This window comes from Diplotaxodon limnothrissa, linkage group LG20 (assembly GCF_057381915.1).
Source record: "Diplotaxodon limnothrissa isolate DT_005_m linkage group LG20, D_limnothrissa_male_GT1.1, whole genome shotgun sequence".
Taxonomy (NCBI): domain Eukaryota; kingdom Metazoa; phylum Chordata; class Actinopteri; order Cichliformes; family Cichlidae; genus Diplotaxodon; species Diplotaxodon limnothrissa.
This window is the reverse complement of record NC_140615.1, coordinates 13,901,833-13,973,921: the sequence shown is the minus strand read 5'-3', so window position 1 is coordinate 13,973,921 and position 72,089 is coordinate 13,901,833. Positions and strand designations below refer to the sequence as shown.

Here is a 72,089-nt window from a genome sequence, read left to right as displayed (position 1 = left end):
AGTAAGCGTTAACATTCTAACCTCTCACCATGCAGGGCTCTTCAGTCAGAGTCTGTGCTTTTACTCTTTCTACTTTTAAATGAGCTGCAATTAAAAGGTGAGAAAAGTCATTAAGTAAACCGGCAGAGAGGCCATCTGTACCCGTCTGCAGTAACAGTGAAAGTGCACTGTTTGATCAGCGGACGTCAGAGCACTTAGCATGTCACTGGTATATTATTTTAGCAACTTAAAAGACGTTAAAACATTGTTCTAATTCTATATTGAGAACTTGTAACTTAGCAACATGATCTACAGATATTTTCTCAGATTGTCTTTAAAATACCACACGTGAAGCTGTTAAAGCCACAGCGAGTGATCCTCGGTTAATATTAAAAACTGATCATGTGGAATATTTGATAAGAACGGGGTCTTTCTTGTGACACACAACCTCACAGAGAATTGCAATTAAACTGTGCAGTTCAGCAGCTGAAGCGCTGCACATAGTCAGGCCCATAAATATTTCTTACAAAGCCTCCCTACAGGCTCCAAACTGTACAAGATAAAATAATTTTAAACCTTGTAAGATTATTTTTAATACTTTTAATGCTTTTTAATCAGTGGTTACCTGAAGCTTGTAGCCATCAAGGATCACCAAACTTCGGTTCCTCACTATAGATGCTCTGACATCATTTACTGCTGCTCGCTGTGGATACTTAGCCTTCAGTCTTGTCTTCATAGGGTGACAAACCTGCTTAGCTGGGTTTAGTTTGGGTGACTGAGTCAGCCATCTGTACTTCACAGTACAGAGGGAAAACAATTCGGCTGTCACATCAATATGTCTATCCCCTCTAGTGACTTCTTGACTTGTACGTTTTTTGTAAGGTTTTTCTTCACCAAGAAAAGATTTCTGTGAGTATCCACTTTAGTCACCCTCCAGGATTTCCCAGTCCTTTTAGTGTTGCTCATCTTGTCACTGTGTTTTACATAAGTGTACAGTATTTAAAGGATGCATTAAATTGTTAATTTGTTAAGTCCATAAACACTCTGCTATCTCTCTCTCTCACTTAGATCATTAACTCTTCGGACTGCATTTTGAGTATTCTCTGAAATGGAAGTTCAACTCTTATAAATTGTCATGAAATAATGAAAAACTCCAGATCATTTATCTGCTTATTTTGTCGTGGAATAACAAGGGAGCGGGTATCAGGAGAAAAAAAATCTGATTGCTAATTTCTTAATAAATAAAATCCATACAAATAGAGTTTTACAACCACAGTTACACCACTATCACTGGAATCATATAGCTGACAGTTTGGTTTAAAATGCCTCACTGGCCTCTTGGTTTGACATTAACTCTGTATTTCAAACAAAATCAGAGTACAGACTGTACTGACTGCAAATCTAAACTGTTTCTCTGAGAGGAAAAAGAATAACTGCAAGTTTCTGTAGGTTTAATGGTTTTGGTGTACACACCTGTAAAGTGAATAATTTCACAGATTAAAAATGTCATTAAAGTATACATACCTGAACTCAAATACAGTGTGATGAGGATTTGTTAGCTTTACCTGAAAGGCGGGGGTTTCTTACACTGACTTGCAGAGAATAAACTATATTGGTCTCTCAGTTAGAAGGCAAAGCTCCGTTACTGTGATTACCTCCTGCTGTCTCTTTCTGCCCTGGCAGAGCTGCCAAATGTATATAACAGCAGACCGTAATTTGAAAAAAAGGTCCAATTTTGGCAGCATTCACTTTATCCTCTGTCACAAAGGTAATTTGCGTCTCATGAACTAACTTGCTTAGAAGTCAGTATATGTACTTTTATGTTCTGGGCCCTATGGGTAATTCCTTCTTTTTGGTCTTTATTATATCGTCGTCATCAGATCTTATATGCGGTACTATGCAAAATTCTGCTATTAGCCAAAAATTTGGCACAGGTTGGAATGTAGTGTAGTGATGGCTGTGAGGGTCTAAAGCTGTCTGTAAAACACGGTGGAGGCTCTGTCATGGCTTGGTGCTCTGTTTCAGCATTGGAGATCTTGTCAAAACTGATGGAATTATTAACCCATAAAAGTGCAGGCATACTTAATCACTGTTCCTGTGCTTGATAGTGGAAACTGTTACGATGAAATGATAACTACTGCTCACAGTTGTCTGATGGTTTTAGTGTAAAAACTGTGAGCAGTGTTTGCATATACTGGCTCTGATGCTTCTGTATTTAAACACAGTAAGACTACACCTAACAAAGGAGCCAAAATGCATTTGGGCAACAGTCAAGATAGTGTAAGTTTTGGTTAGACATGTTAGACTGTTTGTTCAACACTAAATAAAATAATTTCTTTATGCACGTGTGGCATTTTAATTAATCCAATTGATGTAAATTCATAATGTTTATTTTTCTTAAAGTTGGAAGAGTGCACACAATTTTGAAAGACACTGCAGGACATCATTCATGTTGTCATTTGTACTGGACAGTATTATTAGCTGAAATTATTCCAAGTGTGAGATGGAAACAAAATGAGCCTGATTGGATTTTAGCCATGCTAGCTGCAGGGCTCGTCAGTGCCTCCAAAACAGCTTTTACATATCAGGACATGGGACTTCTTGGGGTGTTCTGTGGTAAAAAAATAAATAAATAAAAAATACCTTGAACTACTTTAAGATATGCAAGCTGAAGCTTTTGGATTAGCTCTTATAGTCTCTTGACCTGATAATTGAAAATCTCTGGTGAGATCTTAAGCATGCTGTGTGTGCAAGACGGTCCGAAAATGTCTCACAGCCTGAGATCTGAGGGTAATTGTGTCCCAGTTACTCCTAGGAGCAAGTTTAAGAAGGTGCTGGTCTGTGTTGGCATCACGCTAAAGCTGCAGATTGTCAGATGACCGTTCATGTTATTAATCTACAGGCTTGACATCTGATAAGTGTTAAGGCTGCTCGAGTACAGTGAATGGTCATTAACATGTTTTTAGTGGAACCAGCTCGAGAAGACTTGGAGATTATTTCAAATATGTTTTTGTTCAAAGGAACATCATAAAGAATCATAAAGAAGATGTGTTGGTTGTGCTGTTAAGTGAATGATCATGGCCAGCAATAGATTTTAAAGAATGGTGAATTAGTTTTAAGGGACATAAAGTCATGGAAAATATCCCCCACCATCACAGCAACACTGCTAGCCTCTTAGATGGCACAACTAATCCATGGATTCACTGTTTTCCTCACCCTACCTTCTGTATATTGCAGAAGGAGGAATGGAGATCTGTTAGGCTAGCTGGAATAGTTTTCCCACAATTTTCAATTTAATATTTGGAGTTTGCTACTGTGTCCTGGTTTTTCTGTTGACAGTTTCTAGCTGCGTTGCGAATGTTGCTGTCACATGATTGGTTGAGCAGATATTTGCACTAATGAGCAGTTGCGGCGTTATCTAATAAATTGGGCGGTGAGCATTTCAGCTCATTTGGTTGCCAAAGCAAGGCTCTGTCTGCTGTGAAGAAGCATGACGCCGGGCTCAGCTCTCACATGTCATAGCTGAAGTCAGGCTCTTTTTCTTGACTCTCAGCCACGGGCAGACTTCTAGCCTCGGTTAGATTCAAGGTCTTTAGTTCTAGAGTTTCTACACACAACCACTAACAGAACACTGGGCACAAGCTGTTCTAGATTGTTTAAAAATTCCCAGTGGGATTAATAAATACAATCTCTATCTATATTTACATGCTTCCTGTCTGTGTCAATACATTGTATGGCCTTAAAAAAACAATAGCTTTAAAGGTCACTGAAGGATTTTCTGCTTATCTTGTACTCCATTGCTGGTTAGTACTATCTCAGGCAACCTCTCAGAGGGGTAAAGCAGTGGAAGCGTAACTTCTCCTGTCTTTTTAAACCTTGTTTTTTATGAGGAAATTAATCTCTTGAGATTTAGAAATTTGAGTTTTCCTTTTGAATTTTTGCCAAAATGGACAACATTAGCCTAGCACACTATTTGATGGCTGGACAAACCAGAACTCCTGGACACACAGAATCACACGGAGAGCACATAAACACCACAAAATCAGGACCTGTTCTTGTTTTATACCCAGGGCATCTTGCTGCGAGGCAACAGTGCTGACCGCTAAGCCATGATGCCCATGTTGCTTTATTATTAAGATGTACCCATGCTAAAAAGCAAAGGTCTTATTTTTCCCATCAAAGAAGGAGACAATTTTTTTCCTTTATCAATCCTGTGCTTGATTTTCGTTGCTGGCACTTGACGCTGTCCTCCTTTCTATCTGACAGGGGAGAGATTTGGTGTTGGGAGATGGAAGGAATATGAAGGAGCAACAGAGAAACAGTCAGCGGCTGCAGCCTCACTCATGTGAATACCGATTTGGCTACAGCTTACCTCTGGGACGCCTGCAGCAAGCCAATTACCAAGCCTTAGTCACAGAGAGAGAAAGACAGAAACACACATTGACTGAAACAAATAATATGTTTCAGCTCCAGCTTCAGCTCCAATTCCACCCTGTTACTCATTTACTGCAAAATTTACCAGCACCAGGCCCTTTCCTCTTTAGTATTTGTCATTCCTCTCCTTCTATCCGAACACCTTGATTCCACAAAAGACTACAGGCCAAGAGTGTAGCCCCAGAAAGGGAGGAAGAAAGGGGATAAAAGCAGCTGCTAAATAATCCCATTTAACTCTGAAATGTGCACTGCTGCTTTTATTCTTGACACACAGCGAGCAGGCCTGGTTGAAGCCGAGTGTGGGTTGAATTGGCAAATAGAGTAAGCAGAGAGGGAGAGAGACATGTTTTGAAATGAGGCTTGAAAGGCAGCCCAGTTTGCAGCTCAGGGAGTTGCTAAATGTCTGCTGGGAAGGATGGTGAAAGAGAGAGATACAGAGTGTGAGTGAGATAGGAGGAGGAAGATGAAAGAGTGGATGGAGGGAGCAGGAGCTGGCAAGGTTACGAAAGGCGCACCAGGTGAATGGGAGGAAAGGAGAACACAGGGAGCTGGGCCACCAATAGACTCAAGACATAAAGGTGGAGGGAAGTGTAGAGGAAAAAGAGGCGCCCCCTTTTCCCACATACATCCACTCCTTAATGCGAGGAAGAGTGGATCTCCTGGAAATCCAGGGATGTGCAAACAGCCTGCTGTGAAATTCTCCACCTGAACCACCTCAGCACTTTTACTGAGCTCATTAGGAGTTAGCAGAGGTAAAGTCCAGGCTTGGTCTACTTTTTATACTCTTTCATCTTTTTCCTAGTTCCTCTTCTTTCCCTCCTCCTTATCTTTACCCCATATTTTTGGAACCAGTATCATATCTTCAAAGGTGATAGTATGTAATGTGCCCCACTTTCCTCACAACCTACTGCACCACTGCGTGCTGTTTCAGCCCATCCACCACCCCAGCATCCACCTGTGTGCTCCTGGAGTTTTATGAGTAACATATTTACAGGGAGTGATCCACCCGAAGACCAGGCACCGAGCTCAAACTGTATTCTGCTGCTGTGATTAATCCGTGAAATTAACTTGGCTTTGTTGAATTTTATTCTTTTTTATTTCCTTTTACAAGTCGATTTCTGTTGTAATTTCTGGATAAAAGTAAAAAAAAATCAGATTTTTATATGAATAAAATATAGTAAAAATGTCCTGTGTTTGGTTTTCTCAGCTGAAGCAGACCTCGATGTTTGTGAAGCCTGAATTTGTACTATGTGCAAGGCGGTACTTTTCTTTGGGTATTGAAATTCTAGCATGTCCTGCCTGATAATAATTTAGTATGGTCTGATATTTTTATAAAAGACAAGTTGTTGTTTTTTTTCTTGTTTTGTTTTTTTCAAATCTGCGCTCACATGGCCCTGCAAATGAATCTTCAGTCTGTTTCTAATCAAACCACAACACACAGCTCTGATGAAGCACATTTGGAGTGTTTAACTATTAATCAGTAATAACTAATAGTGTTTTGTTCCTGATACTTTGAATGCTAGTTAATCCTATGAATAGTTAAAGTGCAGATCTCAGAGTTTTCAGTCTTAGTTGATTTGACAACAACTGTATTACTGCTAATAGCAAATGTTTAATATAAAGGCCATACATTGTAGGGCCAGCAAATCAAACTATTGTTGTTTTTTTTAGGAAGGCAATAAGTTAACGCCATCTGACTTTATATTGCAGCGGTACATCAAACTTAGGTACTTTGATGTTGTAAATTTATGTTGCATGTAGCACCTTGGTCCTGGAGGAACGTTGTTTCGCTTCACTGTGTACTAACTGTATATGGTTGAAGTGACAATAAAGCCAACTTGACTTGACCAGTACACATTGAATTCCAAATTCTGGCTGTAATATTCAAATATCTCAGCAGAATTCAGGAGTTCCAATCACTTCAATGGCCACAGGCTTATAAAATCAAGAATTAAACATGCAGACAACAGCATCTCAGCCACGAAGTGGTAAGCCATGTAAAATCACAGCGTGGGGTGAATGGATGCTGGGCACATAGTGTGCAGGTTGCCAACTTTCTGCAGAATCAGTCACTATACAGTGGAGAAGGTCCGTAAAGACGTCTAACTTCTGGCATCAGCAAGACATTTGCATCAAGAGAACTGCAGCACACAGGGTATTTTCTCTTTATTAGACCATCTATATAAACCTTAAGGATGGTTCTGTTGGAAGAATCCCTGTAGATCAGCATTTTATGAAATACAATCATACGACATTCAAGTCACTAAAACCACATTTCTTCCCCATTCTGATGCTTAGTTTGAACATACATACTGAAATACTAATTGGATGATTAGATAATTGTATTTAATGTCGAACCAAGTGGCTGCCGAGTTTATAAATATTGCAGACACCAGTATTCATGACTTTAAAGTATATTACCTGTAATATAAGACTTTTAACCCTTTGCTGCAATCTTTAGTAAATCAGTTTTTGGGCTTTATTTAAATATCACCCTCACTAATTTTGTCCCTTGAGAAGGTAACTCCCAGAAATATGCAGATGTAGTTCAGCGGTGGTGGCTAAAACCAACAGGAGCAGTTAAGGTAACGTCAGGTTGGCACACAACAGAGCTAACTAGCAATAGCTAGCAAACTTGGCAAAAGTCTTCCTAGCCAGGTAAAGAGCATAAACAGTGAGGAATGACTGTGATGACAAGTTTATATGTGGCATATCATCACAGGTCAGTTGCCTTACAGGTGTGAATAGAAGTGTCTTCAGGACATGTAGGGCCGTGATCTCCCAATACTGTGTGTACGAATCTGAAAGGGAACTCGTTTCACCATCACACTGGCAAAAATGCAGTATGCAAGCAACCTTTAATAACTCACATCATTCTGAATTATTGATCTAAGTGTTTGGGTAGCAACATAGCAGCCACAAGTAAAAACACACGCTTTAATATACTTAAGTGTTTTCCTGCTTGGAGGTGATTTAAAAAACAAACCTGAAGAGAAAGGCAGTGTTGAGTTAATGAGCTTATAGTTAAACTGTTGGTTTGCATGTTAAAGTCAGCAAAACTCGTTCAGTCTGTCACTTTGGATTATAGGAAGGTGTTTTCCATACAATAGATATTACGTACAAAGCAAAACACAGCTCAGAGCTAATCCTGTTCCCATGTTTTTTCCCTTTCCTGCACAGTGTGTTCCGACACTTAATCCAGGTGGATCCGGACACCTTCTGGTTTACTCTAAATGAGCTGCACTGCCCGTCCTCTTACATCCCACACCACCCCGACCTCCTGCCGGTGCAGCTGAACGGCACGGGCAGGCCGAGAGACGAGTTCTCGGACAACGTGTTCAAACTGCTCAAGGAGGAGTTTGGCTCCATTACTGAGACAGTTAACCAGCCAGTCAGCTAATGAGCTGCTGCTTGATGAAATTGACTCTTCTCACAAACAGACGACTTATTGAACCACGACTCCAACAGGTCATTTAGCTGAAAGAAAGTCTATCAGCTGTGCCAAAAAAAGCAGCCGTCAGATATGTTTGTGATAAACTTCATGGTGTGCACAGCTCTGATAAACAGCAAGGTATTAAAGAAACCAGGACCACACCTGACACGTCTTCTACATTAGGAAAAGAGCTGCTGATTCTGTTTGATCAGTTTTTGTGTTTCACAGGCATGTTAAGGAAATACAAATGTTAGAATTTCTATTTCTTTTCACTCGACAAGTTTGAGCATTTTGAAGCAATTTTGCTTTTGCCGACCCTAATTTAAAAAATTTTTTTTCCGTGAACTTCAAAGGTAATCACCAAAGATCACCCAACTCAAAAAGATTTCATTCTGCTGATGTGAAAGCTGCACTTGAGAAGAGGGATTGTGAATGTCCCTCATAGTGCTGTGTGCACCTATTAAAATGTGTCTGTAGCTCAGAGGGTTGAAAGGCTGGCTTCAAGTGTTTGTCCAGATAGGAAACAGTATCCTTGATGATATATTTTACCCCCACCCCAAAAAAAGTGTATGCAGATGAAAAAGTGAAGTCTCTTTTTAACCAAATTACCTGCTAAAAATAATAATTTAAATTCTACAGCTTATATCTTCTATTAAATGTTAGTCTATAATATTTAAATTGGCCGCATTTTTTTAAAGGTTTCTACCCAAAAAGCTTCAAATAAATCACGAGTGCAGGTGAGCGCATCATCTTCATAAATATTCTTTTTTCAACCAAAACCTAAAAGCTTTAAAGTCCAGCTCATCAGTGAGACACACTCACAGTGCTGGATGTATCTGTGATGTCAGGCACTGGGTCAGTGTGGCTACTTCACTGATATATTCATGACAGTGAAGTACTTTATTTATCATCAGTCTTACACATGCTGAATATCACAATACATACCTAGCAGCACATCTAAAATACTGCCCATCAGGTAAACTATTCATTACTATGCACGTCACAGGAAACACATCGTATAGTATGTTACAAATATAATTTTAACATTGACCTTAAAAAAGTCCTGATATGACAGCAGCTATGTCATAAAACTTTCTGTTTTTAAAGCAAAGAAAATATTTAAATATTTGTCAGCCAATTTCATTATGATAGCAGTTTTATTTCCCAGATTCTCTTCTTTCTAATCACCCAGCTCTGTGTAATTAAGAGCTACTCTGTCATTTAGAAAATGTCCCTTAGTCATTACCTTGATTATCTAACCTCCTGGCTTCTGCTAGTCCACAATTAGTACTTACTGTACATTAACATTAGGTGAAAATGAGTTATGTTTGATCAAAAAGAGAAAAAAAAAACTACAGTATTGGACAGTTTTTGGCTCTTCCCTTACAGTGGGACAAAAAAGTATTTAGAAAATCTGTGGCGGGAGTTGAAAGTCCGTGTTGCTCGGCGACAGCCCCAAAACATCACTGCTCTCGAGAAGATCTGCATGGAGGAATGGGCCAAAATACCAGCTACTGTGTGTGCAAACCTGGTAAAGACCTATAGTAAACGTTTGACCTCTGTTATTGCCAACAAAGGTTATGTTACAAAGTATTGAGTTGTATTTTTGTTATTGACCAAATACTTATTTTCCACCCTGATTTACGAATAAATTCTTTACAAATCCTACCATGTGGATTCATGGATTTGTTTTTCACATTCTGTCTCTCACAGTTGAAGTGTACCTCTGGTGCAAATTACTGACCTCTGTCATCATTTTAGGTGGGGGAACTTGCACAATCGGTGGCTGACTAAATACTTTTTTGCCCCACTGTATTTTCCCGAGGAGGGAGTCTCAGCAGATGGATCCAAACACATTTTTTACACCATATGACCTTCTTGATGTAATCGTCTCATTTATCCAGGCTTGGGACCAGCAGTACGAGTGTACTAGCTTTGGAAGCCCTGAGGGTGGGTGTCTCCTCCACCAAGGAGCCACTAAAAAAATACAAAACATTAAAATATATATATGAATACGGTTACAGCTGTTTGATTGATTTTTCTTTTCTTTTTAAGCTCTACATTTGTGTCCTACTTTTTGATGGTTGTAGTAAGACAACACGGACAGAGTTTTAATTTTATTTTTTGTTTTTTTTAAATGAGATTTTCAGCAATTAGTAAAGGAAGTGCTTCAAGATCCTTTGGAAACTCTATGGCAAATCTAGCTCTGGTTAGAACAGACTGTGTCCTATTAAGGCAGAGGTTGCTTGACATAGTGGCCGATCTATCATTGTTATCAGTCAGAGCCCTGCAGGGTTCAAGAGATGTGTAAATGAAGGAAGCAGAATGTCTCTTCCATTATCTCCTCACTGATGGGAGAGCCCGGGACCTCCCCACCTCACCGCTCCATAATGGATGTATGACGCGTTTAGTGTGGGGAAACAAGATCACCACGTTTTGTATTTAGCTGGCCTGGCTTAATGTTAGCGAGCACGGCACAGCGCCTCTTTATCTCATCCGGTGCTGTTGCTATTTATCCTGCTGCCAGTACTGACAATAGCACCATTAGTCATCAGCAGCAATAGGATGAGGGGAATCTGGCAGCACCTATTACACGCAGGCAACTGCCGAACATCGCTGCTCCTTGATGCACATGGACAGGCACACACAGAGCAAGGGGCCGTAAAGGTAAACTGCAACTGGCGAAGAACAGCAAAAAACACCCACTTAGGTAGAAATGTGTAGTGAGTACTCAAACTCCATTGTTTCATATACAATTTATTTCATTTGATAAAGGCATACACTTAGTGAGAGACCAAACATTCTAGAAGAAATGTACATTTCCCTCTTTTTTTCCCACCCCAACAGTAATCTCTTCTTTACAAAACATCAAATCAAATTACTAGTTGAAAAATAATTCTGCTGATCACCGCTTTAAACCATTAAACAAGCCTCCTGAAGGCTGCTCATAGTAACAGCAGCACTGTTGTCCCTCTGGAGAGTAATACACCAAAGACGTGGAACCATTCATGGCCTTTGAAACCCAAGAATATATTTTGAGGCAGAGGATTTCAGTGTTTCACTAACATTTCCTCTTACTTTACCCCCTCACCGCTGAAGGCTTTATCCAAAGTGTTACCCATGTCCACATTGTCCCAATTGATCCCTTCAGAGTAACCTACAGCCCAGAAAGCCTCCCCTTCACCTTTACAGATGAGGTTTCATACAAGCATCTAAGCAAAGAGATTATTCTTGAAAATGGCAGAAGTAAAACGGCCCCTCAGACGTTTTCAGACACACATGTTCAGGCTCATTATTATGTGATTACACTCATGTTTGCTGCCCTGCAAATACAGTAGTTTAAGAAACACTGCTGAAGTACTAAGATACATTAGGGGAGCCCCCCTTTCTGAGCAGCTATGGAGAGAATGTGTCATTCATCTGTCTGTACAGCACTTTTGGAAAGCAGGAAAGCAACAGAAAACTGCTTAAAAACTAAACGATCTAATTGAAAGGACTTTAAAAGTAAAATATGGATTTGGAACAGAATGATGTTTTTTTTTTTTTACAATATAAGTAAACTCAGGTAACACTGTTTTTATTGGTTTGCTGCAAAAGTCTTTTTTTTTTTTAAGAAAATCACTAAACATGCACTAGCTTTAATTCATATTTTACAGTCATGTACACAGGGTGGGTTTAGAGGCTTGTAGTGGAGAGGATTGAGGCTTTTTTCTTTTAAAATGACTGATAAGAACTGGGCCAGAGCACTGGAATAAAAGAACTAAGCTGGGAGAGGAATACAGTCCAGCTCCTCCATAAACGGGGGAAGTTTGTTTCACGAAGATCACGATCTGTTCCTTCTATGTATTTATAGTCAGGATTCAGAGGCACACCAAATCTGTTTAATTTAGAGGCATTGGGATTTGACCGTTTCATGGCTTTCCAATAGGATGGGGTCCGCATGGAGCGATTTGATTGATTGATTTCTCTCAGCGTGAACAGCCACGAGTGGATCAAACCTGCAGCACGAGCGAGGGAAGGCAAATTTTCAGAGAGGCGTCATAAACTCAAAAGAGCTCTGCGGGGAGGATGGAGCCCGTGTTGTTGTTGGTTTGATTTAAAATCTCTCCCTTTTCAAACTATCGATGTATCTGTGATTTAAGACTTGTGTCTGTGCTGGATAAGCACTGCTGCTCTGGGAACACAGGGAGAACACTTGTCGATGTGTGGCTGTATACTTATTGAATGCACACAGAAGAGAGAAAAAAAGATGTAATGAAGCTGAAAAAGATTTTCAGGGAAAGAAGTAGGCTGAGTTTCATTCAGAATACTCTCAGAATAAAAGGGAGGATTTTTTTCTACTGGGGACAGACCCAGTTATAAAATGTACAATATCAGCCTTTCTTTTCTGAGGGTGTATCAAATGACAGAGTAAGGCAGTGGAAGAAGTATGAGCATGAAAGCAGAGTGTGTCTTTTACAGTATGTAAAGTACAAGAGTGGAACAGAGCACGGGTTAATAGTAAGACAGAGGTCTCTTTTTTCTTTTCTTTTTTTATAATTGGTGCTGAGACCAGAACCTGTGGAGCTGCCTAGATCTACACATCAGCACCCCCCTCCCCCTTCCCACCCTTTTGCTGAATGCTGTGAAGCCAGGCTTTACAGACAGGTGAGCAGTCCAACCCAGACCCATGCACAGCGAGAAAAAGCTACATTCCCTGCACAGTTTGCAGCCCTGTGCTTAGAATAAGCCATACTGGACATTTTCTAGAGATTCTGGATTTGTGCACAGGCCTGCACTGTGTGGGAAGAATAGCTTTTTTATGCTGTGACACACATCATATTATGCAATCCTTGTGTAATGCCATCTACAGCGCACAGCTCGGTTCGTTGGTGCAGTCATTGTGGCTACTGTGGTTACTGTCCACGTCCCTCTTCCTCAGCTCTCTGCCCGCCTTGTGTTGCTGACTGCTGCTGCTGCTGCCGTGGCTGTGGTGGGCAGGTGAAGAAGAACGCTTGCCGTGCTCCTGGTGGTGCCCGTGATTCTGGTGATGGCTGTGAGCGTGCTCTTTGGTGCCACCGAGAGACTCCCCGTCGTCCCCGTCAGAGAATCCCACTCCTCTCTTGGTGTCGTCCATGGCCTCAAAGTTGTTGCTGGGGTTACGGCTGATTACGTCGCTCTCCAGCACCACCTGCAGGTAGGCTCTGACGCGGTGGTGACGCGCGCCCTCGATGTCGCTGAAGTCAATGACTCGGCACTCGTACGTGCCCTCGTCAGACGGCTTGACTCGGGAGAGGCGGAGTTTGTGGGAGATGTTGCTTCCTACAACCTTCACAACCTGATGAAGGTAGACGGACAAAAAAACAAACAAACAAATAAAAAAACATATATAATGTGGTTGGACTGTAACAAATATATCCAATATAACTTCCAATCAGAAGAGAGTTTACCAATGAGTGGCCATTTCAAGATAATGGCAACCCAACAATAAATGTAGTAAAGTAAAAGCTATTAGTTTAATGAATGAATGAACTTACAGTCACTATAGCTCCTGTTCATATCAGACCAAGAAAAACCTGCCATCTATTGAGAGTACTGAATTAATTAATGTTGCAATTTTTACGAGTCCCTTTAACTGGAATAGAAGGAAAATGTCATTTACTCTTTCAAAAAATGAAAAAGAGCAATTTGAAAACCCTAAAAATGATTCAACTAATATTTCAGCAAAAAGCAGCTCCAATACTGTAGCTATCTGTGCTGTCAGATCAGCTTTGTTTGGCTTTGTTCTTGTTCTCTATATATAGCTGAAGATGAGCCTTCAAAATAAAATAAAATTAAAAAAAAAACACAGGAAAAGTGCACAAAACCCCCCAAAAAGGACTTTTGCTATCTCACAGACCCCGAGATGAGTGAGTGCACATCTTACAAAATGTGCACTCACCTTCTCACTTCAACTAAGTATGGTGTGCTGTTTCTTGGCTTCAGCTATGAAGTTTTACTATTCACACGGGGCAGCTACAGCAGCGTATTAATGCCATTGTAGGTAAAATAGAAGTTTGAGCTGGGTCAACATATACAGAGCTGTGCAAAAGTCCTTCATTTTTATACATTTACCTCCAAAGTAGTCAAACTTGTTGTCATATTTAAGATAGTTTTGAGTTCACAGGCTTTCTGCAGGTCTTTTAGAGTTTCTCTTTAGCTGTTCTTTTTAGTTATTTCCAGTCCTTGTAGCTGACCCTGTTCAAAGAGTTTTTTGTGTTTTTTTGCCAGGCAACTTAATTTCTGAATATGTTTGCACATTTCAATAAATCGCTGCACCTATTTCTCGTTGTCTTTGTAGCAGCATACAAAGAAATGAGTGAAGAAATAAGAGGCAGCTCAAGACTTGCAGAGTACTGCATGGTCTGTGAGATTAAAGTCATCATTTTTAATGAACCTCATGGCTACCCTTTGTAAAGTGGGAACAACCTCATTACATCACACATGTGGCCCACTTGCCATTTTTATGCCTGGCCACGCAAATTACACTTCAAAATCTGACTCGGCAGTAAGGATAAACTCAGTATTTTAGTGAATCATCATATTATCATAAGCATCTGGACATGACCCTGAATTCTGCCTGTTTAGAAGAAAATAACACACTGGTCTGAATGAAATTGGCAGTGCTCCTTGTTTACTCGTAGCCTCTGTCGCGTGATGGTGATCCCACTTGCAAAATGAAGTGTTGCGGCTCATTTTACAAAAAGACAGTTTCTGCAACATTTCTCATAAATTTGTAACTTTAATCTCATTTGTTCACTGCAAACTTTCAAAATGTTATGAAATTCATCATTTTCTTGTAAACCTGTGCAATTTCCGGAAACACCCGTAATCTTTTCTTTTTTCTCTCTGAATCGGTGAAGTGGTTAAGATGATGATAGATGGATGGCTCATCCAAATGTATCAGATTTCACAAAAAGTTTTTTTTTCCCTTTGCAGTCCTGAGCCGGTTTTCCTCAGAAGAAGAACACAACACATAGAAAATCAAGACAAAACAACATCACAGACGTGGCATTTATCTTCTCATCTAACAATCAGCGAGAATGCAAATCAGTGGATCGTTTCAAAATGCCAAATTATTACTTTGATTGTATAAGCATCCTTCTTGCATGCAAATTCAGTCAAGCCACTTAAGGCTTGCGGCTGCCTATCATACACTCGTCTGTGTTGAGAAAATGAGCTGAGTGTATTTTGAAGATAGTTAAGATGCGTGAAGTACTGGAGGTACAAAAGAAAGATCATGAGAAGAATAGAATAAATGTGTGGTGTGGCCTGGATGCACTCTAAGGCCACGTCTCCTCCAAGCCAATCACTCAGACAAACAATAAAATCTGTGAAAGTACGAAGAGAAGACGTCAAATGCTTTGCAAGTTTGCAGAGCAGGAGTTAAGACGATGAGAGTCTGGGGACATCTTGAGATGTGACGCACCAAGATATAAATACAACTTCATTTATCACCCACCTTCCTCCTCGTGACGCCAGTAGGTGTTGGGATGTGTGCGTCGTGTGTGGCAGTGACATTTGCGCGTTTGGCTGTAAGCGTGAGCTTAATGCGTGCCGTTTGCGAGTTTGCGTCTGCATATGTGAGCATCTCATGGTGTTTTTGGTTTGACTGTATGGATGTGAGCCAGGATCCATTATATAGAGAGAGCTCATAATGATTTTGCAGCTGTGTAGCCTGCAGTGTTTTGCTCCACCCACACAAACATGCACACAGACACACAAAAGCACACAGACACACACACAGTCACAAAAACACAGCATCAGTGATTCAGCAGCAGCTAGCCTTTTGGGAGAAAGCCGAAAGGTTTTTGTGTGTACATGTTTCTGCATGTTTAATGCAGCTTTATGCATCTTCAACTTCTGCACACACACACACACACACACACACACACACACACACACACACACACACACACACACACACACACACACACACACACACACAGCTTTAAAACCCCAGAAAGTAGAACATTTTTTGGTTCATTTTTGTAATTATAAAGTCAGTGGAAAGAGATAAGGCTAGGGGAATAAGTTTATGTAGAGATAACATGCAGTCGGTCCTGCAGTCTGCTCACTTCTGCAGGTAATTAGAAAAAAGTCAAAATGTTGAGTTACTCTATACTGTCCTGCTTCTTTCAATAAAAGGCTCACCTATTTTTCCATTTGCCAGGGGGAATACCAGAGGAGATATAAAAAGATCTGCTGACTTCCCACCCTTCCTTTTCTACTCTGTTTTACTGAGATCTGGTGCTGCAGCCACAAAGTTTCAGTAGTGTTTATTAAAATTTGCAGATGATGCCCTCAGGGGCCACTCCCCCATGGGGAGGACACTTAACCACCCACGAGCAGCAGCGCTGCCTGCTCTTTGCCTGACGCTGTGCTTCTGCAGAGCCATCGAGGTTTTTCGTGAACGTGTTAATGCACCGTCTGGAGCGTTCACCCACCATGCGAGCTGCAACGACTGAAAATCACATCGCTGTGTGCAATACAGCATAAGCACAACCTCTGTGGATCATGCAGAACAAGAAATTTAAATGTAATCATAAGCATTTTGAGTCTTCTAACACCAAGGCAAACATAACGGCTTTCTGGTGAAAATAACTGCAGATATTGTTCGCAACTCACACTTATCTTTGTAGCATCCTTTGCCATCTCCTCCTCAGGAGCCACCTAGGAAAAGTGACAAACATTAGCAGAAGGATCTCAGTTTGATTGGCTTTCTAAAACTAAAAGTGAAACACATGTACCAGAATACAGAACTGATTATGTTTCTTGTTGTTCTTAGTGTGCCAGTTAGATACTGAAGCCCACATACAGTACTACAGTCAATATTTCACAAACACACAAATCAACATGAAATTAGCGAAGGTTTTTTCAAGTTTTTTTGGAGGAAATCTTCAGCTGTCGTGGGATAAATACCATCATAATATGCAGTTTTGTGCAGATTTTTGGCTCCTTCTTGGTCTGTTTTATACACAGTTACTGTATTTAGCTCAGTCTGACTCTGTCTTATCAATTCCTACATGCATCAAGAAAAACAAACCAACTGCTTAACATAGTCAGACATCTAAAAAACAAAACATATTTAATATTGAATATAAATGTGATATGGAATCTGAGTCTAAATGAGCGCTAATGTTACTCGAAGTCTAGTAGATGTGAGAACAGCTGGTTAACACCTAATTATGTTATTGTATTGGCGTCATGTTCTTCTGCATCGTTTTATTAATTTTCGCCCCCATGTGGCTAATAGAATAATTAAAGTTGTTTTAAAGACTTTAATACGAGCTAATGTGAAATCATAAGGGATATACACGTGTTGTGGGAGGAGGAGCTGGTTAAGATGAGAAAGTGTGTAAGTTAATACATCGCCTGAATATGAGCAACCATACCACATGCAAGTCATTTTACTCTCATTTAAAATAGAAAGTAACTTTTTCAGCTCGCTGTAAATGAAGAATCTTATGGATGACGTAAACAACAGATTTTTTTTTTTTTAAAAACAGCTTTTGACATAACAGGTATCATCGATTTCAGGTCAAAAGCTATAATAATACTTAGATCGCATATTGATGAAATGGTAATGAATACATCAAAACAAATGATAAAAATAAAACATGCAAAAGTGACTGTGGGGCAAAATGGGACCAAAGCTTACAGTCTGCATGTGGCAAGCTGATCCATAACGCCACTTTCTTTGGACTTGAGGTTGTAATTCTCTAACTATAGTTCAAGTCAAGTTAAAAAAGAAAAAGGGCTCATATTACCTTACTCTCCCATATACTCAAAAGACAATTTCTGAAGACAACTCAGAGACAGAGAGCGTAAATACTTATTTCACCTTATGAGTCCGTGGGCTTAAAATCACCTGCTGTGGCAACTGCCATAAAGGTTGTTTTGAGCACTTTGGCAGGTGTTGAAATGTGTCTCTGTGGGCATATTTCAGCAATGTGAAACACAGACGTGAAACCTGACAAGTGTGTAGCTGAGGTCAAAATGAAGGCTGAGTTCCAAGATCAGTACTGGGTAAAGGACACTGGAAGAAATCGCGGCAAGGGGCTCAAAACCTGTTCGCACCTTACAAACCTGCACCCACATTAGTCTGTTTTCCTTTGCATACTTATAGCCCCTTCTTTGATTTCTAATCTGTTCATTTACAAGTTACAAACACATTTACTACAGTGCCAACTCTAGTGTGTGCATCAGCATCACTGGGCTGGTGGGATCCCATTGCAAGATCATCTAGAATTCATCTGGAGTTGATCTTTTATTTTAATTTTTCATCTTTTCGATCATTTTGGTAACATTGTAGAAACAAGCAGTCAGGCACTAGTGATTCAACTGAGCATTTAGATTTTCCAGGTGGCTGTGTTAACTATCCCAGGAAGGATGACCACCTGTAAACAAGATCACTAAGGGTGAACATATCCTTTAAATAAAACCAAAAAAAGGAGCCAGAATTTCTGTTGTGAACTTACTTCATTAGTTGTCCAGGGCTGCCTGTGGGTCCAGTCAAGATGGTTCCTGATGTACCACCACTGGATTTCCAGTGCATAGGAAGGGGTTCCCGCTCCTCTGAATGAGCAGGCCATCTCCACATCCTGACCTCTTTGGGCAGTCATATCGTGAGGCACCTCTGTGAACATGGCTGGACAGACACAGACACGGTTAACAAATGGTTCTAGTAGCAAGCTTTCAGTTCAGACAGACCAGCAAGCCTGAAGTGGATGCCCTTTGGAGCTTGCACCAAAACCGTAATGAGCTTTTTACAAGTGGATGACAATTTTCTTGACTTGAGCCTGGTAAAAGGGCACTTAGTCACTATCTACTCATTTTTTTCTGCCCGGTTTTACTCTTGTAAGGGTAGAAAATGTTCTGATCCAACATTCAGACACAGAGTGAGGTTTGATTTATACATCACAAATCCAACAATCTTTCAGAGAAGAGAGAAAGTTAGAGCTTGAGACCCTTTTCTGTCAAATTAAAATTGAGGTAGAGTGAAATTGAAGGAGGAAGTTGTTAGTGATAAGTACTCAGAAATATATTCTGAAACGCTTAAATCAATTTTCAGGAAAACCCTTAAATTGCTTCAGCAAAACAGTTGATAAATCTGAGACTGGGATGAGTGTAATGAGTCTGCATATTAACTGAACCAATAATATAGCAGTCCTAGCATAAATCATGGCGGAAACGAGGTGAGTGCTTTCTTTGTTCCATTTTCAAGCTGCTACAGCTAAATGATAAGTGTGTGTGTGAAGGTGAGACTGATGAACGCGAACAGGCAGAATGAGTGGGTGTGTACTGAAGAAAGACCCCAAGGGTGAGAAGGAAGTGTAAGTTATATTTGAAAACTACACATAAAAAATGTTCAATGTTTTGGCGTTTATGAAACCTATTAAGAAAAAAAGGCTTTTTTAAAACTTAAAACAGTGTAGCTGTGATTGCTTAAACCTTTAAAATCACAACAGTATATGAAGCAGTCATGAAACTTTATAGCTTTGTAGCTGAGATTACATGAAAGGGTGAGTCTGACGATGGCTGTGGTCCAACCCGTAATAGTGATCCAGTGGGCCACTTTACAGCAGTATCATCATATGATCAAATATGGTGTTTAACTGGAAGAAAGTATCGTGGTACATGTGAAGGATGAGGTAGGTTTAGAGCCAAGTCAGAAATAGATGTTGTTCTTGAAAATTTAAGGTCAAAGACTTGTTTTGCAAGCTGATTTTAAGAAGAATTTGTTTATTTTTTAGGAATTCCCAAGCCAGTGAGAGGAATATCTCAGTAAAGACTGAAGACAGTGTGGTTCCTAAAATTTCGAAAAAATCATCCTCGATAACTTTAGGATTAGGCTTCAAACATCTCGTTAGGGTCCCAGAATCTCCTGCAGAACCAGGCTCAGGGAGAGGCTCAGGACCCCCAACCGGTTACAGCAAATGGCTACGCCTCACTGAACCGAAGGTTTCTTCCTGTTAAAACTGAGTTTTTACTTCCCACCATCGCCAAGCTCATAATCTTATTATTGGGGTTTTCAATCCAACAATAAAGGGTGCAAATAAAACACAAATGACCTGAACTGAATATGTAAGGGTTTCCAACACATTATAAGAATAAACAGGAGAAAATGTATGCCCACCCATCCATTTCCCTACACAGCAAATTCAAAAGTGTTAAATGTTTTGGTGTTAGTAGTCTTCTTGCAAAAGTAGAGTTAATTTTACTCTAAGTAGAGTCACATTCTTTTAATGTAACTCTGAGGTGTAAAATGATAGTAGTTAAAATCGAGTGTTAAAAACGAGTGTTTCTATGTCAAATCTGGAGGTGTTACAATGGAAACTTTAACTCTTGACCTCTTAACTCCGAACTCCTAGAGGGCCTATGACACCAATAGAGTAAATTCACAGACTCCGCCCCCAGCACCATATAGGCTCCAATCTCCAGGAGTTATTAAACTAGGCTAGCATGATCCACAGATGGATGACTGAATATAAAAGATTAATTCACAGTTAAACTTCCTTAGACTGATGAAAAAGTGCGTTTCTTTGGTATAAAAATCAAAGTGTGTTGTATGTGTATGCCTGTCAGTCTGTCAACAGATTTTAATCTTTGAATTATTTAAGAAAGGTAATTTAGAAATAACAAAAGTCACTACTGCTAGTTTTCCCATGAATGGGAAAACCGCCAAATGCAAGAGAATTTTCTCCAAAAATAAATTTTCAATAGCCACCCAAATTCACCTTCTGCAGGTGTTAAAGTGCATGTATCTACAATCACGCCATGGCCCTAATTTTAAATGTGCAAGAGCTGTGCCAGGAAAAAGTCTTTGCTATCCAAGAGTAACCATAGAGAAAAAATTCATTCTGCCAATAAACAGAAGCAAAGACAGCCCATTGTTTTAATTAATGTGCCATGCATCATATGAAAGAGTCGTTGAAGACAATATGAGGCCGTCTGTCCAAAAGTTCAAGCTAAACTGGAATTGAATTGATCACCATGAAAATGATACTAAGCATAGTAAATTTGCCAAGGAATGGCTCAAAAAAAGAGGGTTATGGAAATGGCCAATTCAAAGCCCGGCTGAAAGCTCGGGAGTCATTAAAAATATATTTCACAGCGTTTAAACATTAAAACAAGGGAAAACATTCACACATGAACACAAGAAAACAAGAATCTTACATCATTTTTATTCTTCATCCCTTTCCTTTCACATACACCCACCAAAAAAATCAAGACAAAACTCAACAGGCAGCGATCAATCACACCAGAGATGTCTACTACTATGAAAGAAACGCAACACTGAATTCGCTGCTTGCGTCTACATCACTGCCGTATTTTCAGCATTGTCTACAAAACTTTTCATTTATCATGCAGGAATTAGGAGTTTTCCTTCAAACTGTAAACTTGAATAAACTTTAAAAAATCTCCACCTTTGAAATTGCCCCTACCAAGATTTGTCCAGCTTATTCACTCAATAAGACCGAGTGAAATCAGTGCCAACTAAGTGCCGATTTTCATCTCGGTTCATAGATTAATCTCGCCCGTTCAACCAGTGAGGCTGCGCTATGGATCCGTCTTGTATTACGAGAGCGGTACAAGCCTCGAGTCATATATCCCTCTTGTACATTGATCAAATCTGCTTGTATTTTTCATTTGTGAAACCCGAAACACACCAGGTATCGATTTGACATTACACAGCCGGAGTCAGCAACAATGCCCGTGGCCCTTCTCTTGTAGATAATATTCAAAGCTGGGACATAAAGAACGGTGGAAGATAGAGCCTTTGAATTTGCTTTTAGCAATGATCATCTATCTTTTCCCACTTAGCTGTGAAGCCCACAATGCAAAATCCTTGGGCATTTTTTGGGGGAGGGGGCTTTAATGCTTCCCAAATTATAAAACCACATGAAAATGTGATAGTCATCAGCAGTTTATTATAATGTAAGAGAGATAATTCTCACCCAATTTACAAAACCCACACAGCAGATGCTAATTTGATAGCACAATGTGCTGTTTCTCAGTCTGCCTCATCCAGTAAAATGTCTCTTTTCTTAATTGCAATATTTCCTGCACCTGTTTAAGACTTTAAAAGCAGCTTTTAAAATGTAACAAATCTGAGGAAAATCTCACATATTGTCGCGCAGAATTAAATTATCTTCTGCTACTCTGCAAATCTGAACAATTCTCCTGTAATGATGATTCAAACTTGTGGCTCTCTAATGCTGTATCTCTTATTAATAGCCATTTATAATCACTGCATTGTTGAAGCCATAAAAGGCAGTGATGAGTTAGGTCTGCTCACCCCTAAGCATTATTATTATCCGCGAGATAAACGACGGAAGGCTCTCGGGCGACTGCTGCAAGTCGGTGCTTAAAAGCTACAGTACGGCTGCCAAGTCACACTCCGTGTCAGCCCTGTTACCACAGGAGGACGGAGAGATGGACAGACAAATTAACGGGGGCTGAGAAGAAAAGGCTGCGTGTGTTTGCGCAGTCATCGAGAAAATAAATCATCAGCAGAGATCAAATTAACGACTGATGTTTGTGAGAGTGTGGCTCTGTGTGTTTGTATATGGGAAGAATTAATATGAGATGCGCTGTGTGTGAGACAGAGGGAGAGGGACAGGAGAGGAGGAGGAGGAAGGTGGAGGACAGCGTGTGAGGCAGCAGATAGCTTGGAGTGGAGAAAGCTGCAGAGGCGCCTGCTATTGTTTATTTCTTTGAGAAGTGGAATGTGGTAATTACAGTGGTGATAAGAGGGGAACAGGAAATGTTCCTTTGTAGCGTACTTACTCCGGCCAACCTAACGTCTATCTTACACTCCTTATAAGCTTGTTTACACGGATGAGATCCGCCTAGGTGACACTTTTCAGAATAGCGAAATTTTCGAGAGAAAGGAAGGAAATTGTTTTCTGTTTTGTTGAAAGAACCATAAATATAAAATTTCTTAAGTCAAAAAACTACCTTTCACACTTGCTGCTACCCTTCTGTTATAGATCACACTCATCTCCACCCTGCCTGCACATACTTCTTCACCTCTCTTGTGCTCTGTTGCTTTCCACAAGAAGGATGTAAATTCAAGGAGAAGAGATACAGCAGGTTCTAAGATGAGTTATTGCAAAACAAATTCCATTTTCTGATTATTTACTTCCTCTCTGGACAGAATTCTTTTAGTAAATTTGGTTTATGGCTTGTCTTATGTATAGCATTCAGAAGAGATATAATCATACCAATGATACCAATGCGCAATGTCAATAAAGTCATTATAAGAGTTCACAGTATCTTCTTATGTTTTTAATGTGGAAATGAAGAAGGAAGAAAATCAGTCAAGAGCAAAGACACTGGGACTGCGTTGGAAGATGATGGTTTTTGCTTTGGAAATGCTGATTTTCTCAGTGATTGGTGCCAGCTAGCTGTTTTCAGCTCCAATATGTTCACCAATACTACCTGCCCAGCACCAAACAGGAGGCAGATAATGTTAGATAAAATGTCCAATGTGGCAGTTCTCTGGAAGAAAATGGCCTTGTTGGTGCCAGATGTCACGGGAGAATGGCCAGACTGCTCAGAACGCACAGCACGTTGGAGCAGATGGGCTACAGCAGCAAAGACCAAACCAAGTGCCACTCCTGTCAGCTAAGAACAGAAAACTAAGACTACCATTCCCACCAGTTCACCAAAACGAATCAACAAAAGTCTGAAAGAATGTTGGAGGGCCCGATTAGTCTTGATTTCTGCTGCGACATTGACACGTTAGGGTCTAACATGATCTTGACGTAACCAACAACATGGATCTATTATGCCTTTGCATCAGTGGTGCAATGGCGTGGAAGATACTTTCTTGGCATACTTTGGGTCTCTCAGTACCAACTGATGCCTCCATCAGAATAATGTGCCCTATGTCACACAACTCAAGTCATCCTCAAAATTTTTTGAAGATGACAATGAGTTTAATGTACACATTTTTCAATCCAGCAGAGCACCTTTGGGATGATTTGCTTCATAGATGTACAGCTGACAAATTTGCAGCAGCTGTATCAATATGGATTAAAATCTCTAAGGAATGTTAAATTTATGCCATGAAGAATTAAGGAACTTTTGTGGGCAAAAAAGTCAGATCCAGTCAGTTGTATAATTTGCTACTTGACTTTTGATACTAAGTTTAGCTCTGTTACTGGTACTCTACAAAACTCATTAATGCATTCACATCTTTTCTAGTAAACCTACAGAAATAGAAAACGAGATAAGCCGACAGCGCATAAATTTGGGAGGCTTTAACAACCAACCAGCAGCAGGTATAGGCTCCACAACTGCACAGACTCAGATCCTGACCTACAGTGCACAGTTTAAAAAGTGACTCCTGAATCTAGCAGTGGATATTAGCTCTAGAAAATGGTTATTTTTTATCATTTGTTACTGTTTGTATACATAAATTCCTAACCTTTTTAAAAGCTCTGTGTCTAAGGCTTGCGAATGGGGAACCGTGTAGCTGCACATATTCTTTGCTCCAATTATCGTCGGAGATTTGGAGGGTAAACATACCACAGCAGGCATAAATCTAATAACCACAGCAAAGAAATTCACAATTTACAGCACAGTAACGCACTTTAAAGAGATACAAGTGAAGTGAAGACCTAAATTTTAATCATTCTTAAATTTATTTATTCATGATCTTTGTCTCAAAACAGAGACCAAACCACAACTCTGACAAGCTCTAAGGACTACACCTGGAGTGACTGTGAATTCAAGAGCAGTCATATTTAAATCCAAGCAGAGTACACGGGTAAAACTTTTTGCTGTTCACTTCTCCTCTTCTCCACGCCTCAAAAAGAAAAAAGAAAAAAAAATCACTTTCCAAGGGCTCATATGTTATTTCACAGCTGCCTAACAAGGATATTGAGAGACCCGTCATGCATTTGCTTCTGTGCATTTCGCCCGCAGCCTTGTGTAACCCTCTCTCACTCCTCATAGCTTCCACAACGCATTGGTGCAACAGTCGAGTTTTTTTTTAATACATAAGGGCTTTGGCAACACTGAGCCTCTCTGTGCCTTTTCTGCTCACGATCTGAATCCATCATGATCGGGCAGCTGGCAGCATCAGCCTCTGAATGTCAATGCTGCTCAGTGTGCGAGATGGCTGGTGGTGCATCGTGCCGCGTACAGTGCTCTCAAGAGCTTTTCAGCATCTTGAAATGGCTTCATAACAGTTAAGCAAGTGGTTACAATGTAATGTGGCTCACAGCCTATTAAAATGGTAATTAAACTGATGTATGTGCATCTTCCGTTACACACAGAAAAAGAAGGGTTACATTGCTGTGTTGCCCAGCTACATTTCTGCAAATATAGAATTACATTTTCATTACAACAGTAACTTAGTTAATAATCCCCAATGGATGCATACACATCCAAATGTGAATCTATTTGTAGTTGCTAGTTTTAGTGGTGCTTTAATCTGCTGGTTAAATGGATGAAATTAAACATCACAGTGCTATTCATTTTTGCGCAGTGGATGCTTTATGCTTAGCTGTAGACTGAAAGATACTTTAGCAAATAGTACAGTAAAACAGGCTTCATATTTTGCATATGTTTTTCTTTTGATGTGAAGGATAAGGTTGTAATACCTGTTACAAGGTGCCTCCAGTAAGTCAAAATTTCCATTAAACAAAAATGATTAAAAATGATTAAATCGCTGTTCTATGGGTTCCAATCTATGTGTTTCCTTTTTGTTTGGAAGTTTACCCTTTACCTGTACACACCTTACACATTACTGTAGCAAGGTAAAAAATTAAATGACCAGAGGCTAGACAAGGTGGAAGAACTGATAAATATACAGTTATATACATTCTGCTTTTGGCTCTAGCTTGGTTTCCAACAGCCCATATTAGCAGAAAGTATTTGACTTTCTTGTTGATGTTGTCTTTCTGTCATTTGTTTACACTGAGAACTGTGTCAACATAAACCAAAACAATGAGGTAAAAGAGGTGAAAATGAAACGATCTGTAATACACACCAGTCCTGGGATGTGCGTGCATATGGAATTTTGTGTTGCATGCTCTTATGTCCAAAATCTATTGTGTCTGTATTCTATGTACAGCAACACTGCACAACCGCAGTGGCACACAATGCACACATGTGTATTGTCTCTGTGTGTGTGGACCTTCACCACCCTTGGCTTTGCCAGCTCCTCCATTTGAGATCAGTTTCCTGCTGTTTTGGCCTAAATCCCAGCTGCCGGCCTGCCTCCCCACAGCGCAGGTCAAACACTGTTTTCCCTCTTAATCAAATGAAAAAGGTTAAAAGGAGAACATGGCTTCCTGAGCCAGAGGGTTCAGCCAGAACACCAAGGACAAGTCATCTTTTTCCTGTAATTCAACACAACAAAAGGTGGCACGTCGGCACAAGAAATTATTACCACATCATCACTGAGCGATTATTTCTTCACAAAAACACAATGAGAGCAGAGAGTTCAGAATAACAACTAAGCCCTTGTATTACAAAGCAGTGTGAGACGAATGCGCTTAAAGCATCTCTTGTTTCACCGCATGTCTGAGAGCAACAGCAGGCGAGTGAAGAGGCTCACGTCGATGTAGTACGAGAAACATGAATAACAATATACTGAAATGCCCTGTATTGTCATTGGTAACGGGATCAGCTAGCTGTGGCATTTACTATCTAGAACGGTTTGATTTAATCCAGTCATTCGGATATCACCTCAATCTTCTTTTCACATAACATGTACCAGATACACCAGATTTAGAAGCAACCTTTCTTTCTGCAGAATTTATAGAAAAATCAACTCTCCAGCTTCCTTGTTTTATCTCCATTAATAATAACGACAATAAAACAGCCACAGGAATCAGGTTCCTCATCCCGAAGATGGCTTATTTTGCTCTGGACTGCATCGCTTGTCTTGCTCAGCGCCTCCGTTTGGAACAATGAGAAATTCAGGACTTGAGCTGGAGCTATTTCTGTCTTCTCTGCTATCCATAAAAACATGCAGCCTGTAAGGTGCTGTATGATTTCTCTTCTCTTCATTGGGAACCCTGAGAGGCACAACCAGCTTCAAGTCAGTTATAAATGATTGTCTCATGGACTCAGTGAAGATGGAGACTAATGAGGTAAAAATACACATCCCATAAAGATAAAGTTGGCCTATTTACCTCTTTATCTGTATCTTTATCTGTATGTCTATTTGTTGTATTTTTTATCTGCACTATATTTTCTGCCGCTGTGACAACTTAAATCCCCACTGGGTTTATTTATATCCATTCTTGAAAAACAATCTATCCACTGCTTGCACTGTAAGCAGAGTATTTTCCAGCATGAAACTGTTATTTTACCAACTGTAATCTACAGGAAAATCCTACAAACAACAATTTGTGGGACGTCATCTAATACAGCGGTCCCCAACCTTTTTTGCGCCACGGACCGGTTTATGCCCGACAATATTTTCACGGACTGGCCTTTAAGGTGTCGCGGATAAATACAACAAAATAAAACTAGTACCGGTACCGAAAAACAAGAAAATTTATTCATAACCAGTGTTGGGACTAACGCGTTATTAAGTAACGCGTTACAGTAACTACGTTATTATTGTGGTAACGAGCACGGTAACTAGTTATTATGCCAAAATCAGGAACGCGTTACTCGTTACTGGGATTTAGATAGGGTCGTTACTCGTTACTTCGTGTGGTGGCTATCGCGGAGCTTCCAAAGATTCAGTAACATTAGCAAGTGGTGGAGGCAGCAGGTGGATGAAGGAAAAGGGAGGCAGAAGGAAAAGAGACCCGAGGCGGCCGCCGGTCCAAGTGTGAACTGAACTTCAGGTAAGAAGTTATGACCTGCAGTCTCTCTGGGTCAGATATGAACCAAGTTTAGGTGGAGTTTATTTTCGTTATTCTGACTTTTTCCGTACTGCGTGCTAGCTAGCATGACGGAGTTTCTATGCAGCTGGGTGGGTGCTATGAAGTTAATGATGTTGAACTTTATTTTGTTCATAAGTTATTAGAGTTGCCAACCGTCCCGCCTGGTATTCAGAGAAAATATTACGCGTTTCTTATTATTGAGGTGAAAAGGAACAGTTTGTCCCGTAATTCAGCTACAATGAAAAAGGCACAAAGCTGGAGTTATTCTGTCTTTGCTGCACAGCTGCCTCTTCTCCTCTCATTCTCCCACCTCCCTCTCCTGTTTCTACTTCAATCATGAAAACTGATCAATGATCAGCTGATCGGCTCTCTTGTTTGTTTATCGCTCACTTTGCACCGAAAGAGGAAACCAGCAGATGTCGCGCTAAACAACAGCAGCACGTTTAAGCTTGATCAGCTGTTGTTAGAATTTATTTAATATTAATTTCTAGTATCAGCTGATGTTTGCTGGAGCCACAGTTCAAAAAAGCTGCTGGTCATGATGTCGGTTTGGTTATCTGGTGAGAGGGAAACATGAAGATGAAACCAGGAGATGTCCTTACTGGATCATCAGAGCTGTGATGGAGAAACAGGTTTACCTTTTAGGTGACATGAATGAGTTGAACGGAAGTTATGAACTGTTTCTGAGAGACAAATAACCCCAGGATCCTTTTTTAGGTAGCTGACAGCTGGTAACTGTGCAGGTGCGGATCTAGCAAAGTGTTGCCAGGGGCCCAGATAGCAAGGAGACATTGAACAGATGTTGATTTTCCATCTGAACCATCAGAATCGTCAGGATTGAAATGTCAACACAAAACCAATGTTGAAACAACATTGAAATACTGATGAAACCTGACACTGACATTGAAATAACATTGATTCACTGTTGTTCTGTCATCGTTGATTGTTGATCTATTTATAGTTGACAAGGTGACAACAATCACGTTGAAAAACCATCGATTTATGGTTGAGCGGGAAATTAAAGCTGCAACCACTTGGACTATTCCGCAGCACCCCTATCACATTGGTACATCCCTCCAGGTAACCATTGTCTTGTACAGTAGAGCGGGACATTAGATTTACTCTCAGCGGAATTGACCGGAGAAGGTATCAGTTCATGCACTGCACTGGCCTGCACCACGATTAGTATAAGGTAAGAATGAATGACTTTTGTTCTATTCGTTATTTCCACGGTTGCATTTGAATAACAGTAAAAAAAACAAAACAAACTTGTTAATGTAAAGTTTCGGATAAAATGTGGGAGCCCGAAATTGTGTCTACTTTCATCTTACAATCCGGCAACAAATAAATTGCACTGCGAACAAAGTCTATCAACAAAGAAAACATTTTCGTTTCATACTTTTCCGTTATATTCCCTTACAAAACTAGCTTTAACGCTTCGAGGGTTCCTTTGTTCTTGCCGTCGCCTCGGCGCTTGACCCAGACTTTCACTCTGTAGTTGCTTTTTAGCATAGTACTACAAAAAAATTGTAAATCTGTGATAAACGTAAAGGTACTGTATAAATGTGTTCAATGACTTTGTTACTTTTAATGATTGGTGAGCACCCGCTTCGATTCGCACTCAATTCAGACTTTACGTTCCACGCTGAAAACTTTTTGAAAACTGAGATTTTCCGTTTTCGTTTTAAAAAATAATCCCGTCCACACGTAAAGGCAGAAATGAAGGCAAACGCTGCTAGGAACATGCCAAAGCAACAGGTGGCGCTATATTCCTAACCGTGTAGAAATGTTGGCCAATCAGAAGTCTAGAGGCCTCGGTGGGAAATGGTAAACAAAGATGGGGCATAGAAGCAGAACCGAGTTGTGTGTGTGTATATGTAAGCATGTAAACACTGCAGAGAGAACAATTAACAGTAACAGTATTGTAGAAATTCATTTCACCGAAACAATAACGTGGCGCACAGTGTGACATCAAAAAAGGCGCACACCTTTGACGCTGCGTTTTTTCTGTTTTTCTCGTCCACACGTAAATGCAAAAAACGGAGTTTTAGAAAATAGCTTCTCTGAGCCGTCTTTGTATCTAGTTTTCCCTCTTTATTGACATTGTTCCCTTTTCCCCTCTTTTTTACAGATCTGATTTGGTAACTACCATCCACCCATCGATAAGTAAGCTCACGTCCTCAAATTCCTAGTGTTAAACAATTTGCTTATTTTGGCTATTTCCAAATATAGCACTATTTGTTTAATCTGATATACACTGACAATGACATCACGCTGGTCAAGGAGGCGCAAATTACGGAAAATGGTTGAGGCAGCAGAGTCCGATATACTCAGGCACTTTAAAGAGATGGTTGCTGAAAAACACAAACAAAACAGCAATGCACAAGTCGAAGTTAAGCGACCGCAGGTTGCAGAAGAGTCTGGTGTGTCCCACTGTTGTCACCCAGGTATAGATAGTCAAGTATTTACCAGTCACTATGAGCAGATTTCAGAAGTATGTGAGACCTATGTATCACCCGACAAGGATAATGACTGTGACTTTAGTTTTGACAGCTTTGGTTGCCATGCTCCACCGTTTGATTCTGATAATAGTGATGCTGAAGCTGATGACAAAGCGCCAAATACTGAATTCTTAATAACAAGTTTAAGATACTGGGCTTCTACATTTTCAGTCTCGTTGGTGGCAGTAACAGCACTCTTGGGAATTTTGCGTGTATCTCACCCAGACCTACCAAAAGATGCCAGGACAGTTCTCAGAACGCAAGGTCAAATAAACACAATAAAAATGGATGGTGGGGAATACCATCATTTTGGTTTGGCTAAAGGGTTGGTCTCTCGACTCAAATGCTTGATCTTGCCTGCCAAGTTGAACGACTTAAAATTGCAGTTTAATATAGATGGTTTACCCCTTTTCAAAAGCAGTAAACTTCAGTTCTGGCCAATTCTTGCAATTGCAAATGTTGACTACACAAAATCACCATTCCTTGTTGGTCTCTACTGTGGTCTGGGTAAGCCAAAAAGTGTAGTTCAGTTCTTGGACCCATTTGTGAAGGACCTCATGCACATTTTGAAGTATGGCATTATCTACAATAGCTGCCAGATAACAGTTAAAGTATGTTCATTTGTGTGTGATGCACCTGCAAGAGCTTTCATTAAAAACATAAAGGCTCATAATGGTTATTCTGGTTGTGATAAATGTGTTCAAGCAGGTGAATGGAAGAACAAAATGACGTACCCAGAAGTTAATGCAAAGCTTAGAACGGATGCAGATTTTCAGTTGATGATTGATGAAGACCACCACTTGAATCAAACATTGTCTCCTTTAGCTGGTATGGTTAAGATGATAACAATGTTTCCCTTGGATTATATGCATCTATGTTGTCTTGGAGTCACAAGAAAACTTATATACTTGTGGATAAAGGGCAAAGTACTTGCAACAAGGCTGTCCAGTCGAACAGTAGGTGAAATTTCAGAAAAGTTGAAAGCTCTGCGACCTTATACACCAAATGAGTTTAACCGCAAGCCAAGGGAATTGTCTGAAATTGATAGATGGAAAGCAACAGAGTTGCGAAATTTTATGTTGTACACAGGGCCCGTAGTGCTTAGGAATAGCATTCCAGTTGAGTTCTATGATAACTTTATGTTGTTTTCTGTAGCAATGCATCTGCTGTTATCCCCCTCTATGTCTAATGAAATGGTCGATTGTGCCAAAGAATTCCTGGTGTCATTTGTTTCTCACTTCGGCGAATTGTATGGTAGGGATGAAATCACATACAACGTACACCAGCTGACACACCTGTCAGAAGAATATCGACTCTTTGGCCCGTTAGATAACATTGCTGCTTTCCCCTATGAAAATTACTTAGGCCAGATTAAACATCTCTTGCGAAAGCCTCACTTGCCTTTACAACAAATTGTAAAAAGACTTTCTGAAAAACCGGATGTGAAGCCAGCACCACAAAGAAAAGCACAAAAGTTAATGCATCAGCATTATGATGGTCCACTTGTGGCTCCGATACACCATTCAGAGCAGTACAAGAAAGTAGTGACAGAAAAGTACATCTTGTCTGTTGGGGATGGGGACAACTGTGTGCAGGTAGTCGATGACATTGCTTTAATCCGCAACATTGTGAAAGTAGATGGTGACACATTTGTTATTTTCCAAAAGTTTTGTCACAAAGAGTCTTACTTTCAGTACCCCTTACCGTCATCCAGAATTGGATGCTACAGAGTGTCGCAGCTGAACAGCAGACCTGGCATTACAAAGCTCAATAATATTACTGCCAAATATTTTCTTTGTCCAGACAACACAGCTTTCATTGCATTGCCAATCATGCATAGTCAATAAAAAAAAAAGTTTGTTTTATCGTGTGTGCTTGTAATAGTTGCCTATATACATTTTAAGCTATTATTTATTATTTAGTTCAGTCAATAGATCAAGTTTTGTAGTGACTATGAAAAATATATTATAATTATCTGTTTCCTGTTTATACTAGACAGGGCAAAAAGGACTCCAAAAAAAAAAGATAAAAATGAAAGACTGGTGCATTGTGCAGTTCAGCACTGGTGGTACAGAAATAGTCCCTAGTACATGGATAAATGGGGAGAAATTGTCATGGCCTCCATATCCTCCGAGAGACACATTCAGGATCCATGCCGCAGTAAAGAGGAGAGTTCATCCTGGTGCAACATGGCTCACCTATGCACCAGTCCGACTTCTAATAAGCCATGGTGGGTATCAACTGGATTGGTGTTGTATAACTGCAACAATAACAAGTTTTTCGTGTCCTAATTTATGTCTGCCCATACATTGTGTTTTGTACTTCCAGACACATTTCACGAAGCAGAACGCAGTCTTCAGAAATATCTAGGTGAACACTGTGATACGTCTGACCTTCAGTCCGAAGCTGAAACTCCGACCAGTCATAAAAGAAAGCACAAGTAAAAAAATTTTTATTTCACAAACATATCTGTGATTGCTAAGAATTTATGATCTTGTCTTTTATACTTATCTGTGGTGCTTGCATACTGCAATATCACCACATAATATAGTCCAAAAAAGTGGAAGCTTGTAAACTTTTTAAAAACGCGAAGCCGTGTACACTTGTGCACTTCAAAAATTCCTTGTATACTGTACTTTCTTGCACATCTCCGTTTCATGTGTGTGTTGTTAGAAATCAAACTGTAACTTTAGGAAAAAATATTCCAAACGCACATTTATAATTACCTATGACCGTTTTCAACTTTTTTTCTTTAGACCAAATCCCGTGTACACATATAGTGACTCAGAGGATGAGCAGCCCACAAAAAAACGGTTTCCCCAGGCCCCTCGAGTGAAAATACCAGGTAATAAAATACTGTCTAGTGTCTTTGTACATATCTGTGTGTGACACAAGGAAACTTTTTTGACAAGTTGTCTGTATTCTTAAATAATTAAAAAAAATTATCTTTTTCTAAACAGCCCTCACCACTCCGCAGTCTTCCCCCCAGCCCACTGACAGCAGGCATCATAATTCCCCACCCAGCTTCCGGCACCTTTCGCCACCACGGCACAACACGCAAACCGACACAGCTTTGCGATCTCCCCAGCATGCAGAGTCTGATGTCGAGGACTTCCCTGTAGACAGTATGCTTTTAAAATACTTTTAAAGCTGAATCACAATGTCATTGTACTCTTATCTTCAAAACACCAGTTTATACTCCTGAATGTCATCTTGTTGTGATTTGTTTATCTGTAGATTCCAGAGACTCTGTGAGGCCACTATTACAAGGCAAGTTCGAAAATCTTGGAATTTCACATTTTACATGGTATAAATGGTAAATGGCCTATATTTGTACAGCGCTTTAACTAGTCCCTAAGGACCCCAAAGCGCTTTACACATTCACTCATCCATCCATTCACACATAATTCACGCACTGGTGATGGCAAGCTACATACCGTATACAAATATCAAATATATGTGAGTTAGAACAACTTATACTTGAATGCAGAATGTTACACCGTCACTTATGGATATATTAATTTTTTGCCTCTCACTGCTTAAGCCATTAATCTTTCTAGAATTGTTTTTTGTTTTTTTGTTTTTTTTAAACAGATGCGACCTCACAAAAGATATTAACTATGCTGTCAGACCTGACGAGAGCTGTGAACGAACTGCGTGATGAGGTCAGAGCCATCCGCAATACCGGCTGCAATGATTCGGTAGATGCTGGGGTACTGTCTCTGGATTTGCCCTTGCACAACATGGAGGAGCTAAACAATGCAGAGGCAGCTCTTCAATCAATAGAGGCAAATAAGGCAATGGTAAGTATATAAAGTTTATGTACACTTTGTAACTATAAAGTGTAATAGCTGTGATTTAAATACATAACAACGGCCTGTTGATTAAACACACAAGCACTTGCATACACATTTAAGACATGAGACACGCTAATTCCATCTATTGAAATGTGTCTATAGGTGAGACGCCTTGCCTTGATTGGAGGGACCACACTGGAGGTGCGAGTCCGCCGTGTAATGGCTTATGCCATTACAAACGAGCTGGCCTCGTTACTAAACTGGGCAGGGAAAAAAACCAAGGACCAGACAAAGCAAAAAAGGGCATTTAAAGATACAGCGCTCTGCAAATGCATATTTGGTAAGTTTTACCGTTTTTTTGCTATATTACTTTGTCTTTCTTAATAACAAGACTTTCATGTCCGGTTAATCTGGAGATGGAGTCTTTGGTCTTTGGCTTGTTTAGTCCTCGGGTTGTAGTTTGTACAGCCCAAGGACCCCATGTTTATTTTGTTTTAAAGGATACACGGCACACCATGCTAAGACTTATCACTTTTTCCGCTCATAGCTCTTTGGGAATCAAATGCGGCAGTTTGCAGATTTACGCCTGGTGACTTTCATGTTTATCAGCCTAGGAGTTTACATACTTTCTCCCCGCTGAAGACAGTTACAGTGGGGCAAAAAAGTATTTATCATGTGCTATAACATGAGCTTATTCATGTGCTCTAATTCACTTTTTTTGTGTGTGTGTGTATTTTTGTCCTAGATTGCCTGACGCAGCAGTTAGGGGCAAACTCTATGTCCGAGTTTGTCTTTGCACAAGCAGTGCAGAAATGGCTCCGGTACGCCCCAGATCGTTTGGGTGGTGCAGGACGCACATCATGCATCCCCATCCCGGAGTAAAAAATTACAAATTTATGTTAAACATAAATGTAAATAGAAAACTGTGTTTTAATAAAGTATTTAGCAAACGAAACATGCCTATTGACCTTTTTTGTTTATTTTTTTTCTCTGTTACATCACATGCAATGCTTTCTTATTTTAGGATAATAATATTGACATGATACATCGTGAGACATTTGTTTTTGTTTTTTATAAAGGGTGTCCAATTTGAGGAATAAGTACAATTATGTGTTTAGGTGGTTTAAGTATTGATGGAAACATGCAGTAGTTTAGTATTGGTTAAAATACCTATAAAGAGAGGTAGATTTCCAGTCATGATTTAACTGTTGTTTTAATAAAAAGCCACTGTGCGACAGAGGTGGAAAATCAACACCATAGCTCAACAGTGTTTCAATATCAGAATCTGACATTGTTTCAATGTCAACAGTATTAGAAAATACAACGTTGAATCAATGTCAGGTTTCAACATTGATTCAACATCAAAACCTGACGTTGTTTCAACATTAAAACCGGGTGCAAGAGTGACGTTAGGTCAACGTCACACTTCAACGTTGATTCAATGACACAGCCTGATATTGACTCAACAGTGTTTCAATGTTTCCTTGCTATCTGGGGGGGCATGTAGGGCATTAACAGGGAGAGGTGGGCACAAGGAAATACTTTTCTTTCTTATTATCATTTAAAATGTCTAGCTTTTAAAAAATAATTATCTGAATCTTACAACAAACGATTGATAGATTGATGCATATATACCATCAAAACTGTGTACATCACTGTCACAACAGTGTTTTCATTCAAAGGCTTTAAGATTTTTCCTATAATGGTGGGCCAGTCTCTAGTCAAAATACCCGGGCCAATTTTCTGTCCCAGTCCAGCCCTGTATGCAGCTCATCTGCAGTCTGGTGTTGCCTACATCTTCCTATTCAGAAGGCAGAATTTCAGAGTTCTGAGTACAATCGAAAGCACCACGACTGCAGTTTTTGTGTTGGATGTAAAAGGCGCACATGACTCTGTGACGTAGGCTAGAATCATGGCAACAGTCAACGACGGTCCAGGTGTGGGATTTCTCTCGTGGAAATATGCACATTATCTTTTCCTTTCTATTGGTAGGTGGCACAGTGCACTGTGGCAAGTAAGCAAGCTAGAAGACTGGCAACGTTATGGAAGAAACACATTAACAAGAGAATTCTGAGTAAAACCAAAGTTACTTTCCCTAGTAACTAGTTACTTTGAAAGTAATGAGTAACTTGAAGTAACTGAGTTACTTTTGAGAGAAGTAACTAGTAATGTAACTAAGTTACTATTTTAAAGTAACTTACCCAACACTGTTCATAACACACGTGAAAAGACCAAGGAAAACCGAGTAAACGATAAAAACGATAACAAAATAACGCTGAAAACCGATAAAAACCCTGAAAACCATACATTTCACACCTGAGCCTCAACTCTCGCGGCCCGGTACCAAACGACTCACGGACCGGTAGCGGTCTGAGGCCCGGGGTTGGGGATCGCTGATCTAATACATTTCTTACAGTATTCCAGTAAAGTGTATAATAGAGAAGTGTTACTTAACAGTTAGGTCCCTAAGTACTTAAGCACAATTTTCGCAATTCTGCTTGCATATACCATCACAGTGGATTTGACATGAATCAATATGTGTTTGAATGGCAGACTTTCAGCTTTAATTTAAATCATGAACTTATTAAGTATTACAATCATTTTATTCATGAAGCTTTATGGGCAGGTGAGGCCTGTTCCCTTGTTATTCCATAACAAATTAAGCACATTTAAGAAATAGAAAATACTTCAAATGCACATTTTGACTGCAAATGAAAGAGGCCAGCAGCAATAGGTTGAAAAGTTAAACCAATCAGAGAAACAACAAACATTTTTAGGAGTGGTCAGTTCAGCAGTTCTGCCAGTGGAATCAGATCACTTGTGTTTATTGATAATGTGCTCATAGAAGTAGCAGGATGAATTCTGCAGGTCTATACTCTGATTCAACCACCCCTGCAAAACTGGGATTCACAGAACAATGCAAAAATGGCGTTAATCTGTTTTAATCCCAGGTAATGCAACACTTCAGTCACATCTTTATTTGTTTGTTATTTTAAAAAAAAAATACAAAAATCATTAAGACTTTTTTAAGTAATGAGTAATGTAAGGGATTACTATTGCAGAAAAGATTACTGTTACTAACCACGCTGTGTTACTGCGTTACTAAACCGCGATTGTCTTTGTGAGAGCGTCTCATGACAATGACGTAGGCGCGAGCGACGTTCGTGGTAACAAACGTGTGCAGATCAACAATGGATAATATATAGAGTGTGGGAAAGAGTACTACCATGCAGCGTTTAAAACGTGGAAGTACTGACCTTACTTTGAGTTTGATTCCGTAAAAAATGACAAAAACATTAGAGTCCGCTGTACACTGAGTGGGAAGAAAATGTATTTTTACAGCAAAAAAACAATCTAAACTTCTGAGCAAGTACCTATAGCACACTGCCACGGGAATGTGAAATTCACAGAGAAACTCCCGTATCCCCCCACTGACATGACCGCTGCAGCACCGGGCAAACCACCGACTGCTCCGCTTCTGCTAAACAGGTAAAAATAGATTTAAGAGCGACAGGACTCAGTGCTGCTGAGTCTTTGATTTCATTTATTTTCTGCCGTGTTTTACTTGCATCTATTTGAAAGAGGGAGTGTCCAAAGAAAAAAAATACTTTATTTTATATGCTGGAATATGCAGAAAATAGCTTTAAACGCTAAACAAATTTCTTCAAATCAAAGACTGTTGCATATAATTTAATATTTGCTTAATGCGATGTGCATGAAGTTAAAACATTAAAACTAATAAAACAAGTTTTAAAAAGGGACTTTTTTTTTCATTTGATTACATTTTATATGAAAAAGTAGAACTGGGCTGAAAGGTCTACTGCTTTATTACCTATTTAGGTTGTGTATCATGTTTTTAAAAAGTAACTAAGTAACTAATTATTTTTGAAAATAAGTAATCAGCAAAGTAATGGGATTACGTTTTGGGAAAAAGTAATCAGTAATTAGTTACTAATTACTTTTTACAAGTAACTTGACCAACACTGGTGTGTATACAGTAGGAATATGCACAAATGAATGTGAGGTTGACAACAGGGATGTAGATAGATAGTCTGAGAGAAGGGGACATGCAAGAAAAAAAACTTCTAAAACCCTTTAAAATGCACAAAGGAGGAGGGAAACATTTGTTTTGATGGGCCAGATGATGCCCAAAATTGCACATGTAACTTTAAAACTTTGTCTACGGGAATATCATCATCACATTACTATAAATCAGGGGTAGGGAACTCCAGGCCTCAAGAGCCGGTGTTCTGCAGGTTTTAGAACTAATCAAATGATTAGTTCATTACCAGGCCTCTGGAGAACTTCAAGACATGTTGAAAAGGTCATTTAGTCATTTGAATCAGCTGTGTTGGATCAAGGACACATCTAAAACCTGTAGGACACCGGTTCTCAAGGCCTGGAGTTGGACACCCCTGCTATAAATGGTTCAATCAAGAGTATGTTAGACTGACTCACCCCAACTTACATGGATGATCTGATATCGTCGTGTTGGTGTTGATCCTGGAACAACATTTACTATGTTGTTCCTGGAACAACATAGTAAATGTTGTTCCAGGATCAACATTGCAAGTGACCAATCACATTGTTGTGACGTTATTCTTTGGCGCACCAAGCCATTCGTGCATTTATGAAATTCCAATGTTGCAAGGACAATATCAATTCTGCTTAGCGTTTATTAAAGGGTTAGGGTTAGGGTCCGTTGATCGGCGGACAGAGGCGGTTTCTCGCAGCTTAAGTACAGTTTTTTGTTTTATGGCGGTTTTTCCCGAAGTCGCAAAAGTATGACGTCACAACATTCTGATTGGTCACTTCCAATGTTGATCCTGGAACAACATTTACTATGCTGATCTGGGAACAACACCAACACGACGATATCAGATCGTGCAACTTACACAAGGGTACTGCAAAGTCAGAAGTGTTGAAAATTTGACGAAAAGTGAAATTCTGAGAAGCTAAAAATGAAAAGAGCCCAAATTATCTTTGTTTTTTATTCCTTTCTACATCTTTTGACCCCTCAAAATGATCCCATTCACCCTTTTAAAATTAAATCTACCACGTAAAACAAGCACATGGCAAACATACAAATTAAGCTTAAATTCATGTACACTCTAGTGAACTGAAATTCCCAGTGGATTAAAACAAACAGTAAGAAAGCCTCACTCATTTGACCCCTCTGCAACACTATGTCTCTCTGCTTCTCTCTCTTTTTACTTCCATCACAGCTTGCCAGGCAGCTCCTCAGAAATAATTAGCGAGTAACGAGTCTCTCACATGGCCTCATAACAAGCTTCACGCTCTAATAATGAGCTTCTAAACAGTTCGGTGGTAAACAGCTGCCATCAGTTACACAGAGAACCTGCCGGAAGCTTTAAGCCTGAGCATAGCCGAAGACAAATCAGCCAGCCTGAGCAAGCAGAATCCACGAGATTGTTTTGTCTCCTTGGAAGATGTTAGAGTTTTTTTCCCCCCTCTCTCTGTGTCTCTTTTTTTTGAAGATTCACTAATGAGAAACCACAAATGAATTCACTGCAGAAAGGCACATTTTAAATTTGCTGTGCCTATTGCCTATTCATAAGTCTACAATGCTTCACAACTTTCATCAGCAGTCCAAACAAGAGAATGAAATAAAGTGTTTCCTCAGCATAATGAATGTGGAATAGTTTGGGGCTAGGGGAATTGAGAGGTGAAGTTTTATTAAAAACAGACTATTTTTGAAAAGAAGCAAACTTTTCCAGCGTTTTGAATACTCATGGAAAGGCACTCAGTCCTACCCATCGTGCTATTTGTCAAGTCTGCAACCTGCAATACTAATCAGCTATCATCAATTAGCACATATCACTTCCTGTTCACACTGAAAAAAAAAGAGAATACAGCTGTAAAAACATAAAACGTAAGTGTTCACACCAAGTAGCATCACTATTTCGGCTTATGTGAGTTATTTCAAAGGACACATCACAGTCAGGTGTGTAATGATTTTTACAAGCCTCGATGAAAATGCCTCGTGGCTTGTGTGTGGTCAGTTGCAGCAGGAGCTGAGCTAACTAGCCATAAAACAGTGATGGATGATAAGAAGGTTTAAGCAGCGATGAGTAAATGCCACTGTGTTTATGAGCCGTCGCTTGGTGTTTACAACGGGCTCCATACAGAGTCTAATGCTACAGAAACTTGAGGTATAGAAATGTATATGTATGTTTTGGGTATACTGGGGTATGTGCATACTTTATATCTATACATGTTGCAAGCTTTTGCTTTGTTATAGTGTGATCTGCAATCATTTAGAACAATGACGTTTAAAATGCAGTTTGAATAAAGTATAATTCCGAACAGCTTCTCGTGGTGTTAAACCTATTTCTAACGGGATGGATTTGGCATCCCAGTCTTGAATTTCACACCAGTCATCTCGCAACAAGTGCAGGATGTCATCTAAGATTCAACTTTAAATAATTCATTTGATAATAAATTACCATAGATTACCATGTTAAACATTAAAAGCTGTGTGTGCAACACAAGTGTTTAACGTATCTTGTTTGCATTAGAGATCCCCCCCAAAAAATATTTTAAAAATACACATTTTCAAGCTACAACACTATCCAGCCATTCACTGCACAGCTTTATTTATTCACCAAACACAACAGATGGACGCGCAAGATTAGCTACAACACAGGAACCACCACTGGGTCAGATGCACCCTGATATGATTCATGCTGTACCGGGAATATTTGCACCAGATTTCATAGCATTCATGAAAATCCACAAAGATATCACCGACATGAAAACAATGCAATTTATGCCCTGGGGGGCGTGAATGACTCTACACTATTCATACGATGCTATTCTGCAGCTGCACTGAAATATTTGGATCAACAAATCAAAAATCAATACAAATAAACTCAAGCGAGCAGTATGGCGTGGTGATTAGCACTGTTGCCTCACAGGAAGAAGGACTTGGGTTCAAATCAAAGACTTTTTGTTGTGGAGTTTACATGTTCTCTCTGTGTTCGAGTGGGTACCGTTTCCCCGCCCAGTCCAAAAGCATGCATGCTTTTGCTGAAAGCCTCAGTCCCCCTGTTTCCATTACAGTGTATAAAAACACAGCAATTAAAAGTGCCTCCCCAATCAATCAGTCATTGAATCTGATGTATGTGTTTCTCAGCCTGAAAGACAGAACAATAAATAAAGTCATCTCCAAGGTGAATCTATAACAGTTCCCAATAGAAAACTGTGTGCACGAGGTGTGAAGATAAAGCCACGATTTCAACAATCCAACAAAACACTCAGTGCTCAGACTAACAAGCAGCCAAGAAACACCCTTTTTTTCTCTCCCATAACGTAAAGGATAGCTGTGTCTTTTATTTTGTTATGCATAGTGCTTTCTGCAGCATTGCAGGTATGGAAAGACTAAGTTTCAAAGAAGAAGGCAGAAAAACAACTGATGAAGTCAGAGGGAGGAGAAAAGGCGAAATGAAAGAAACAGGCCTGCAGAAATCACAACAGGGCGCATCCTTCTTTCTCTGCTTCTACAAAAGCTGCTTCTACCAGTCTATTCTCCTGGGCCAGGCAGTGGCAGCGAAGAGGAGACATAGCGGGAGAGAAACAGGAGAGATATCAGCACTCTATATCTAATCTCCCTACCCTCTCTAATGCACCCTCGAGTATCCTCTCCAGCACCAATATGGGCAAAAAGATAGAAGTCGACAGCTGCACGAGCTAAAATGCGGCACCCAAGGTTTACAGCAAAACGTACGCTATCCGTGTTGGGCCTGACTCGGAGAGATATGGGGGGGGGGGGGGGCGTGTGTGGAGGAAGGATTCTCGAAAAGACCCCAAAAAGGCTTATCAATCATTTCAATCCTAAGGGCTTCTATTTCTGTAACAAAAATAGTCCACATCAACAAGACATTTACACAAATAAACACTTCATACTGTTTTTCTTCAAAACGACAGCAGGATTCTGCCAGCAGGATGAAATTAAGACATTTTTGCTTACAGTTTAGTTTGCAAATCTTTCAGAAATCTCTGAAGGAACGTGTCACTAGTAAACACATAATGCTTGTTTTTGCTTGCAGCAGTGGTTTTTTTAAAACCATGTCGATTTGCATTGCAAGTCCCACTGAAGAATTATTTCCCAAAGCTAAAAGTGAGATTTTGCCCATCTCCCACAGGTTGATTCCTACATTTGAAAATAAATGCGTTTTGAAAAAATCATTTTGAAAACCACAATTACAGCAGTACCAACAGTGCACAGTGGTATCAGCCTTTATTGGCCTCTACTGCCTCTGTGAAAACAAGCAAACACCTACAGTGACAAGTGTGTAGGAGGGACAGTGGCAGATGAGACATTTTCTAAATTATAGCATGCAACCAAACCTGGAAGAAATGCAGAACTGCTACTACATTTAGCTCTCTGTCACTTGATGAAATATTCGATTGATATGATTGGACTCATTTCTCCAAAAGTTAAGCCAATGATGATAATAAAACTTAATATTCCAACAAAAAAACAAAGTTAATAGGAAGAAGAGCTATGAAAGAAGCATTGCAAATGCATTTTCTTGGCATTTAGAGCAAATAAGTGTTTCATTAGCCATGGTAGTGGCTCTGTGAGGATGTACATCTACACAGAATATCAATAAAAATCAGGAAAAAAAAACATTTTACATAAATTTTATGCACTGATTTGGACTTCATTGACTGCAATACATATTTGATCCAAAAGCAAAATATGACTTACTACTTCCTGGAGACACTCTTGTTAGCAAGCACAGCAGTAAGACACCAGGTTTGGTCACATCTCACAGCTCGCATTTTGGCCCACTCATTTTTATAGAAACCCTCCTAATTGTTTAGGTTTCTTGGCTAGAGCTTTACAGCCCGAAGCTTCAGCTTTCTTCACAGATTTTCTATAGGACTGAAGTCTGGAGACTGACTCGGCCACTTCATGACCTTTAGCCACTTCTTTATTGCTCTGCAGTATGTTCTGGGCCACTGTCAAGCTGTAAAACCCATCCCATGGTGCTGTGAATTAGCAGAAAATGGCCCCAAACCATAACACTTCCACCTCCATGCTTGACTGTGGGGATGGTACACTTGCAGTTGGTGGGTCGAGTTGATGCCAAAAGAGCCAGATTTTGGCTTTATTTGACCATAGCACCCAAGTCTTCCCATTTAGTTTCTTGGAGATGAGTGCAACATGTTCCCTGACAAACTTAAGATGGGCCTGTACATGTGCCTTATTGAGCAGAGGAACTTCGTGGGTGCTGCAAGATTTTAACCCAATACGGTGTAGTGCGCCACTAATGGTGTTCTTGGTGACCATGGCCCTAAATGCCTTCAGATCTTTAACAAACTTGCATGGAGCTCCAGACTGTGGGCAATTGATGGTTCTTTAATATTTCTTCAGTTTCCAAATAAGCCATCACCTTTTTACCAAGCATCTTGCTGACTGTCTTATACCCTATTCTAGCCTTAAGCATGTCTACAGTCTTGTTGCAGTTGTCCTTTGACAGCTCTTTGGTGTTACCTACGGTGAAATGGACGAAAATGATTCAGTAATTGATTGACTAATTGTAATCTGTGTGTTACTTGGACACCTGATGGACATCATTAGTTGCCAAAATTCTGGCTGGGTCTAGGAGATCAAATATGTACTTCACTCAATTACATGTAAATCAATATATAACTTTTATGTAATGTGTTTTTCTAGATTTTTTGTTGATATTCTGTTAATTAAAATTAAACCACCAGTGTTCATTTCTTTGTAAGTTAGCAAATGTATAAATTTAGCAAATAATTATTTCCCCACTGTATATTAAAAGGATCCCAAGGACAATATGTACATTATTAGCTGCTACTTTTATCATGTTTACCATTTGAAATTAGCAATGTAGCACAGCAACATTTGTTCACTGGACACAAAATACGACAGAGGCTTAATGGCATTACTGAACAGTTCTGTAATGTGTTGTAGCTGCTGGAAAGCCAATATGCAGTGGCAATAAAACCAGTGTACACCAGAATAACTTCCTTCCACGTGTCATCGAAGTCAACTTTACTTCACTGGGAGACCAATTTAGTCATAGTAGGACTCTCCTTCACATATAAGCAAAGCCTAAGGCAAGGAGAGCATTTCAGCATAATGTAACATAAAGAAGTCCCTGTGATAATATCTCTATAATACCTTTGTGTTTTGCCACAGGTGGAACTGTATGAAATGTTTAGCTGCAGTTAAAATAGCATTTCATAAATAGACTTACAGTTTGAATCTATATTCAGTAAACTGCATTTGTTGAGTATGAAGTGGATGGTGTGTCACAGATGGACCTCTATGTCTTCCTCACACACGAAGAAGCTTTCTTTAATTGGACTGAAAGCGCACTATTGGTTATATGGAGCTGCTGCAAAGAGCCAAAAGTGCCTCCCATTATCTCCACTCTGCTAAAAGCCAGAGCTGAGAAAGCCTTTGAGTCCACTGCTCGAAGCATACAGGCACCAACAGGGAGAAGGGGGGAGGTTGGAGGTGGGGTGTTGGTAGACAGGACAGCTGGAACTGAGCCTCAGTGTCTGGCAGGGAGTGGTGAAATTCCCTTCCACTCAATTCACACCTCCTTCTTCCCCTCCTTCCCTGCTTCCTTGTGCTTTTCCTCCTCACTCACCCTCTCCTCTCTGCAGGTTACTGTTGTGCGAGTAAGGCTCTCATGGGGCAAGCTGACAGCACGGATAAATAAGTGAACAGGCTTATTGGATGTGCACACACACACACCTTTCCAAACTGAGAGGTACACTCTTACACTAGCTTTCCAACACTCATTAAGTGAAAGCAGATAATCCTGCGGACATATAACATAAAATGAGCTTTGTGAAAGGACGCAAATAGTCAAAGGAGGTTCGATTTAACAAACACACACAGTTTCTCTCTCTCTCTCTCAGACACACACAAACACACATCAGCAGATGTATAGCCAGTCACAGGAGGTTTACCAACAGCCAGGGCTCCCTTCCTTTTCCTCTTTGCCTCTATTAAGGCTGACATTGATGAATGACAGAGATTACAGGACAGACTGCAGCGTAGCTTCATCAGAGAATGAATGTAATCAAACACAGAGAGTATCGGGGGAACTTTACACCCTGCAAGATGGAGGTGGGAGAGGTAACAAAACAGACAATTGTGAATGTGCTCGAGGAAGAAGGGGTTTACTTTGTTATATTTTTAAAAAACAACGTTCATTCAAAGATGCATGTTCATCACCTAACTGGACTGGAAGTTTAAAGAGTGGCACAAAGTTGTTCCAGATTTTACGTGTTTTATTACATCAGGGCAACGTGATTTTGGAATTCACAACTAAAATAAGGTAAAGTCTATCCCGAAATGAGAAACTGAAGCTTTCATGAGTCTGCGCTGCTTGACAACTGCTTCTCTTCAACAGAGTTTTCTGTCACAACCAGCAGTTTTGATAACAATTAATCAAATGTGATTGCTCTTACACTGCCTTGAATAATGTGCTGATTAGCTACTCCCACACTCAGTGTGAAGTCGATGAAAATCAAGCGACCGAAGGACAGACAGACGGATAGATAGACAGATAGATGCTGTTTTGGTTCAGGGTGCCTCTCACGCTCTACAAGTCACCGACCCTGGATCCAGTAAAAACAGCCCCAGATCATCACACTTGCTCCTCCATGTTTGACAGTTAATGCCACACACTGTGGAACCATCCTTCTGCTTACACGACGACTTACAAGGATCATGCGTGATGAAGGAAAGATTTCAAATTTTGATTCATCAGTCAGTAATAACTTCTTCCAATTTTCAGTATTCCAATGGCGGTGTTTCATGGCCCAGGCAAGACTCTTTGTCTTATTCTGATGTCTGCAGCTCGAAGTCTTCTCTTCACAGTTCAAACTGAGACTTGCTTACTACGACCACTATTAAGCTGTGCTTGAAGCTGTTGTCCTGTGAGCTGCCTATCACGCAAGCTGTTTACTCTCAGAAACCTGTCCTCTGATTCAGTTGTGGCTTTGAGAGACCTCTTCCCTTGCCTGAGTGAATTTTGATGGTGAAGGAAACTGTACTCACTGACACCTTGACTTTCTTTGCAATTTCTCTGTAGGAAAGACCTACATTTTTAATTGTTATGATGGTCTGTCACTCTTCCATTGTAATTGCCTTTTTCTTGCCATTTCTGTAGCAACACACTACTTCCTGCAGTACAATACTGTTCAACTGATGCTTTTGAGGGTATGCTTTTATGCAGACAGAGGGGATTGCAAGTAATCCTGGAAAGTTGGAACACCTGTAGGAATTAGTAGCACCGGCTTTACAGGCTAAATTGTTAACCCATTTTGTGTTCCCTCAAAAAGGCCTTTTTATATAATTCTGAAATATACATATACATACATATTCTTTTTAACCTCTGGCAGTTCACCATATACCTTTGTACCATTTCAAGCTATTCATTCATTGGACTCGAGCGACCTGAATTTAAATAAATAACTGGAAATTGGGGCATTCTAAAGCTTTTGACCAGTAGTGTGTGTGTGTGTGTGTGTGTGTGTGTAAAAATCATATATATATATATATATATATATATATATATATATTAGGGGTGCAACGATACACAAAATTCACGGTTCGGTTCGATACTTTGGTGTCACGGTTCGATATTTTTTCGATACAAAAAAAATGTTCATGCCTTTTTAATTTGTCATTTATTAAAATTATAAATATATATTTTAACACAAAAGTACAGTTTTTAAACTTAACCCTAACCCTTGTGCGTGTTTTTTATTTTGACAGCGAATACGCACCTGTGGACCACTTATGTGCAGCCCTGGTTATTTAGCTCGTCATATTGCAGCCACAGAAATTCTTTTGTCCATGAAACCATAAAGCTGCACTTTCTTTTTGCCTTATAGTCTGATTTGTCATAACTTCTCCGTTTTGTGGTAAGCTTTTCTTTGGCTGTCACTTCTTCACCCTGACCTGTCTTATTTGGCTCAGCAGAACTAAAATATATATCTGTCTGTGAAGGTTCTCAGTCATCCAGGTCATCGTAGTGAAATATATATCCTGCCGCACTCACATAAGCTCAGCGATTCTCTGCGCGATCAACCTCTCACATGTTTAAGCTGCGGGAGATTTCACTTGTCATGTTTGCATAGTAAGCTAACAATTAATAAGACGATGTCAGAGGAATTGGTGCGCAAATTATCATCACTCACAGATCAGTGCTGTTGCTCTCTATACACAGTTCGCGCGATTGCAAAGTGAAAGCAAAAAAACAAGCGCAAATTCAAACACGATTTCAATATGTCACATATTGACAGTGGCTCACCCAATGACATAATTACCCAGCTACATTTCTGAAAGAATGCAAAAGCATTGACATATATTTTTCCTTCCTACAATAGCCCGACAGGCAGGGCAGAGATAGCCCCGGGACGTCGGGCTAGCGATATTGCGAGCCCTGTATCTGATTGAGGAATCACTCATCTTTGGAAAAGAGAGTTTATTACAGAGAAATGTCTCTTTCCAAAATAAAAGCTATACTATCCGCTTCTTCTGGGCTCTATTCTCAGCAGCATATTAAACATATCAGGTCTCCATAAGGAGAATCCTGTGCTAACAGCTGTCTAAATGACTCGGCTAAAGTTTGTAGCATGCATGCTTGTTGTTTTTGTCTTTGCACTAGGATGATGTCGGCGTAAATGTGCAGTCATATTCGTTGTGTTCCCACTAGTGCTTTCAGGTTAATCTCGTTGAAATGACCTTAACGCCACAACACGGCAAATCTCCGTTAACGAGCTACCGCCAATCGCCCCGTGCATGGGGCTAGACGGCCAACACGTTAACGAGCTAACTGCGCTAACACACTAGCTCCCACCCATGTAATTGAGCATTGCATGGCACATCCAACATACTGTTTTACTTTAGTCCATGACTCGCTTACCTTCAGGGTCATACGTCACATGAAAACCAAAATAATTCCAAACGCCAGATCTGAATGAGGGTGGGGAGGTCCACTTCTGTCTCGCTAGCTTGCCCTGCGCTCTTCCTTCTGACCATGCTGTCTGTGTTGAGTGCTCAGTGAATCTGCGTTCGACTACTCCGCCTAGGCTGCACTCTCGAGCCTAGGCGGAGTAGTCAAATGCAGATTCACTGAGCGCTCAACACAGACAGCATCGTCAGAAGGAAAGTTGATAAAATAAATTACAAATTTTGTATTGTTCTTTTTTTTTCTCCCCTTTGGTTTTCTTTCTTTCTCTCCCCATCTTTCTTTCATTCTTTCCCCCTGTCCTATCCCACAGTCATGTCTGTCCCGTTTGCAACTGAAAATAAAATAAATTCATAATTATAATAAAGGTCAATCAAATGGACCAATATGATGATCCACTTGGTAAAATAAATCCTTTTGGCATCTTTCTTGGCCTCAAGACAACAATTCTGATGGCTATAGATCCAAACGGGACACACAAAAAAAAAAAAAAAAAATTGAAAAAAAAAATTTGAAAAAAAAAAAATTGAAAAAAATTGTATTGTTCGATACATATGCGTACCGAACCGAAAGCACTGTATCGAACGGTTCAATATCGATACGAATATCGTTGCACCCCTAATATATATATATATATATATATATATATATATATATATATATATATATATATATGATATATATATGATATCATTTTTTTATATATATATGATTTTTTTCCACCCCTCATGGTGTCAAACTGCATTATTAAGAATATTCAATGCTCATAATTACAACATCACTTCTGTCTCTCCACACCGCTATCCAACGATAGCAGAGGAACCACGCAGTGATACTTTTGTTTGTCTATAAACAAAAGAGGCTTTAACAACTGAGGTAAAACATAATGCGCGGATTAGCATGTTGACTATTCCAATAAACAGAGATTAGAATGAATGATTTCCAAACAACTCCGAAATGACATCAAGGGAAGACAACAAATGGGGTGGGATTTGTCTGGATCAACACAATGACATGAAACTGCTGTTTTCGGACTTCATTTAAATGGATGTCTCAGCTAAAAAAAAAAATCTGCAATGTCAGAAAGTTCACTAAGATTACTGACCTACGCTGTGTAAAAATACTTCATGCATTGTTGAATCTGACAAAAGAAACTACAGCAGTGGATAAGGTTTTATTGTTTCGATAGAATGGAACAATATAAAAAAAAGGCTGCAGTCTGAAGCTGTCAACTTTAAGATAAAAGGCTGGAGGGAGATACTGCATTTCAGACTTATCTTGCTCAAACAAATTCTGATAGTGCTGAGATTAATTTACTTGCACTGCAGCTTTTACCCTTTTTTGGTATTTTAATGTCATAGGAACTTATTTTTCACTTAAAATAAAACCTCCCAACAATCTTATGTACACATAAAACTGAATCATCCCTCTAACAGATTTTTCTTTTCCTCTGTATCGCCACTAAGCTATATTTAGACCCTCTTGAATGTAGCGATAACACTGACCATTTTTGTTCTGTGGAAGAAACACCATAGACATAATGAGACCACAAGTCTGCAAAGAGTCTGTGGTTCTTTAACTTAAGCTCATTATGGTTGTCCAAACAGAAGCTAAGACTAATTTGGACTCATACTGAGTTATACAGTCCTGCATCATGTGCTCATTATACGCTGGCTGCAAATCAGCATTTTGCTAAATGCCATCCTCATCCTTCTGTCCCGTCTTTGCTCTCTTTCTCCACACTATAGCATCCAGTAAACAAGAAACAAGAAATGCCATATGTGTTCTAAAGAGATGCAGAAGAAAAAAAAAAATTTTTTTATTTGAAGAAAATGTTTTATATGGGTTTTTTTCCCATGTGAGTTTGGTTATTAATATGTTAAAAACCCAATATCAGCCAGTTAAGATGTTTAAATCAAATGTGTTTAACAAAAGTATTGCATTAACTGCTTGGGAATTACACCCATTTTTATATAGACATTTTCAGAGGCTCAAAAGTTAACACTCAGTTGATTAACAAGTAGTTTCATGTGTTTTGCACCTGTACAGTTCATGGATCCAGTCTCACAAGCATGAGATGATAATTTACCGCCCCACAGTCTCATCTAAATATGGTTATTTTTGTATCCAAAAACACCCCCCAAAACAAAAAAAACAAACAAATAAATAAATTCTATGGGATAAATTCAACAACATTCAAAAATGTGGACGCCTGAAACCAGCGGCTGACATCACGGTGACTATGCTCATATTTTATAAAGAGCCCAGGCTAAAACCTAACAGCGAGTGACATGACATCAACACTGTTGTTTCTCAGTGTTTTCTGGTGACCCTCAAAACCATTTCACACCACTTCCATAATGTGATGTCTATCATTCAGTCATAGATTTCTAAGTTTATGGGCTTATTGAATGCCCAAACATTTCACATTGTAAAAACTTAAAAGGAAACGTTGTGAGGCACTTTACAAATCTAGAAAAATGGCACTGCAACAATTATTTGACTGCTACCAAAACTGCCAGGTAAACAGGAGAAAACCCTATTTACTGTTCTACTTTGCAGAAAAATTGTGAGCTTATTCAAATGGATGGATCAGCTGCAGTTTTATTTACCATAGTGCTTTTGCTTGTCTGTACTCTGGTTTATTACACTTGGAAAATATCATATTTACACATCATTTGGGATTACGCTGTATGTGTATTTGTTCTTCAGCAAGACATTTTAGCAAAAGCTAAGGAAGCTGCTAGCTCCCAATGTTAGGCAGTCTCACAAAAAAATCAAGGTGATATACTGAAGAGGTTGGACAGAGGACAGACAGCGGCTGTGTGAATGCAATATGAGGATTGTTAGAGCCTGGCAGGCCTTCAATTTATTGCAGTGTCCTGATAGCAAAGCTGAACATAAATAATACTCCACTTCACTCCTATGTGAAACAGCTGAACTGTTGGGTCTCTGATTAACTATAAATACCAAGCAATACAGTTTGTTTAACAATCTTTTGTTAAAACCACATTTTTGAGACAAACAAGTTGCACGAACCACAAATTTTCTAATAACTTTGCAGTCTCTCTGGTGGTAAAAGACCCTGAGGGCAAGAAGAAATGGCTAGATATAGCTGGGGTTGCCTCAAGACACAGCTTGGGCTCTGGAACCAATGTGAAGTTGCCCCTAGTGAGAGAAAACGGACAGGGGTGGGTATACTTGTGCCCATGGGGGTGTCTGTATGATGGGGTTTTCCCTGTGGATGAGAGGTTTGCTTTCCTGCAGCTTTACGTCAGGGAATGTGTCCTGACTGTTCTTATGTGCAAAACGACAGGTCAGTGTACCCAAGAGTTCCTTGGTGCTTGAGGGTGGCCCTGTTAGGGACCACATTGTCCTGCTCGGGAACATCTATACACATGCTGGCAATGACAGTGTGACCTGGCGGGGTGTGACTGGGAGGAATTCGCTGCCTGATCTGAACCTGTGCAGTATTTTGTTGCTCCTGGCTTCGGGAAGACCCAGGACATGAAGAGATCTTGTCTGTCAGATGACTTGGGGAATACATTGCTGTCCCCCTGGATGAGCTGGAGGAGGTGACTGTGGAGAAGGAGGTCTGAGCATATGGACGGAAGGATGTGCAGTCTCACTTCAATGTTGCTCATTACATTAAAAAAAAACATAAAAGAGTGCCTCAGGATTCAAGACAGCAGCTCAAGAAGCTGAGGGTAGGAAATAGGTACTTGGCCTACTTTTTGAAAGTTCCCTAGAATTTTAAAGAAAATCACATTTGATTAATCAGAGGTGAAAAAACACACCGCCTGTGATAGGCGAGTGCCTGCCCTGCCTGCATCAGGACCGGATCTTTTCATCTTCTCTGCAGCTGCCACATCAGTGACACCTCCGCCACATTAACGTGCAGAAAGGGAGAAAAGGAAGAGAGAAAAAGTGGGGGTGAGACGAGTGTGAGACACAGCCAAAAAAGATTGAAAGAAAGACAAAAAAAAAACCAAAAGAGAGAGCATGACTTTGACACAGCAGATTAAAAAAGAATAACAGGCGTGAAAAGTGTCACATCTAATAGGGACACGACACATCAGGCCTCCTCCGAGACGCCGAGCTGTCACACAGGAACAACTCTCTCTAAAAACAGAACGAGCGGCGGCGTTGCGGTGCTAATCAGAGGCGACGTTGGGAATACAACTCCTCAGTTGTAATCTATTTGCAGCAGCGACACTGAGCTTCATTTGGAGCAGATTTCATTTGCAGTGTTTGTCTTCCTGAAACTACAATTTGGTTGAGCTAATGAGTTTGATGTATCGCACATCTCAGGACAAAAGCAAGACATCACAGCTTATCAGGGGCTCACTGTTACAGGCACAATAACGTTTAATCCAAAAAGTTGTGAATTAGTTATTTGATCAGCTCTTTATCCATGTTTGAAATACGGGAAGACGTTATAGTAATTTGATATGGGTAATATAGACCTCATCTGCATTTGGCCGTAGAACTTCCAATAAAAAATATGTTTCCGTTCTGTCCATTTAGGATCTTTGGAACTCAAGAATTAGTCATAATAGGCAGAAATGATATCTCCGCTGACTGTTAATTCTCTTATTAATATCATATCACATCTTTCATAATGAACAAAAGCTATTCTCACATACACTTCCTGGTTCAGTCTTTCTCTTCATTCTACATCAGCAAATTGATTTATACTAGGAAGCAGTTTCACTCTAACTTATAAAAGCAATGGATCCAGTTTCAACTTGAACAAAAGACTCAACTCAGTGTCCACTTTAGTCACTTGTTTTGATTCTTTGAGTTCTATTTCCCCATCCTCATAAGAAAACTGCTAACTATTCAATATTTGTGAACAAGATGTTCTAGATGCACATGTCTTTTTAAGGCAACATGGCAGAAAGACTGAAAGTGGACTTGAAACTGACAATGATAACAGAAGTCGCTGCTTGCATGCAAAAGACCCCCAGTTTGAGACTGGAAGGGGACGAATCCAGTCTCAGGTGATCACAGGCTACTGTATTCCTTGTGCCACTTGAAGCCTGAATGAATGGGAGGGTTATGTCAGAAAGGGTATATGGTGTAAAATGAAATCAAATATGTAGGTCCAAATGCATGGCAACTCCTTGGAAATATGGGAGAGGCGGAGAGTACAATTTAGAATAAGTTGCTTTTTCTTTAATTTTATTTCTTCACAGGTTTTCTCAATTTACTACAGGAGCATTTCTATATAATAAAGGTTCAGTTTCCCCATGATATCTCAGAGTGTTTAATATCAGATAATAGATACATTAACAGGTCATTAGGCAGTAGTTTTATTGGTACAGTCCTCTTAACAGCCAGTGGGATGTATGTGGCCTACAAGGTATGAAATGATTACAGTGCATTTCTTTATTACCAATTACAAAACCGCTAAAACATGCTATGCTAAAGCTATTTTAACACATGGCTAAACTGGGTTTTTTTTCTACTTTTATATGAAGGCAAAACATTAGTCTACGTAGGCAATAACACTGAATAGACACGTCCCTGAAAATGCCAAATAAATCATCAATAAAAACGACAACAATTACAACTGATAACAGCACAGCATCTCTGCCACTGTAGAGGCTGTGATAATGGTCAAAAGTATGAAGACCCACATTATAAAATACAAAAACTATTGTTTACACCTCAAAGTTGAATTTTCACAAAGCGCAAAATACAAGAATTGGGTACATTGTAACTTCCGTTGTAATTTTGTACACTCTGCGTGGTCTCCCCTCTCATATTTAAAGAACAACCCTGTTTCTGAGTGTTTAGTTTGTGGGTCAAAAGTCTAAACGATCCAACAATCCAAACGATTGCCACAAACGGAGAAATCAGCGTTTAGCACGTTCACACCTTCTTGAACACATTTAGGCTATTTTATGAGTCACATAAGCTGAACTATCAGTGCAACACAGAAAAAAGGTCCATTGTTTATAGAAACTGTGCTAATTAAAGCTTGTTAAATCAATTATATATTACACATTGCACTTGTGATTTACTAAATGTTCTGGCACAAACAGATTGTCTACACATTGGGAAATAAAGGATACATTTATATAATATAAATTAATTTATATATTATTGCATTTATTTTATATTATAAACTTTGATATTACATTTAGATATTATAAACCAAAGCGTTGTAAAATAATATACGACATTTCTGTCTGCTAGAGGCCAAATCAGGTTTTCTGGCCACTGTGATGTTGGTGCCATTTACTTTAAAGCATGCACACCCACACCATTTTTAAATCCTGAAGACATTTACCCAGAAATGTACTGGAACAAAGAATAAAATGGCCACAGAACTGCACTGAAAGAATTCTAACAGAGGAAACAGGGACATTTCCAAATGTACTGCTAAGAACCATCATCTCTAGCCAAAGCATCCCTCCAGTCAAAAGGTGATCTGATATGCAACATATTCTCATCACTAATCCCTTGTCTGCAGTTTGAGCTTCAGCAGCGAGCAGTTTCATGCCTAAAGCATCCCTCTAGTAGCAATTCAGCTGGATATGCAGCATGCTCTCATCATGCTAGCGTGTCATGTTTAGGGCAATGTAGCTCCAGTATTGAGCAGCATCCTCTCTAGCCAAACTGTTCATTTCTAAGCTGCACAGCCAGATGCTGACAGAAATCCACCCAGGGGACAGTTAAGCACAGCTCTGAGTGGCCTCATCCACAGCCTTTGTGTTGTGGCAGAATATTCTCAGCATGTCTCGGCTGGAAAACACTCAAAATTCTTTCACTGTTGAGGTGCTTTGCCCCTCGTTCTAGTAGATGCCTGTTGACTTTATTTTCATATAGTGCTGGCTTTCTTGCTGAGACTCTTAGGAGAATAGGAGTTTGCTTAATTTAGCAAAAACATTAGGAGCAGGAGAAAACAGCTTGGCTATTAAATAAACAAACAAAGGTTTAACCAAGCTCCTCATAAGCTAATAATTTTTTTTTCTTGATTTTTGCTAGTTGGAGAGAGCCCATTTCTCTTGTTAGGTGACCTGGACTAACCATAATCTGCTTCCACTAATTATAGTTCTGTTCATCTTACTCTCATCAAGAAGGCTGAATCGTTCTATACAGAGTTTCAATACATAAAGTGCTTTGGTATATACACATATATTAAAGATAAAAACACGAACATGCATTAGAGTTTGCCAGGAAAGTTAACAATTCACACTTCAGTGACCAAATAACAACTTCTCCTTTATTCTTCTTAGCAAAGGCTAGTGATGCTTAATGCTGAAATAATTAGCAGTTCAACTCAGTTCAGCTAATTTCTTTACAAAGCACTAACGTTCAATGACAAATACTAAATTTATTGCATTACTCTTTCATATCACTTAAAATCATAAATTAAATTCATTTGGATTTGGAGAAACGGTCAGACAAAAGACTTAATTTAAGGCTAGGATAATAGGTATTATATTAAATAGTATGAACTGATTACTTGTTAATTAATTAAACAGAAACATTTTAACTGTAACTCTAACAGGCTGGTCCAGAGCTGTTATTTGCCATGCAACCAGCCATTACAAACCACACTGAGAAAATACATTTTCTCTTATGCACTTCTTCCACACCAAGCTGAGTGAAATGCTATTAGTGTGTTTGTGTACGTGTGCTTTTTCACATCTCATTCTACACTGCCCACAGGTATCAAGCTGTCCAACTCAGCAGCCCTTTGTAAATACCATGCAGGGCCTTGGACATGGCCAAGAGCTTATTAGTTGGACATGAAAGACAGAATTTGTGAATCACTGGCAGTCGGCTAAAGGAGGGAAAGAGCATGATTGGATTCAACAAGAGTGTCCCTGTCAGTGTGTGTGTGTGTGTGTGTGTGTAAACCCAGAACAATATTTTAAACAACTACGCACGTGCTCTGGTTAATTTAGCTCGAGTTTTGGTAATTGCAAACCCAACCACTGGCAGTAGATTCATTCACAGGCAGCAGTCACACACAAATGTCCACACTTTGTCTGTGTCCGTATACATTCACACCTGCTGTGTAAGGGAGAGGCTCTCTACAGCAGTGTAATTAGGCCTGGTATCTGCAGAAACATTTTAATGGATAACCCTGCTTGAGAATGGCCAGGGGCAGCACACGTAATTGAGCATGGTGTGTATATGTGCTGGCTTGTGTGTGTGTGTGTAATTCACAAAGGGAGGGCTACAAAAAGGGAAATTCTTGCTGCTTGCTTTGTTTTGTTTCAGCTTTCTTGATTATGTGTGCAGTAGCACCTAATGAATGTGGATTTCAAAGCACTGTGTCTTTGCGATCACACAGATACTCAAGGATCTGAGAAGAGATCTGGTGGGGGAAGCCAGTGATGCTTTCATTGTTTTTTCTCTCAACTGAGTGGGGGTAGGAGGTCGGGGCGAGTGTTACTAGATTTGATATGCGGGAGTTGACCTCTGAAATTAAAGGTATGCTCTCTTCCTTTTCATTTGTTTATTTGTGGCTACCTAAAAACTCATTCAGAGGTGTAACCAGGAAGTGCGCTGAGTAGCAAGACTTGAGGAACTTTAGTTGATGTCATTGAGCTGTCTGGTTTACACAGCTACAGTCTATAAGGACGTTTTTTACGGGACTCCGTGAAAATTGCATCCCATCATTTGGTAGCTTCCAGAACCACCTTTACCAGCAATAACCAGAAGAAACAGTAACAGTTATGACTTCATCAGTTTCTTATATCACTGTTGAGGAATTTTGGTACACTCTTATTTACAGCGCTGCTTCAGTTCATTATTTTTGGGCATTTGTTAGTGCACAGCTCTATTAAGTTCCTGCTACAACATTTCACTCAAGTTGAGATCTGGACTTTGACTGGGCCATTGCAGCACCTTGATTCTTGACTTTTTTTCTTTTTATTCCCAGCCATTCTGTCGTAAATTTTCCAGTGTGACTGGGATTTTTGTCATGTTGCATGACCCAATTTTTGCCAAGCTTTAGCTGTCGGACAGATGGTCTGGCATTTGATTCTAGAATACTTTGGATTTTGCCAAACATGGCTCTGTGCTTTATAGCCAAACATCTACACTTTGGTCTCGTCTGTTGGGACATTGTTCCAGAAGTCTTGCGGTTTGTTCAGATGCAACTGTGCAAACCTAATCTATGCTTTCATGTTCTTTTCACTGAGAAGAGGGTTTCTCCTGGCAACCCTTCCAAAACAGCCACAGTCTTTAGTCTGTTTCAGTCTTTAGTTCAGTTCTTTAATTGAATTTGAACTTGCTAACTTTGGTCTGTAGAGTCTGAGATGACTAGGAAGCTGCTGAGTAGTAAGACCTGGAATCGCAGAACTGCAAAGATTCCTGTGAAAACCAACTAATTTCTGACTATTAGCCAATGGACAAACTTTCACTAGCAACTTTTGGGTAGTAGTTACTTTCACAGAAGCTACAGGACGCTTATATCAAGAGCAACATACAGTATTTAAATCCAGCAATGATTTTAATTTTATCAAGCAGAAGCATTTGGTGACTTCTTCATCGTGCAATTTTCCAATTTCCCAAATTACCTCTGACACCTCAGCAGGGCAGGGCAAAGCTCATTGTTGGGCCTGAAAGGGTTTCATATTAAAGGCAATGCTGACTGAATAATGTAACCTTTCCATGCCGCTATTGAAACAGTGATTCAGAAAATCATCAGAATGTACTGTAAATGCTTGGTTTGATATCAGCCACATGAAAGAAGCAAACACATTAAAGCAATCTTCAAAGTCAGCTCCCCCCATATGATTGAAGTCATGGGAAGCTGCCTGCTGATTATGTCATGGGTTGATTTCAAAGGACTGACACGGGGCCCCATAACATCACAGCATATAGAACAGCAGGAGTCACTGTACTTTCTTGAGAGCCTCAAGTCCTTAAGAGGCAGTTGCCATGGTGAGGAATGGGTGTGTGAAACAATCAAAGTAACTTGCATTTGAGAAGTAGGAGCTAATGAAGCTCACATGCTGAAGGATAACTGCAGCCTGCATAAGCAAGGAGACCAAAGCTGACTGCTGCTGACAGGTTTTATCAGCTACACCAGGTGTTTTTACATATCCAGCTGATTGGTTTTCTAAAAGAGACTCCTCCAAAAAAGCCAACTTAAATAGGAATTTAATATGGATGTGATACTTCCCCTTACAAAGATCTGTGGCATGTGACTGAAAGGTCTGTAAAATTCACAAAGACTGGACTTTTATGTGAGCTCCTCAGGACTGTAGGATAATAAATCCCATGACACAGCATATTGATGCATCTTAGTTGAATTATTCATCAAAAGATTATTTACATGAAGTAGTTTTGTTATTGCAGAAGTCAGACAGGTTGTCAATGTGACTGACATTGTGCTTCTTGTTGTAGCAGCCAAAACTACAGAGTTAGAATATGTATCTACCGCACATACCTGCTGCAACTGAGGACATCACGAGCAGCCTTTTCTGGCCTTCAGCAGAGCAGCTCATGTAATGAATATTACATGGTAGCTCAATGGACTTGGATGATTGTTTTCATAAGTCTAAACCGTAGCGCTAAATGATGAGTTCACTGCAAATGAGTGACGCGACAGCCTTGCAACCACACCCAAAGGTGGTGTGGTTGATTCATTCCAAGCTCAACAAAAATGAAAACCCAGCTTTTCATTTTATTTATTCCTTCACAATTATTTTCTTTTCTTCTTTGCACATAAAGCTTTGTGTGATGCCACAGTGCCATACAGCACCAGGATTTCATTCTTTCTTTTTCGGTGCATAATGTACAGCTTGGCCTAAAAGACTAAAATCAGTTCAGTTTTCCGTAAATGAGTCATAAGGAATCAACATTGAGCTAACTTGTAATACAGCTGCCTACTCTGGGAAAAAAAGCAGCAGAAATCAGAGGGACTCTTCAGAGAACAATGGTACTTCACTAAATTATGTGGCACCCCGCTGAAGGCTGAGGAGCTCTTTCAGGCTGCAAATGACTGATCCTGGACCATGGATACATAACGTTCCCCTCTTCGCCTGCCTCCTTCCTCCTCCTCCTCTTCCTGCTTCAGTGAGACTGCCAACAGATGAATCCTGCCAAGTGCCTCCCCAGGAGAAGTGTGTGTGTGTGTTTGTGTGTCACTCTCTCTGAGTCTGAGAGTCTTTGTTTATGTGTGTATGTCTCTACTTTGATGGCAACGTTGGCAGTAATGTGTCTAATGGAAGATAAGCAACACTCTCTCAGACAAGACTTCACAGCCTAGCACTTCGCTCAACATCATCATGCTGAGAGGGAATAGAGGGAATACTCTATCCCCCCCTCTCCATCACTTGGCACGTATACACACACACACACACACAATTCAGTAGTGTACATCCATGCAAAGCGCACACACTGAGACACAGAACACAGAGGGTTTGGATCATCTCTGTCAAAGCTGGCTTTATCATTTCTCACACAGTGTCCACAGGGCTTCGCACGCCTGCACGCGCAGCACACATCCACGGGTCAGATGATGAGTTCCCGGAGATGAGTTTCTGTTATAGAGGGACACCTCAGAGAAAGTGTAGTTTTGGTAGCTGTCTGCAATCATTTCCCCTCCCAAAGTGTCCACCCCCACCTCCACCCACGCACACACAAAACCATAAAGTCTTTGTAAGTGAGCGCGGCAGAAGGTACTTGCACAGAAAGACAGAGTGAGAGTCCTTGACTGCCGGGTGACCCCCGCAGCTTGTTTGTGCCGATTTTGAAGAGAGTTCCGATCGAGGGAGAGGAGAGGTCTCGTAGTGTAGTACACACAACACGGTGAGCAGTGACAGCCGAGGAAAGGGAGGAAGAGGTGATGGAGGACACAGAAGGTCTAAGACCACATTGTCTAGCAACGAGCAAAACACCTGAACCGGTGCCATGCTTCCATACAGGTTAGCCACGTTTATCGTCTTCAGTGACTCCGTGTTGTTTTGTCAAATAATATCTTTTCTGGTCGCAGAACAACTATAAAATAGCAGGAGTGACATTTAAATGTTCTGGCCATTTTCTTTTTTTCTTTTTTTTTTAACTGGTCATTTTTTCTTAAAATCCATTATTTATTTAATTCACTTTCTACATGAATATAAAACAAACTGGGTGGAGCCACAGAACAGCAGCTTCACTTCAAAACCTGCAGGGTTAACCTTGTGCTTATTCACATCAGTCCAAGTACAGTAATGGCCTATTACAGTGGCAAGACTGCATAAGCCAGACTGTCCCTAAAGTCAGTCATTGTGTTATAATTTCATTAACTGCAATTTTGTTAGAGTTAATTGACTAAACTGATAAAATCCTTAAAGAGCAACTCACTGAAAAATGTATTCAAAAACACTATGAGCATTTAATTTTCACCACACAAAGACCGCCTGCGGTGCTCATGCAGCTGTTACTGTCAGGAAATAAGTGACAATGTCTGTGACTAATCATATGAGTTTCTAAGACACTGTTAAATAATTACAATACTATCACAGCCCACCTCTGTTCGCCATACATTGGCTCTGTTTTAAAAGGCTACCCAGATAAATTGTGGCTGGCTACTCAGGTTAAGAGAGTGCTCTGGCCAGTCATCCTGGTCGCTTCACACGCCACCGCAATATCCTCACAGAATCATTTCCATTTATGCTTGCTGTTAAGGCCACTGCAGTATTCTCCTGAAGAACAGGCGTCACCACTAAGACAATACACTCACATCAACTCTGATAAAGGAAGGGTCAAAACTGGAAGCAATGACATTGCAGTGTTTTTTCCAAAGAGGTTCTAGTTTTCAGACTGCTCCAACACATCCCTCTGTATATCTGTGTCGCTATCAGCGTTGCTGTGAAACGACAGTGAATGCCACCGGATGTGACATCATTTTTGGCGCATGCCACTGTGCGACAGGGAGTAATCGGTGAGCATAAAAGCACTCTTTACCCCATTGACTTGCACTGCCGCTGGTGGCTGTAACTTTTGTTTGGCTCTGTTTCTCTTAGCAAGCAACCTGTAGTAGGTGGAGAACTGGTTCATGTGTCACTATCAGTGTTGGGTAAGTTACTTTAAATTAGTAACTTAGTTACATTACTAGTTACTTCTATCAAAAGTAACTCAGTTACTTCAAGTTACTCGTTACTTTCAGAGTAACTAGTTACTAGGGAAAGTAACTTTTGTTTTACTCAGAATTCTCTTGTTAATGTGTTGCTTCCGTAACTGGATATCCAGCAAGATTGCCATTCTTCTAGCTTGCTTACGTGCCACAAGTGCACTATGCCACCTACCAATAGAAAGGAAAAAATAATGTGCACATTTCCACGAGAGAAATCCCACGCCTGATTCTATCCTAGCCTGCTTTTTACATCCAACACAAAAACTGCAGTCGTGGTGCTTTCGATTGTACTCAGAACTCGGAAATTCTGCCTTCTGAATAGGAAGATGTAGGCAACACCAGACTGCAGATGAGCTGCATACAGGGCTGGACTGGGTCAAAAAATTCGTCCCGGGCATTTTGACTAGAGACCGGCCCACCATTATAGGAAAAATCATAAAGCCTTTGAATGAAAATAAACACTGTTGTGACAGTGATGTTCACTGTTTTGATGGTATATATCTATCAATCTATCAATTGTTTGTTGTAAGACTCAGATAATTATTTTTTTAAAAGTGACATTTTAAATGAGAATAAGAAAGTATTTCTTTGTGCCCCCCTTTCCCTTTTAATGCCCTACATGGACCCCTGGCAACACTTTGCTAGACCCACCCCTGCACAGTTACCAGCTGTCAGCTACTTAGAAAAGGATCCTGGTGTTATTTGTCTCTCACAAACAGTTCATAACTTCCCTTCAACTCATTCATGTCATCTAAAAGGTAAACCTGTTTCTCCATCACCTGTTCAGCTCTGATGATCCAGTAAGGACATCTCCTGGTTTCATCTTCATGTTTCCCTCTCATCACAAAACCAAACCATATCATGACCAGCAGGTTTACAGCTGTGGCTCCAGCCAACATCAGCTGATACTAGAAACTAATATTAAATAACTTCTAACAACAGCTGATCAAGCTTAAAGGTGCTGCTGTTGTTTAGCGCGACATCCGCTGGTTTCCTCTTTCTGGCGCAAAGTGGGCGATAAACAAACAAGAGAGAAAAGCCGATCAGCTGATCATTGATCAGTTTCATGATTGAAGTAGAAACAGGAGAGAGATGGTGAGAGGATGAGAGAAGAAGAGGCAGCTGTGCAGCAAAGACACAGAGTAACTCCAGTTTTGTGTCTTTTTCATTGTAGCTGAAACATAAACTGTGTTCCTTTTCACCTCAATACGAAACGCGTGATATTTTCTTTGAATACGAGACGATTCCGTTTTTTACTGGACGGTTGGCAACTCTAATAATTAACCTTATGAACAAAATAAAGTTCAACATCAGTAACATAGCACCCACCCAGCTGTATAGAAACTCCGTCATGCTAGCTAGCACGCAGTACGAAAAAGTCAGCATAACGAAAATAAACTCCACCTAAACTTGGTTCATATCTGACCCAGATGGACTGCAGGTCGTAACTTCTTACCTGAAGTTCAGTTCACCTGACACTCTCGGACCGGCGGCCGCTTCGGGTCTCTCCTCTTGCCTCCCTTTTCCTTCATCCACCTGCTGGCTTCCACCACTTGCTAATGTTATTGAATTTGTGGAAGCTCCGCGATAGCCACCACACGAAGTAACGAATAAGCCTACCTAAATCCCAGTAACGAGTAACGCGTTCCCGGTTTTGGCATAATAACTAGTTACCGTGCTCGTTACCACAATAATAACGTAGTTACTGTAACGCGTTACTTAATAACGCGTTAGTCCCAACACTGGTCACTATGCACACCAAGGCTACAAAGAACAGGGACTACTTTTACCAGCTGCAGATATCTGAGAGGCAGAAGCGTATGGATCTGTTCTGTTGTCTGTGACAGAGGTGGGACCAAGTCATTGTTTTGCAAGTCTCAAGTAAGTCTCAAGTCTTTATCCTCAAGTCTCAAGTCAAGTCTCAAGTAATGTCAGGCAAGTCAGAGTCGAGTCTCAAGTCACTGGTGTAAAAGTCCGAGTCAAATCACAAGTCTGAAACTTTGAATTTCAAGTCCTTTCGAGTCTTTAAAAAAAAAAAAAACAACGAAAAAATAATGTTGCAGTTATGCTAAATGTAAATATTAGACCATGTAATTTTAAAATCTGTGTTTTTCTCAACACATGACAAAATAGTGAACTTAGAAAATATACACAAATTGTGAAATTGCACCTCTTTAAAATGCAGCTCAATTAAACCTAGCTCCAAGAATAGTTTTCACCGACAGTTCTGAGATAAGCTGCATGTCATTCTTGGATGCGGTTGTAGGACCGGCTTTAAAATCGCATGACAAAAATATCATACACATTAAAAAAACTGTATCACCAACGTAGCCTGGACAACATTTGCTAGTTAGATGAAGTCAGCTATCTCATCGTAGCATATTTATATGCATATTTATAATCATACGGTTCTTGGAGTGAGTGCATACACTCATGAAGTTTAGTAACTTCCGGTCACTGCAACAAGCCCAGGTACAGTTTACCGCCGGATGGGTGCAGGACCTTGAAATGCACCGTGTAGAACGAAAGACCATCGTACGTATCATAAGTTTACCAGTCTCACAAATCGTCTTCATAAATACACATTCGTTAACCGTTTATTAATATAACCTTTGAGCTCAACGGTAATTAATTAGTAGTGGAAATAATTTCTGGTAGCATCACAGAAATGTAGCAGTGACAATAATACTGTATGCTGTAATCGTACTGGGCAATTAGTGATACAAAAAACCTGTTTTATCCTGTGAATAAAAGTATATGTTTTTGTCAATGTACCATAATAACAGAGGCGAAACGCAATATTGTGTCAGGACAATTCACTATTTATGCACAATAAATAAAGGAGCATAGCGCGACAATTTCTGTTCAGCGCCAGACTTGCTTGTAACCTATATCACCAGTTATGTTATGAAAGTGACGTATTAACTACTAAAAAACACTGACCTTTGTGTAAATGCTTGGAGCAGACTAACCTGTGAGCTGGAGGGTTCTGGGACGTTATATTTGACCTTTGAATGGCTGCAATCCAGGCCACCCGTCGCCTCTTTGTTACTTCGGAAACATGGCTCGAACAATTTCTCTTCAACGAGGTAATCCGATAACAACCGATCTCTTTACCCGTCGGCTTCCCGTGGCTGTCATGCGACCGGCTATTGCAGTTAATAATACAACGGCTTCTTGTGTTTCTTTTTATCGCTGTATAACTGATTTTAATTGAAAGCCTGCGTGCGCTAGTACCGCTTGCCACGAGTTCCCAGAATCCTTTGCGGTTCTACCCGTGAATGACGTCACATTTTCAATCTCTATATAATATGCATGTTAAATTTTGTATTTGGGGTAAAATATCAAGTCTTTTCAAGTAAACCGGTTCAAGTCCAATTCAAGTCCCAAGTCATTGGTGTAAAAGTCCAAGTCAAGTCACAAGTCTTAGAACATTTTTTCAAGTCAAGTCTAAAGTCATAAAATTAATGACTCGAGTCTGACTCGAGTCCAAGTCATGTGACTCGAGTCCACACCTCTGGTCTGTGATGGTTCTCAGTCATCCAGGTCATCGTAGTCTAAGGAGCTTGAAAAGAAAAGCGTCTCTTGAAGACGTTTCACCTCTCATCTGAGAAGCTTCTTCACTTCTGAACTGAATTGAGCATAAATAAAATCTAAATCACCACACAGTCATCATGTAGCTATAACTTGACTATGCTTAGATAAACAGCTAAAGTAACAAAAATCGCATTAGTGTCCAAAACTATATTGAAGTAACGTTATTATGGATGGTCCCATCTAAGATTCTTTGCTGGCTTGGTTTAAGCTCAGGATACTTTAAGGAAAGCAATTTAAATCTGACTGTGAAACAAATCAAAAACTTGAGCAGTCGTGCTGTGCTGAGACTAACAATACCAAAGTAGCTACCCACCAAGTTGCTGATCATTACCAACCCAGACCCTCCAAAACACCACTTTCAGCTAGTCTTTAATTGTGTTAATTAAAGCAGCTCTCAAGGTTTTGAGAGTTTGTTTTCAGAAATGCTAAATATGTTCACTCTCAGCAGTGCCTAGGTGTTTATTTGCTTTTGGTAACTGAAGGAGCCTTTGGGTTAATTATGCCACCCCTAGGAAGAAGCATGACCCATCAAACTGATTACGTCTATGACTACAACTAAGAGATTTCACATTTTATTTTATTACTTCAAAATAATAAATAATAATCTAGAGTTTCCACTACTTTGTGGCAGTGCTTGAAATTAAACAGCTATCATGAAGACGTAGCTATCCGCGAATTGCGAAGAGCAGGAAGAACCAGCGCCTCTTAATGTGAAAATATCACAAATTACCATTCTGAGTACACTTTGCTCACGAAAAGATGTGCAGGCAAAGTCGGGAAGACATGAAAAAGATTGATTTTTAACTCCTGAGAAAACTAAGCTGTGTATTTTGCAGAGGGAAGGTGCAGCTACAGTGGTAAGTTCTCTTCTTTGTGTAGTTTATCCTAGGCTGCCCTCCAGCACTTGTCTCCTCAGTGAGGAGTATATACTAAGGTCAGGACCTAAATGCATTGGCTCTACCTACTGCTGAGCACCAACAAGCTTTAAAACTGTCAGCCTGTCCCTCTCCCTCACCCGTCCTTCCTGTTTGTTCTGACACAGGCCTTCTTTTTCTATTTTTGAATCACTTTCTGTGCAGCACATTCACTGACAGTAGCAGAGAGACAGAGAGAGTATACGCCTGAAGGAAATTCAGGCTACAAAACCTATAAGGAAGAAAAACAACAACCCAACACATATTGTCAAATTAGCCATCTTATTGACAGTCTAATCATTTGAGAGGCAGAATAAACAGAGGCTTGTATATGGTGGTGCATCAAAGGAATGCTGATAGTTTCATTTCCAAATAATTAGATTTTTAGTGATTAATTGTTGTCTATGAGAAAACTGAAATTTTCACAGTTTTTCAAAAGCTATTGTTTTTCCCCATCAACACTAACAAAAAACAACCATATCTTATTTATGATGGCACCAAAGAGAAAAATCCAGCAACCTCAAATACTTAGCATTTTTTAAATAAATAATTCAAACAAATGTTTATCAAACCTGCACTCAATTCATCTGTTAATTGCCAAATCAATCACATTGATCAACAATGTTGTAAACCCCCATATGCAGTGTTGGGTTGGGTGTACAGCGCACTACACCCTGTGTCCTGAATCCTATTTATTATCCTCTTTAACTCATAACACAAAACTTTAACAGATCTTTAAACTGTAGATCACAGTTTTTGTTGAATATTGTAAAAATGAAGATATGCCTTGCTCTTGAAGCCAATATTCACCTTCTATGTATTAACCCAGGAAACCATCTTTTCCCCGGTGTTAACAAAGCAGCCTGAGACATAAAAAAAAACCCCAACATTGATGCAATCACCTCAAGTTTGTTGCTCTGTTAAGAGTGGTTATTTCTGTAAGATGACGTGCAGCTGTGTACAACTCATCCCCAATGTTGCCATTTCCTCATGGCAGTTAGTTATGGTGGCTACATTTTACCGATGTTCCTAATCCCAGCTACAAAGCTCTGGCTGATTGACTGGAAACAGGATTCAATGCGCTCAGCTACTGATCTATTCTCCACCCACTCAAAGGAAGGATATGGCTACTAATTCAGGGGATGATGTCGAGAATCACATTAAGTTTCCAAATGCTTTATCAATGCTTTCCCATTAAAGTACGTAATTATAATCATGGGGCTGGCTTAATAAGCCGTAAAATTTAGCACTAAACAGTAACACGTGCAGTGCATTTATTTTGCGTCTAAAGAATTTATCCTGTGTTCTCTTGGAAAGGCTAGTAAATGCATGGTCCACGGTCACGAGGCCAAAGTTGAAGTATGACTCACTAACAGACTGAGGAGCAGATGTGAAAACTGAAACACTGCGCTCATTTTCTTCATTACCTTTTATTTAACTGAATATTGTTACAAAATCTCTCTGAGATGAAGCAGCTGTTTTGGTAATTATTCCCGAAAAAGCAAAGACGATGCATTGTTTACTCAGTGCTACTGGGATAGGTGCCCATATTAGCTGACCCAGTTCAGTCTTCTATATAAGTAACAGTAATTCAGTGCACCTGACTGGCTTTTTTTTTTTACGACAGCCATTCTTCTTTGTAGTCACTGCAGTGATGATGTATGGAGCCCCAGTATCATGTACTGAGTCACCACCATCACATGTGAACCGCGAGTGCGGCGATGAGCAGACATCGACATTTGGTGTGCGATTCCATAGAAGACAGGAGTAAACCCTGCAAGCTGCTGCGCAGTGTTTGCCAGTGATACTGTGTTGGCTGCTGTTAAATTTTTAATAGTCTAACAGTATTGTGATGTCATTAATTGGTGCTCCAGTTTGCCTTCAGTGAAAGTCCCATCTGCACCTCCTATATTTATAATGCAACAAATCCTCAAAAAGGGCGTTTCAGTCGGTAAGAACAGTTGTAAAGGAGGTGTAACCATCACAGTCTGTGGCTGCATGTGTGCCAGATTGTTTGGGGTGGGGGGATATGCTCGTGCACCCATTTACTATATTCTTCTCAAATAACTGTCACTTTGTGGAGGGGCAGCCATGTCTGAAGCCTTTTAAGACAGTGCAGCAGCCACAAAACATGATGGAGCGTGATTCACTTGTTGAACAGAGAAAAATAGTTAATCCAATCTATTAATGGGAATGTGGTGCTGGTTTCTCTGGTGGCAAAGGTCAACTTTTGTGAAGATAAATGAATGGTGTTAAGTGAAGGCTCACAAACATCTATTCTTTAACATGACCTGTTTTACCTCGGAAAATGGTTTCATGCTGAATAAAAGGGGTTAAAGATGAGACATAGACAGCTCTGGTAATGTTATTCAAACTTGAGCTGTTTTCTTATTACTTTCTTTCTTTTCTTTTCTTTTGTTTGACATTGTTATTTTCCCCCAATGGCTCATTTACCCTCACTGATTGGAAGCCAATTGATTGGTTGGAATAATGGCTTCACATCCTCCTAATTAGGAGTTAATTGAAAAGTATCAAAGACTAAAACAGCGTCTGGGCAGATGCAGACAGGAAATCCTTGCTCGATTTTCATAAAGTTCAAGGCTGTTTTTCTTTCGACACTTTTATTTGCTTCTCTTCGTTCCCACTCTTTTGTATACAGCTCATGCAGGAAAGGAAAAGCGAGGATGAATTATGACCCCCAGAGGCTCAGAAACCACAAATACGATCCAAATGGGAAAGAAAATGAAGGTCTCTTGATTTCCCTCAGTTGACCCTGTCGTGCCATTTGTTGAACATGACTCACGGTGGTGCAGCTCATGCTGTGAATACACCTCATAACTATGGATGTCATGGCAAAATTGTCTTCTGCAAATACAAAGGTGTTAACTGAGTAAAGGTGGGTTTATCCCCATCAAAATCGCTGAACCTTCATCGCTCCTACCCTCCTCACTCATTATGAAAAACAATCCATTTGAAAATCCTATTAGACTTAACTCCATACCACAGTATTATGCACCGTGCTTTACTAATTATTACATTGCAAGGCCATTTAGTATTTCAATTAGGAACTAGACTACATGAATCTGGTAATACACTTGGTTCTGCAGGAGTTTTAAATCTCTTGTTGCCCTCCTCTTTTCTCTCATTTTTACCCCCAGGATAAAACAAAAACAAGTGTATCTGCACACACTCATTTCCATAAAAATCCTGCACATCCACTGTCCTAAAATATGTCTTCCCACAAGCACGTTATTCAGCTTGAAGTAAGGAGTCAGAGTCCTTATTTTACAGATGCACCGTGACCTGTCATGAAATATTTTTCATGTTGGTCCATATGGAACAAAATGATAAATATTTTAAGCTGAAATGCTAGTGTTTCGCTAGGATGTGACTACAAAGGGGGTGAAGGATCTAATGAATGGTGTATATAATGAGAATCCAGCTCAGACTTTACACCAGGTTGGATGCTGCTAAATCATGTTGCCAGAGGGAGTCCCTGTGGTGACCACAGAGCATCCAATATATTTGGATCCCTGCAGGCACAACCTTAAGGCAGCCCCTTAACAAATATATAGTGAGATAGTGATGATCCCAGACAAACGTCTTAATGATATGTGGATACGGACAGCCTCATCCATCTGTAAACGTTAAACAAAAACATGTGACATGGTTAACTGTTGAGGGGTCAAAGGTTTTTCCTCCATAAATGAGCACCTGTTAACATGTGACTACGATCTATATATAAAACCACATTAAGGAGTTCAGCTCAGCTTGTTACAGAACCACATTCATCAAATTCAATTTAAAAAATTTTGAATTTGATGACTTTTAAAGGTACAGTATGTTGAACACGTTAATCTAGAAGGGGGTGCTGTTGCTTCAAAAAAAAAAAAAAAAAAAGCAAAAAAAAAAGCATGCAGTGGCTGTTCCAGACCCAAAGAAGTGCAACTTTTATGTCTTAGCCCAACTTAGTTTCATCTCCACTGGACGTGGACATCTGCAACCAATGTTTATGTCTAGCAACAAATCATCCAACAGTAAACCTGCATGGTGATCTGCTGGTGGAGCTACACAAATTATTTTTGCTACTGGAAGTAAGCCTCCAGACCTCTGCACGGACTGATGCTGATGGCCGGGGTGTCAGTGAGGGGTGGCAAGTGCTGTAAGCAGAGTGTAAGGAGACATACCTGCAGCCATTAGTGCTAGGTTAAAAAAAATCTCTCCAGTGGCTCCTCACCAGAAGATACAGCATCTGCTGCTTTTCTACTTCATTCATCATTGATCTGCCCTTCAATATGATTGACAAGTAGCCAGAATTATTGACTCTGTAAAGGAAAAGAATGTGATCTCTGCTGCTTATTTCTTCTCATGTTGGACAGAAGAATTAGATTATGCTAGGTTCACAGCAGCATTATAAAATGGACCAGCACTAGCTAGTTAGTGTGCTTACAGACTGAAGCCTGGATTGGTTGCGCGCACGGACAGCTAGAGACCTGAAGGCTGAATAGTCATTCCTGTTATACTTCTTTGAAGTCCACTGCCTGAGCAAATGCGTATTTGGTGCACCGTGATGTGAATTCTCTGCAGACTAGTTCCTCGCACTTACTGTTTGGTGATGTTTATGCCTCAGGGACCCAATTGGACCCTAGACACAGGAAGTATAAAATCCTTTTCACAATAAGTCTTTGATTGTTTTGGGTATTTTTACATTTAGTTGAAACTGGCACTTCCTTTTTAACATTTTAAACTAATAATCCTACATATTACACCTTTCAAATGTGAAATTTGTAGGAGTATTATAGATATTTAGGATTATTTTCTGTTTTTGTTTTTTTGTTTTGTCAAAAATATCAACATTTTCACAGCTCTGGTTTCAGCCACTTCTCCATTATTTTATATTTATGCCTTTGTTTGAGAGACCTTGCATCTCATTTTTGATGTAATCATGTTTTAAGGTGCATTTTTACATTACAAATGGCGTGCCTTAGAGTCTGAGTGCACATTTACCACTGAAAGAAAAGTGTACTTCTTCTTTTTTCGACCCAGACAAACACAACCCTGCCAAGCACATCTGCCAAGCTGGCAGCATGACACCTGTGGAGATTGGCAGGCTCAGCCAAAGTTGCCAGGACAAACTGGGGAGCTGTGGCATTCACTGTGTGTTTGACTTTATGACATAGCCGAGCGTAAACCCTGGAGGCCATTTAGGAAAGCTCCTGCTGAGAAAGAAGGGGGGCTGATCCAAGCCAGATCAAAGGTTCCTCAGTAAAGATTTTACTCGGATATGACAAGAGAATATTAACATCCACCTGTCAGCTGGCATCACCTCTCCTCTGGCGGGATGAATCACGCACTGATCAGGAGGCAGGAGGATGAGCAGAACTGGTGGAAAGCCGCAGCACTCAGAGAAAACAAAATCATGCCAGTCATGAGGGCTGGCTGGCTCGCCATGCATCACAAGATCACAACTCATTAAAATGGTGATCACATGAATCAGATTTCACTGGAAATGGTCTAAATTTAAATGATAAAGCTTGCTCTCTGACTGGTTGATGAACACTTTTTGTATTTCCAATTTTATGCATGAACGCAAAACAAAAACAACAACAACAAACAGAAGCACTTTTAGTGACCTAAACACACACAAAGAAAACACACATTTGCACTAGTTGGCATCATCATCGGCACCAGCCTCAAGCCCATGCGATGCTCTTTTGTTTAATTCTACCTCTGCATATGAGCAGATGGCATCACCTGTGCCACCCTCTCCACAGCCTCCTTTTCCATGAAAGAAAAGAAGTCCGAAGCGGAGCTCACACCTACCGTTCCCAGAGATGTGGTTCTCTATCTCGCCGTGTCCAGCTTGCCTCGTGGAGACACTAAGTTGCATGTAGAGTCCCATGTAATGTAAACTCCCCAACAGCACCCTGAACGCTCCCATTTCGCTTATGTTTTGTCTCGCGCTCTTTTTCACATCGAGTGGAGTGCACGTCGAAAACAAAATTTTTCTTTTTTTTTTTCTTTTGTTGTTGTTTAATCCGGAAGGCTTGTTCTGGCGACGAAGGGAGTGGGATACCTGCGAGAAATAACGAGGAAGTCGCCGCAGCCTCCTCCTGTGCCAGCTGACTGACTGAGTGAATGTGGCTCTGCTTCCGCTCACTCGGTCCTACATGCGGCGGAGGGAGACTTTTCCCCCATTAGAAAGTGCCGCGGCTTGCAGTGGGGAATATCAATTATGAGAGGAGTGATATTACAAGCACTCAGCAAACTTAATGACGCTGAATTTGTCATTAACGAATCCGCTTTTATGAAGCGGCGCGAGGCCACTAAAAGCTGAAAACCCTTATTAAGCTAGTATTCAAACTAATTAGTATTTTAGTATTATAATGTTTACGAGTTAATGTCGTCGCGGACGTGTTTTTTCACCAGACAAGCGTGCAAGGGAGGTATCAAAAATTAGGATTGGGTAA

General features: G+C 40.0%; 3 protein-coding genes across 3 annotated transcripts; 2 read left to right on the top strand and 1 right to left on the bottom strand.

Moving 5' to 3' along the window:
* Positions 1 to 12,692: 12,692 nt before the first annotated feature.
* Positions 12,693 to 71,560, bottom strand: vstm2la (V-set and transmembrane domain containing 2 like a). The gene is made up of 4 exons (XM_085345105.1): positions 71,443 to 71,560; positions 18,346 to 18,515; positions 16,493 to 16,537; positions 12,693 to 13,163 (listed from the first exon to the last, which is right to left on the bottom strand). Exons 1-4 carry the CDS (start codon positions 71,558 to 71,560, stop codon positions 12,693 to 12,695), a joined length of 804 nt encoding a protein of 267 aa, XP_085201231.1.
* LOC146610689 (uncharacterized) lies at positions 29,990 to 34,906 on the top strand. The gene is made up of 5 exons (XM_085344816.1): positions 29,990 to 30,273; positions 33,207 to 33,352; positions 33,822 to 34,030; positions 34,187 to 34,364; positions 34,770 to 34,906. The coding sequence occupies exons 1-5, from the start codon at positions 29,990 to 29,992 to the stop codon at positions 34,904 to 34,906; spliced, it is 954 nt and encodes a 317-aa protein (XP_085200942.1).
* LOC146610690 (uncharacterized) lies at positions 30,291 to 32,074 on the top strand. The gene is made up of 2 exons (XM_085344934.1): positions 30,291 to 30,300; positions 30,342 to 32,074. The coding sequence occupies exons 1-2, from the start codon at positions 30,291 to 30,293 to the stop codon at positions 32,072 to 32,074; spliced, it is 1,743 nt and encodes a 580-aa protein (XP_085201060.1).
* Positions 71,561 to 72,089: the final 529 nt, after the last annotated feature.

Bases quoted from the DNA above. Each gene is read 5' to 3' on its own strand.
- vstm2la (XM_085345105.1), bottom strand. From the start codon at position 71,560: ATGGGAGCGTTCAGGGTGCTGTTGGGGAGTTTACATTACATGGGACTC. The intron at 16,538-18,345 runs GTAAGTTCACAA...CACTTTTCCTAG, and splicing joins AGCCCTGGACAACTAATGAA to GTGGCTCCTGAGGAGGAGAT. The intron at 13,164-16,492 runs GTGAGTTGCGAA...TACCTTCATCAG, and splicing joins AGGATGCTACAAAGATAAGT to GTTGTGAAGGTTGTAGGAAG.
- LOC146610689 (XM_085344816.1), top strand. From the start codon at position 29,990: ATGACATCACGCTGGTCAAGGAGGCGCAAATTACGGAAAATGGTTGAG. The intron at 34,031-34,186 runs GTAAGTATATAA...ATGTGTCTATAG, and splicing joins TAGAGGCAAATAAGGCAATG to GTGAGACGCCTTGCCTTGAT. The intron at 34,365-34,769 runs GTAAGTTTTACC...TTTTTGTCCTAG, and splicing joins GCTCTGCAAATGCATATTTG to ATTGCCTGACGCAGCAGTTA.